Source organism: Peromyscus maniculatus, chromosome 7 (genome assembly GCF_049852395.1).
Source record: "Peromyscus maniculatus bairdii isolate BWxNUB_F1_BW_parent chromosome 7, HU_Pman_BW_mat_3.1, whole genome shotgun sequence".
Taxonomy (NCBI): Eukaryota; Metazoa; Chordata; class Mammalia; order Rodentia; family Cricetidae; genus Peromyscus; species Peromyscus maniculatus.
Genome location: NC_134858.1, coordinates 55,653,283 through 55,724,344, shown reverse-complemented (window position 1 = coordinate 55,724,344; position 71,062 = coordinate 55,653,283). Strand labels below are relative to the sequence as shown.

Sequence of the window (71,062 nt, the reverse complement as noted above, 5' to 3'; positions counted from 1 at the left end):
AAGGCCTCAGCCTAGAACATACAGAGGACAGTTCAGAAGGTTTAGTACCCAGAGTTCCAAGTACCAGCTACCTCACTCTTCTCGCCGACTAAACCTCTGCCCAACAAAACACAACCACCAATCCTCAAAGAGCTCTCTCTGAAAGCCCAATGGTGTGCTTCTCTATTAACATTCTCTTCTATTAGTAGCATTTTCTTTTTTTTTTGTTACTGTCTCCCAAAGATTTCGTCTTCAGGAATTGAAAGAAGGGATATTTGTCCCTTGGGTTGAAACATAAAGGGGCATGTGTCCTCCTCCCCGAGGCCATCGTGTAGGGACTGCTGTCTCTACAGGGGAAGGGAAAGAAGCTTAGAGGGAGGGAGGGATGGTTCTGCCTCCATAAACTCCTGTCAATGATTGGCAGGTTACCAGCCCTCCATGCTTCCGCCCTCTTCTCTGTACCATTGAAAACTAGTAGCAAGCCATGGTGATACAGGTCAGCTTTACACATCCCTACTTCCACCTCCCATCTAGAACATCAAGCTTAGTCTAACTAACTCTTATCTGTTGCACCTTTCCACAACTTAGAAAGCATTTCCAAGGCTGACGTGGTGGCACATGCCTTTAGTCCCAGCACTCAGGGGGATCTCTGTGAATTTGAGGCTAGCCTGGTCTACAAAGAGAGTTCCAGGACAGTCAAGGCTGTTACACAGAGAAACCCTGTCTGGGGAAAAGAAAGAAAGAAAGAAAGAAAGAAAGAAAGAAAGAAAGAAAGAAAGGAAGGAAGGAAGGAAGGAAGGAAGGAAGGAAGGAAGGAAGAAAGAAAGAAAGAAAGAAAGAAAGAAAGAAAGAAAGAAAGAAAGAAAGAAAGAAAGAAAGAAAAAGAAAGGAGCATTTCTATATTATCCCATATGATTATCACTATGACCATTTTCATAAGACAATCAGGGCTTAGAAAGGAGAATAACTCCTTCTCAGCTCCCACCTGGAAGGCAACTAAGGCAGAATTAGAATCAAAGTCCTTTTGAACCCAAAGGGAATATACTAAGGATGACTGAGACACCACCTAGAGCACTGGTTCTCAACCTGCCTGATGCTACGCCCCTTTAAAACAGTTGCTCATGTTGTGGTAACCCATCAAATTATTTTCCTTGCTACTTCATAACTGTAATTTTGCTAGTGTTATGAATCGTAATATAAATATCTGTGTTTTCTGGTGGTCTTAGGCGACCCTTCCAAAGGGGTCATGACCCACAAGTTGAGAACCACTGATGTAGAGGAAGACAGTCTCTTGCAACAAATGGCCCTCCTCATTCAGTATAAATTTTGTCTGAGTAAAGCAACCTCCTTGTGCAACCCTCTCCATTCAGGATCTGCTAAGGTTAGAATAATGTTTATTCACTTGACAGTAGCATGGGATGTTTATCATTTCTTTGGAAGAACTTTGGGTACCATACCTACTCTGATGACTGTTGCAGGGATGAGGCAGGGCAACCTGACAGCTGGGGTAGGCTCTCTATGGTTGGGGTTGGATCTTAGGGGCTAATCTTGCTCAGATTAGGAAATAATTGAATGAAAGACTTAAGAGTATGCCTAGAGAGATTAAAATATCCCTCTTATAAAGGTTACATTGGATAACATCCAAGAGTCTGCTAGCCACACCACCTTAAGAATAGTTTGCTCCCAAGAGTGGCTTGTATATGTACAGTCAGAGGCACCAACAGTGGGTGAAAACCCTAAGTTTCCCATTACCACTTGGAAATTTAGGGCATGGCAGAGAAGCAAAACTGAACACTTTCATATCCTCTGTAGATAGCAGATCTCAAACTTGCTCAGTTCCTTCCCACAATGGCTTACCAGAAACCTCACTGGAGCCCACAGGGCGAGAAGGGAGTAAAAGGAAGCTGTGAGAATTACAATAATGAAATGATCCTTTGTGGCTACGCATTAGAATCAACTGGGGAACATGAATAAAATGCCAGCACTAAAAGAGATAGGCACACCGACATTCAGCTCTTAGGCTCAGGAGATTTCTATTCCATTGTCTGGGGTGGGTCCCAGTTTAAGTAGCTCCATAATGATCTGTAATGTGCTACTGTGCAAATGTTCTGCATTTCAAGATTTGTTGCACCTTAGAGCAACCAGAGAACTATTAAACAATTTCAATCCTGGGGTGGAGTGATAGCTCAGTGGGTAAGGGTGTATGCTGTGAAGTGGCTGGATACAAGATAAACTTAAACAAAAAAATCAGTCGCCCTCTTATATACAAATGACAAATGAAAGGAAAAGAAATCAGGGAAATATACCCTCCACAATAACCACAAACAATATAAAATACCTTGGAGTAACTTTAACCACATAAGTGAAAGACTTGTATGATAAAAAAAAAAAAAACTTCAAGTCTTTCAAGAAAGAAATCAAAGTAGACATCAGAAGATGCAAACATCTCCCATGCTCATGGATTGGTAAGATCAACATAGTAAAATTGGCTATCCTACCAAAAGCAATCTACCGATTCAATGCAGTCCCCACCAAAATTCTAACACAATTCTTTACAGACTTTGAAAAGACTCAACTCCATATGAAAAAAAAAAATCCAGGGTAGCTAAAAATAATCCTAAACAATAAAAGAACTTCCGGAGGTATCACCATCCCTGATTTCAAGCTGTACTACAGAGCTATAATAATAAAAACCTCATGATATTGACATAAAAACAGACACATTGATCAATGAAATCAAATTGAAAACCCAGACATAAATCCACAGACCTATGGACACCTGATTTTCAATAAAGGAGCCAGAAATACAGAATGGAAAAAAAGAATGCATCTTCAACAATTGGTAATGATCTAACTGAATGTTGCCATGTAGAAGAATGCAAATAGATCCATATCTATTACCCTGCACAAAACTCTAGTGGATCAAAGTGGATCAAAGAACTCAACGTAAAACCAGACACACTGAACTTGATAGAAGAGAAAGTGAGGAATAACTTTGACTCTACTGGAACAGGAGACAACCTCTGGAACAGAAAACCAATAGCACAGGCACTAAGATCAGCAATCAATAAATGGGACCTCATGAAACTGAAAATCCTCTGTAAGGCAAAAGAAACCATCAATAGAACAAAACAGCAGCCTAAAGAATAGGAAAAGATTCTCACCCACTCCACAACAGGTAGAGGGCTAATATCCAAAATATACAAAGAACTCAAGAAATTAGATATCAAGAAAACAAATAATCCAATTAAAAATGGGTACAGATCTAAACAAAATTCTCAAAAGAGGAAAGCAAAACGGTTGAGAATTGTTTAATGTCCTTAGCCATCAGGTGAATGTGAATCAAAACTACTTTGAGATTCTATCTTATACCTGACAGAATGGCTAAGATCAATAACACAACTGACAGCTCATGTTGACGAGGATGTGTAGCAAGGGGAACACTCCTCCATTGCTAGTGTGAGTGCAAACTCATACAGCCACTATGAAAATCAATATGGCAGTTCCTCAGAAAACTGGAAATTGATCTACCTCAAGACCCAGCTATACCACTCTTGGGCATATACCCAAAGGATGCTCCATCCTACCAGAAAGACATTTGCTCAGCTATGTTCATAGCAGCTTTATTCATAATAGCCAGAAACTGGAAACAAACTATATGTCCCTCAACAGAAGAATGGATAAAGAAGATGTGATACATTTACACAATGGAGTATTACTTAGCTGTTTAAAAAAAATGACATCATGAAATTTGCAAGCAAATGGATGGGACTAGAAAAAAATCATCCTGAGTGAGGTAACCCAGAACCAAAAAGAGGAACATGGTATGTACTCACTCATAAGTGAATATTAGCTGTTAAGTCAATGATAATCATGCTATAATCCACAGACCCAGAAAGGCTAAGTAACAGGGAGGGCTCTAAGGGGGACACATGGCTCTCCCTGGAAAGGACAAAAAGAATAGCTTTTGTGGGTGGACTGGGGCCAGGTGGAGATGGGAACAGGAGGGATGGGGAGAAATAGAGGGAGACAGCACTGGGAGAGATGACTGGAATTGGAGGGCGTCTGGGTGGTGGGGTGTGATGTGGAAACTCAGTCCAGTAAAACTCTTGGGATTCTACAAGGGTGAGCCTATCAAGAACTCCTGGTAACAGAGGATTCAGATTCAGAGCCTGAACTGACCATCTTCTTTAACTAGGCAAGGCTTTCCAGAGGTGAGATTGGGACACCAGCCCAGTCACAAACCTTCAGCCTATAATCTATCCCACCTGCAAGGTGGACTGGGACAATGGAAGCACAGAACTTGTTGGAGTGATCAAACAATTCCAATCCATAGTCAAAATTGAAACTATGTATTCCAATGGATTTGTATTATTATTTCAATATTTTACGTGGTGCTGAGGATCAAACACAGACTTCACACATGCTAGGAAAATGCTCTATCACTGAGCTGCAGCTCCAGCCCCTATTGCTTCAAATTTCAGTAGAATTACTTTGAAAACTGTTCGAAAATGGATTGCCGGGCCCCACTTCCTCGGTTTCTGATTCACTTGGCCTGGGATGGGGCCTGAGTATCTGCGACAAGTTCCTTAGCAGCACTTACACTGCTGGAGTTGCTGAGATTTCAGGTTTGAGCCTCCACGTCTGGTAAATATGGTGCTGAAAATCAAACCGAGGGCTTTGGGTGGGACCCTAATCCTCTCTAGCAAGCATAAGTTGGTGTCCACTGTTTTCTTTAGATACTTTTTCAATTAGGGACGGGTACATGAGCCTTACTTTGTATTTGTCTTGAAATGTCCTTGTTTCTCCATCAATTTTAAAGCTAGCTTTGCTGGGAATAACAATCTCAGTTGGCAGTGATTTACCTTCAGAGTTTTAAATATATCATTCCATGCTTTCCCAGCTATTGGGTTGCTGATAAGAGAGGTGATATTATTCTAATGTATCAGCCTTTGTAGGGGGGTTGGGGTTTTTTCCTTTTGGCTTTAAATATTATTTCTTTGGTATATATGTTTTTGTTGTTGTCATTGTTTTTGAGACAGGGTCTCACTATGTAGCTCTGGCTGTCCTGGAACTCACTGTGTAGACCAGGCTTTTTTCAAGACAGGGTTTTGGTGCCTGCTGTGGGATGTTCTGTATGTCCTGTGGGAGCCCATTCTCAGGTTCTTTGTGGCGTTACCCAGCAGGTCCGTATAGAGGATGATTAGGACCATGGGCCTGAGTGCAGGTGTTTGAGATGGTCTGCACTTGGCTGTGCTGGGGGATGGTCTGTATGTCAAGTTGCTCTGATTGGTTAATAAATAAAACCTGATCGGCCGTGGCTAGGCAGGAAAGATAGGTGGGACTAACAGAGAGTAGATATAAAAGGACAGAAAGGCAGAAGGAGACGCTGCAGCCGCCGCAATGACCAGAGAGGCTGCAGCCGCCGCCATGACCAGAGACACTGCAGCCGCTGCCATGACCAGCAGCATGTGAAGACGCCAGTAAGCCACCAGCCACATGGCAAGGTATAGATGTATGGAAATGGATCAATTTAAGATAAAAGCACAGTTAGTAAGATAAGGACAGTTGGCAGGAAGCCTGCCACGGCCATGCGGTTTGAAAGCAATATAAGTGTCTGTGTTTACTTGGTTGGGTCTGAGTGGCTGTGGGATTGGCGGGTGACAGAGATTTGTCCAGACTGTGGCCGAGGCAGGAAAAATCAAGCTACAGGTGCCTGTCCTGAATCTTGCTCTGTAGACCAGGCTGGCCTCGAACTCACAGAGATCTGCCTGGCTCTGCCTCCCGAATGCTGGGATTAAAGGCCTGTGCCACCACTGCCCAGCTAGACCAGGCTTTTAGTGTAGGGTGTTCAGTTCACTCGGGTCTGTGGAAGAAAGAGGATGAACTTTAGCCTTCTCAGCTGCAGGGGAGGCAGCCTCTGGGGAACTGACTGACTGTAGCTGAGCCAAAGGCTCTTTTATTGTTATACAATTTATATCTTTTACCAAGTCAGTTTCCGCATACCAAAACCTCTTATCTGAAACTCCCAAAGAGACAAATGCCAAAGCAATTCCCAGGCACAGCACATCTCAGCTTGCTGAGTCCTCTCATAACCAAGTTTCACATAGGCTTTGAACCTTTAGAAAATTCTCAGATGGGAGACCTTGACTTGGAGGAGGTGGGAATGGGGGGAGAGTTGTGGGGGAAGTCTGGGGGGGGGCGGGAAGAGGGAGGAGGAGGGAATCTGTGGTTGGTATGTAAAATGAATAGAAACTTTCTTTATAATATAAAAAAGGGGAAAAAAGATTTACATACATAAAACAGAAGACACAGGACACAAGAGGTGGCGATCACGAAAGGCAGATCAAAGCCAGCTGCTAACACTCCAGAGTCAAACCGGCCCAGTGCTCTGCAGGAACTCTCACTACACAGGCTGGCCTCAAACTCACAGAAGTCCACCTGCGCCAGTAGGCCAGGCTTGCTTGTCTGACGTTTAATTATGGTATGTCATGAAGAGGCTCTTCTCTGGTCATGTGTATTTGGAGCCCTAAATGCTTCTTCTGTTTAGGTGTCTGTTTCTCTATATTTGGGGCATTATTATTATTATTATTATTATTATTATTATTATTATTATTATTGCTGTAATTTCATTAAACAGATTCACTATGCTTATGAGAATTTTGTTTTGTTTTGTTTTCTCTCAGCTCTTTTTTTCTGTCCCATAGACATAGGTTTGGTCTCTTGATTGTATTACAGAGCTCTTGGATGTCGTGGACCCTTCTCCATGCTTTCAACACCCACTGGACGTTAACCACCCTGCTGGATCGATGCAGCTGTGGATATCAAGTTGCCCGCTGCAACTTCTGAATTTTAGGTTCTGCAGCAGGGAACAGTAGATGAGGGCTCCAGAGGCTGACCCACCTGCTGGCCTGAGGCTCAGGACCATCGAACTCCAGGCTCATTGTCAGCTGATGAGATTCCTCTGGCTGCGGTAGCCGCATTTCCTACGTATTCACTCACTGATCCAAACCCCTTGCGGCCATCTCCTTGGCCCCCTCTCTTTTTAGAACTGCTTTCCAGAGCTGTCTCTCACCCTGCCACTGCAGCAGGGTAAGTTCAGACTCCCCAGCTTCCAGGTGCTCCCTATTCTCAGGACACCAGGGTAGCTCAATTTTAAATGACAGGTTCTCTATCAAGATGACCCTGATCACTGCCCTCCAGGACATGTTGAGTGACAAGACAAAATAGGATTCAGATCCACCTGTTGAAGCAGAATCTGGATCTAAGGTTTGTGAAGGCCAAGGGCTTGTCCTGAGAGGTGACTTCCTGTCACTTTTCACAGAGACTGGCCTGGTTTGCTTTTTAGGTGAGGCTTCTGTTTCCCACCTTCTCTGTGGAGGTGTGCAGCTGGAGCGGACAGTGACTTGGTTTGTATCTTTTTGGTATAGCACCTGCTGATTTTTCCATGTTTTTCAAAGGGTTTAAGAACCTCTGCTGTTCTTAAAGATCTTCCTCACTTCTACTTTGGAACAGACTTATTTTATTTTTATTCCAAGTCTCCTTCACTGGGCCATGGGGAGGCAGCTTCAAGTTCTCTGTCTTACCTGGAAGTCAGCCCCCTTTAAGTTTAACTTTGTTTGAGTGGCTGATGAGACGTTCAGTGGATAAAGGCACTTGTCACACCCACTGACCTGGGTTTGATCCCCAGAACCCACGTGGTGAGAGGAGAGAACCAACTCCTGCAAGTTGTCCTCTGTCCTACACACACACACACACACACACACACACACACACACACTGGGCCACATGTGTGCCCACACACAGGCACACAAAGTAAATAAAAATGTGAAATTAGACTGACTAACCTTTGAACTTTTTTCATTTGTTCTGCTCAATACTCCTGGGATCTTTTAATCAGAAAATTAATGTCTAACATTCAAGATGGATTCTAACATTCCATGTTCTTTGTTCTCTTTCTGAAATGTTTGATTTTCTGAATTCATTCTCTGTTTTATCTTTTACCTCGCAATTACCATCACTTTTACTTTTTGATTTATTCTAAAAGATTTCCTTTATCTGCCAATTCTTCCATGACATTTCTAACTTCAGCAGTTATACATAAAATTCTAAGAGCAATTTCTTACTCCATTGCTGTTCTTTTATCATAACAATTTGTACCATTCTGTAGATAGGCTATCACCTTAAAATCTTTCTAGAAATACAATTTGTAAAGGTTTTACATTCTCCATGTTCTTTATTTCTCTTGGGCTAGAGGTTTTTAAAAAATAGTTCAATATAATGTTTTTTCTTTATTTGGGTAGTGGTCTACATTTACTGTCTTATAAATGAGAAACCATATATATATGTACACACACACACACACACACACACACACACTTATATATTTGGCTGGGTTGATGAGATCCATTCCTTATGTGTTCTATAAGTCTATGTCTATTTCCCAATCTTATGCCACCATAAAGAAAATATTGCCCTGAGGTTTGTCATTTTTGAAAGAGTAGCATTGGGTTTGAATAGTGATAGCGTAAGAAGTGGATCTGGGGTCTCAAGAAGATGACTGCACAGTCCAAAGTATTTTGACAAGGAAAAATGGTTTCTTTCTGCAGAAAGGTTCTAGCCACACTCAATTGAGAGAGCATACACAGTAGGGGTCCCTCTGGGCTTTTATACCTAATGAGAAATGTCCTGTGCCTCCCTGAGTGGTCAAAGCTCTGCCTTATATTCTTATGTGATTGACCCAATACAACACAGTGTACTTTCTAGGAAGAAATCAAGCAAGCGTGTTTTGATTCCAAGAAGAGCTGACTATGGTGAGATCTGAATTTCTGCAAAGTAGCTTCTTCACAAATTTTTGAAGGTTTATTTATTTTTATTTTATGTGTGTGTATGTGCACCACATGTGTGCTTGGTGCTCATGGAGGCCAGAAGAGAGCGTCCGATCCTCTAAAACTGGAGTTGCAAATAATTGTGAGCTGCCATGTGGGTACTAGGAACTGAATCAGGTCCTTGGCAAGATCAACAAGGGTTCTTAACCTCTGAGCTACCTCTCTAGCTTGCTACAACTGTTTAAAATAGAACTTTGTGTTATTTAATCCTTTGACAGAAAAGACTATATTCTGCCTACATGGGAAATGCTTCAAAAAGGAGAAGGCTTTATTCTGAAATATAGGTATCCATTGTGATGGGCACTATTAATCGTCTATCTTGGGTTAGCCTGTCTCTGGGGCAGGAGGAGAAGTTAATAGATGTGGGAAGACCCAGCCCAGTGTGAACAGCACCCTAGGCAACGTGTCCTTGATTGTGTACAAGTGGAGAAATTAGCGGAGAACAAGAAGGCATGCATGTATTTATTCTTTCTCTGCTCTTCGATGTGATGTGACTAGCTGTCCCAAGTTCCTGCCTTGACTTCCTTGCAATGATGGACTATTATCTGGGACTGTAAGACAGATAAACCTTTCCTCACACACATCGCTTTTTGACTGGATGTTGTATCACAGCATCAGAAAGGAAACCAGGATATCCACCTAGAAACCTTCATTTTCTTACTCCCATATGTTTGCGCTCTGTATGAGAAGAGGTAGCAAGGGGCAGCGGTCACCTAAAAGTTGTTTGTGGAAAGATGTCCACTTCATCTCTTCTCTCCTTGTACCTCTTCTCTCTTCACCTGCGAACTATGGGCTCTGCTGAAAGTACCGACTGCCTCTTCAGCTTTCCATATTAATTTCATTCTCTTTGTGGTGCAAAGCTTATACTGCATTATCATCTGTAACAAGAATCTTAAAAGGTCTCATTAATCAAAACAAACCCAGAGCCAGGTATTGGGGTGAACGCTGAAAGATCAGAGAAACAGAACCAGCCACAGCTAACCTCACCTCGCCAATTCTTTGGCTGATCTTGTTTCCTCAAACTGGAAGCCTCTGAGTCCTCATCCAAATGGATCTCAGCTAAAAGCTTAAAAGGACTTCTAGTTCCTGGTCCTCATGCCTTAATATAACTTTCTGCTTCCTGCCATAACTTTCTGGGATTAAAGGCATGTGTCATCGTGCCCAGCTGTTTCCAGTGTGGCTTTGAACTCAAAGAGATCCGAATGGATCTCTGCCTCCGGAACGCTAGGATTAAAGGTGTGTGTGCCACCATTTTCTGGCCTCTATATCTATCTAGTGGCTGTTCTGTTCTCTGACTACAGATAAGTTTATTAGGGTGCATAATATATTGGGGGACACAATATGACCACAATCATCCTAATGCAGTTTCAGGAGAAAGAAAAGACAAACGTGTGCCTTCTTTACCATCTTTACCAATTGTTTCTATTTTTTTTTAAGGATTTCTTTTTTATTATTTTATTTTATTTTATTTTATTTTCTGAGACAGAGTAGTCTCAGTGTATAGCTCTGGCTGTCCTGGAACCCACTATGAACACCAGACTGACCTAGAACATAGATCCACCTGCCTCTGCCTCCCAAGTGCTGGGGTCAAAAGCATATGCTACTATTCCCTACTACAGAGTTATTTTTATTTTTCAATTATGTGTGTGTGTGTGTGTGTGTGTGTGTGTGTGTGTATACCTGACTGAAAGTTCCTGAAGAGACTAAAAGAGGGTGTAGGAACCCCTGGAGCTGGAATTAGTGGCAATTGTGAGCTACTCTATGTGGGTCCTGGGAATTGAACCCAGTTTCTCTGCAAGAGAATTGGGAGCTCTTAATCACTGAACCATCTCTCCAGCCTCGTTTCTTAATATTTTATTTGTAATTTATATGCATCTTTTAAAATGAGAATGTCTTATAGACTTTGTTTTTGTTTTTGTTTTTTGTTTTGTTGTTGTTGTTGTTTTTGTTTTTAGAGACAGCATTTGGCTGTGCAGCCAGCCCTGGCGCACCTGAAATTCGCTTTACAGATCAGACTGCCCTGGAATTCACAGAGATCCGCCTGCCTATGCCTCTCAAGTACTGATATTAAAGGCATGTGCCACCACCGCCCAACTCACATTTTTCAATTTTTAAAATAATCACTAAGTACAACTTCTGAAATGAAAATAAAGGTTCCTATGGGAAAGATTCCCAGGCCAAATTTTGGAGATTTTTAGTTCACTGAGTTTGAGAAGCCAAGAAATAGATGTATTTTTAAAACATTTTCTAGGAAAAGGGTGTGATTTAGTGGTAGTTTTACACAAGCTTTGAGTTTAATCCCCAGCACCAAAAATTAAGCAATTAATCAGTAAACAAATACATAAATGTGGACCCAGAAAAATCAGGCATGTAGTTGATTTTGGAACTTGTTATTATAAATATTATAGGGATTATCTTTTTCTTGACGTTATGAAAATATTTACCTATAACCCTTTATGGACCTGAAAATTAATGGAGGAAGGTAGAACAGAGAACATACAGCTCTTTTAATTTTTTCTCTCCTTTCTCCTTCCTCCCTCCATTTCTCTCCACTTGACTTCTGTTTTTTAGATGGAATTTTTTTTAAATTTTATTTTATTTTATGTGTATGGATGCTTTGCTGTTTCTGGTCCTTACTGACCCTTGAAGTTCTTTGCGGCTGGAGAGGGGGGATCTGGGCTGGGGGTTAAAAGCAGAGGACCCATGTTAAGTTCCCAGCACCCACACGGTGGCTTATAACTATCTATAACCCTAGTTCCAGAGAATCTAATGGTATTTTCTTATCTCCACGAGCACCAGGCACATGCATACATGCAAGCAAAACAATAAAACATATCAATGTCTTAGTTAGGTTTCTATTGCTGTGAGGAGACACCATGACCATGGCAACTCTTATAAAGGAAAACATTTAATTGGGTGGCTTACAGTTCAGAGGTTCAGTTCATTATCATCATGGTGGGACACAGTGGCATGCAGGCAGACATGGTGCTGGAAAAGGAGCTGAGAATTCTACATCTTTGATCCTCAGGCAATAGGAAGTGAACTGAGTGTAGCTTGAGCATAAGAAACCTCAAAGCCCACCCCGACAGTGACACACTTCCTCCAACAAGGCCACACCCATTCCAACAAAGTTACACCTCCCAATAGTGCCACTCACTATGAGCTTATGGGGACCAATTACATTCAAACTACCACAAAAAATAAACATAACAACAAAGAAAACGTCTTTAACTTATTTAACTCTCTGCTATATCTATTTAGCATGTGAATGCATCTTCATTAATACCATCTCTATTGATTGATTTTTTTGCTTTCATGGACAGCTGCTGCACTGGATTCAATTAATCTTCAATTCGTTGTAGTCAAGTTCAGCCTATAATGTTCTTTTGTTGTTATCATTACTAGTAGTTTTTTTGTCTTCATATACTACAAAGTGTCCCCCACCCCTGCTATCTCCTTTAGTGCTCAGATTGAGCCCAAGGCATTATATATTTTGAATGCTAGGCAAGCAATCAGGCCATCTTGGGCACAAGGCATGATGGAAAATACCCATACATATAAATCATTTTTTAACCACCCATGCCATGAGATGGGACAGAGGTAGCACATGCCTATCAACCTAGCTACTTGGAAGACTTAGGAGGGAGGATAGTAACTTTGAGGCTAGCCTTGGCTACACTGAAAGATCCCAAAATCTTCATGTTTTCCCAATCTCAACCCATATTTTCTTTACTCTCGATAGATGGTGATCTTGCCTTATATGTAACAGGCGAAAAAAGAAAAGAAGCTACCAGTCACATCCATCAATTTCCCTTTTCACATTCTATTATCCATCTTCTACCCTTCCCCCTGCCCATGTAAGGAGCGGTTCTTCCCCGCCCTGGGTCATGATCTATATGCTAATCATCACACCCCTTCACCATTAAGAGTCTTTTTTTTTTTTTTTTTTTTTTTTCCGAGACAGGGTTTCTCTGTGTAGCTTTGCGCCTTTCCTGGAACTCACTTGGTAGCCCAGGCTGGCCTCGAACTCACAGAGATCCGCCTGCCTCTGCCTCCCGAGTGCTGGGATTAAAGGCGTGAGCCACCACCGCCCGGCTAGAGTCTTAAGGTAGAGTAGTAAATGTGGGCTTGCCAAGAATGAGAAAAAGCAAGAATGACTGCAAAGTGTTTAGTCTGGGCTGCTAGGACAAATGGGGTTGCCCTGGCCAGGCAAGTGGCTCATTTTGTTTTGTGGACAGTGGTTGGGGCTGTGAAAGTTCTGAGGGACAAAAGTGGAGTGAAGATGTTCAGTAGGCCTTTGGATATGCAAATCTCAGTGACTCCTCTTAGCTGGAGATTTTCTTTAGAGAAGTCTCATGTGATTTCAAAGCCTCAGACAGGACAACAAAGGAGTGGACAAAAACCCCCAAGAAAAGAAATCTGAGTGCTCAGTCCCGGGATTCCCCAACCTTAAGGGGCTATGGAGAGAAGAGCCCAGCGTAGGAAACTAGAAGGAACTACCACTGCGGTGAACGGTGAACGGAAAAACAAGCCAGTGCTGTGGTCTAGATAGGGAAGTCTCAAGTGGCTGTTAAGGGATTGACCTAGTGCCTCAGCATGAGTGAGAAAGAACCCTCTCTAGCTGCGTTTCCACCTATCACCACTAGGGGACTCACGGGAGCAAGTGCCCTAGTCAACCTTGGCAAGAATTTGGAGGGAAAGTTAAAAGCAGACTTACTCTATTCCTGGCCTTGTAGGCTGCCTGCCCACTGCGCTGCCCTGTTTCTTGGGTCCCATGCTACAGGGCCAGCCAAGGAAAAGAGCCTCCTGGTGCTCTTGGTGAGAAATGGTCAGTGGCCCAACAGGCTGCAGGCAAGTCTGGGGAGAATGCACCAAAGAAAAGGAGACAGGAGTCCTGCACAGTTAAGTCACTTCTTTCTCCTGGCCATGTAGCTCCTCCATAGCAGACCTGAGAGGTGACCTTAGCACCCTGGTCTCCAGCCTGCTGAACCACCTACCCTTTACCCTATTTCCACCAGCCAAGGTAGGGCATTCCCCCCGGAGTTTGAACTCTGGGGCAGCTGTAGCATTAGCAGTGGGGAAGAGAAGGCTGTGGTGGGATGTGGGGAATGGGGGAGATGAGCCAGGGTCCCTGCCTTCAGGGAATTCTTTCTTTTAACATTTATATATTTATTTAGCGGTGTAGTGGTGTGTGCGTGCATGCGTGTGTGTGTGTGTGTTTGGTTTGAAGCACATGCACTAGTATATATGTGTGCCATGACACATGTGGAATTCAGAAGATAGCTTGCCAAAGTCGGTTCTTTCCTTCTACTGTGTGAGTCCAGGAAATCAGACTCAGGTTGTCAGGCTTGATGGCAAGCATGCCGAACCATCTTGCCAGGCCCAGTACCCTCCGTTAAGTCACATGAATAGTACAGAACAGAGAACCGTGGACAATACATATCTGAACAGAGCAGGGCTAATTTTGGGAGCTGTAGTAGTTTGAATGACAATGGCCCCCATTGGCTCATGTGTTTAACTATGTAGTCAGGAGGTGGTGGAACTGTTTGGGAAGGACTAGGAGGTGGGGCCTTGTGGCAGGAGTTGTCACTGGGGGTGGGCGTTGAGCTGCTCCTCCCCACACTGCTGCCTTTGGTTTTCAGATCAAGATGTGAGCTCTCAGCTGTCCCTGCCACCATGCCTTTACACTGCCACCACGGACTCTACCCTCTGAAGCTGTAAGCACAATTAAATGTTTTCTTTTGCAAGTTGCATTGGTCCTGGCGTTTTGTCACAGCAATAGAAAAGTGACTAAGACAGCCCCTGTGCCCTGAAGACTGGAGGGGGAGTGAATTTACCCAGCTAGTGAGACTATCAATGATAGTCTTGCTCCCTGATGGGAGAGGAAACTGACTGTTATTTGTGGTGGGGTAGGAGCGTTGAGGGATAATGGGGAAGCCACATTGTAACAGCAATACAGACCCCAAGAGTGTACTGAGAGACTGATTAGGGACGTTTTTGTGAAAGAGGTTGGCCTTGAACTTGCTATGTAGCCAGAAATGACCTTGAACTACTTCTCCTCCTGCCAAGTGCCAAAGTTAAGGTGTGCTAGCAATCTGGCTTATACAGTGCTTGGGACTGACTTCAGGCCTTCATACAAGCAGTCCTCCAGCTGAGCTGCATCCCTCTCCCTAATTGGGGGATATTTAGAATTAGGGGAGAAAGGTCCACCACAGTAAAAGTTCCCCCTAGGAGTATAGAGGCCCACTGCTTGCCTGGAGAGGGCTGTGTTTCCTCTGAAACAGTGACTGTAAGAATTGTAGAAGGTACACTTGTGACGATCTCATGGGAAATGAGGAAAGAGGAAGAAATGCCAAATCCACTATTGTGCTAAGCGTTGTGTTTTAAGAAAACACACGTAAGATTATATTCATTATCAACTGCTAACCACAACAGTGGAGGAAGCAGTGAAGCAATGATGTCCCACATCAACTGCGGTAACTTCGAACGGGCAGAGAGCCCCACTTCTGGTGGCCGAGTAGGGTAGGAGGGACAGTGTGTGAGGACTGGCGGGTTAGGAGTGCTCCATTAGGGAGGACTGGGAATATCCTCCCCATTGGGATAGCCTGGTGCCTTCCTTTGAGGGCCAAGGCTGTAGTAAGATGCCCAAAGATGCCCCAGCACGGTATCTCAGGCCTATCTGGAAACAGCTAACTCAAAGGGGCCCTGCGACTCTGTACAAAGCAATATTAGCCCTGGAGCTCTAACAGCACCTGGCTCGAGGTCAGGATTTCTGGATTTCCTGTGGCTTATCCACTGCCTTCTGTAAGAGGATCACCATTGTCGACTTAATGTGCTAGACCTCTGTTCTCCAACCCCCAGGTCTTAGTCTTGTTCAGGCCTGTGCGTCTTTTTGGATCCTGTCATGGACCGAACCTATGAGAAAGGGCAAGACTACTGTGAAGTGAGTGAGACCCCTTAGAGTTCAAACTCACAGAAGGTTCTCACTTTCAGGTCAAGTGAGAAGCCTGTTTGGAATAACTCAGTCTTCATACATGGAAGCTACTAGAAACTGACAACAGTAAGATGGAAGCTTCACCCCTGCACCATAGTATGGACTTCATTTTGGTCTGGTTGTATCTGTGTGTGTACATGGTATGTATGTTTATGCATGGGGTTGTGCATATACATGTGTGCACATGCCTATGGAGGCCAGGGATCAATATCAGTCATCTTCTATAATCACTTTCCAACCACATTTGGTTATTATTATTATTATTATTATTTTTTGCTTGTGTGGTGGTTTGAATAGGAATGGCCCCCTAAACTCATGTATTTGAATGCTTGGCTAATAGAGGGTGGCACTGTTAGGAGGTGTGGCCTTGTTGGAGGAAGTGTGTCACTGTGGGGGTGGGCTTTGAGGTCTCAGTTGCTCAAGTTAGGCCTGCTGACACTTTCATTTCTGTTGCTTGCAGATCAAGATGTAGAACTCTCAGCTCCTTCTCCAGCACCATGTCTGCCTGCATGCCACCATGTTTCCCACCATGACAATAATGGATGAAACTTGTGAAACTGTAAGCTAACCCCAATGAAATATTTTCCTTTATAAGAGTTGCCATGGTCATGGTGTCCCTTCACCACGATAGAAATTCTAAGATTGTTTGTTTTTGTTCTGTTTGAGATAGGGCCTCACTCTGTAGCCTTAGCTGGCCTAGAATTCTATGTAGACCAGGCTAGCCTCGATCTCATAGAGATCTGCTTGCCTTTGCTTCTCCAGTGGTAGGTTTAAAGGCATGTGCCACCATGTCTGGCTTCCAACCTTACATTTTGAGACTAGGTCTCCTGTTTAACCTGGAGCCTGGTGATTAGGCTAGACTGGCCTAACCCCAGGGGTCCTTCTGTCTCCATTTCCCCAGCACTGAGATTATGGTGCACAATGATGTGCTGAGCATTTCATGTAGGTGCTGAGGATTGAGCTGAAGTCCTCATGCTTGGACAGCAAACTCTTAACCAGCTGAGCCATCTTTTCAGTGCTTGTTCTCTCTCTCTCTCTCTCTCTCTCTCTCTCTCTCTCTCTCTCTCTCTCTCTCTCTCTCTCTCTAACACTGTCCTAAGGCTCTGATTTGGAGGGTGTCCTAAACCTTCAGTGGTAGAACCTCCAAGAAAGTCTAAAATAGATTCCTGGTATGGGGAGTGTTGTCAGTCTGGGCTCTGAAAAACTCTTGGGGAAAGCAAGAATGGGTTGAATGAATGGTTTCTCGGAGGATGGGGAAGAAGGACAGCTATAGAAGAGGGTGAACAAGGAAGAAGAGGGGGCAGTGAGTCAGACGGAGGCAGCTGGCTATACAAGCTGGGTTATAGTTTGTTGTTTTGAGTGTATGTATTGAGGTGGAGCAGAGTGTCTCAGATGATCCTCTTTGGGTGATCAGCCCTGTCCCTGTCCCTGTCCCTGTCCCTCTTCCTCTCCCTCTCCCTCTCTCTCCCTCCTTCTCTCTCTCTCTCTCTCTCTCTCTCTCTCTCTCTCTCTCTCTCTCTCTCTCTCTCTCTCTCTCTTTCAAGACAGGATTTCTCTGTGTAACAGTCCTGGCTGTCCTGGAACATGCTTTGTAGACTGGGCTGGCCTCATACTCACTGAGATCCACCTGCCTTTGCCTCCCAAGTGCTGGGATTAAAGGTGTGCACCACCACTGACTGCTTGGCAATCAGTTCTTTTTTGAGGTTGCTTCTGCTATTTTGCCTTCCAGCTGCTTCCAACTGGAAGCATTTGTATCTAGACACTTGAAGCCTGTTCCAAGATTCAATTCCCAGGAACAGGAAGCCAGAAAGAAGGAGCCTGCAGTGGCCACCACTTACTGTTTCCAGTCCTGCACTGGTCTTGGTCATTTGGAGAAATGTGGTTGCCTCAGTCTGGGTTGGATGTTGGAGGGCAGTCCTGTGAGTCCTAACTGAGTTCACAGGGTGGAGTAGTGGCCATTGCCAAAACTCCAAGGATGTGGGGCCTGAAACTGTAAACAACTCCAGGCTGAACTTGGAGGCCAGGGCCAAACTATTGGCTAAGTGTCACAGAGATTCTCTAGAAAATGCCCAGATAGGGCCTTGGGCTCTAGCATTGCCAAGGCTTGAGCTTTTTTTTTTTTTTTTTTTTTTTTCTTAAAGAAGCAGATAAAAGAAATAGATTTTGAGCTTTTAGGACGGGCTGTTTCTAGGTTAGGGTGTAGCTCAGTAGTAGAATTCTTGCCCAGTATGCACAAAGCCCTAGGTTTGATCTCCAGCTCTGCATAAAACTGGGCTGACGACACATGCCTGTGATCCTAGCACTCAGGAGGTAAAGGCACAGAGGATCAGAAATTAACAGTTATCTTTGGCTACATAAGCAAGTTTGAGGCCAGCTTGGGCTATACCAGGCCTTGTCTCAAAAAACCAAGCAGCCAACCAACCAACCAACCAACCAAAAGTGGGATGCTTCGCTGTTCTAAAGAGCTAGAAACGTCTCATAGCCTTCACTACAAAGCTAGGTAAAGGAACCCATTTTGCTCAAGTGAATTTAAATAAATAAGGGAGGCATTTGTCCTTTTGAAGGACATGTGATGCCAAGGGAAGCAGTTTCTTAGTTTTGCCATTAACTCATTACCTGCCTTGGTGTGTTACCCTCCTGTTACCATGAGAAACATCTGACACACTTAGAAACAGAAAAGTTCGCTAGGTGTTGTGGTGCATGCAATTGGGAGGCTGAGGCAGGACGATTGGGAGTGTGAGGCCAGCCTGGGATATAGGGTTAATTTTTGGCTTATAGTCTTAGAGGTTTCTGTCCATAGTCAATTGGCCCATTGCTTTTGAGCCAGTTGTACACAGCACACCATGGTGGTAAGTACATGGAGGAAATCCCATTATCACTTTCAAAGGCTTGCCTCGAATGGGTGTAAACCTCCCCCATGATCTATCTCTGAAAGTTTTCATCACCTTTCAATGGTGCCAAGGTAGGGGCTAAACCTTTAATATAAGGACCTGTCTAGGAAATTCAAGCTCTCAAGGAAAGTATCTGTGAAAAGTAATGAGAGTGGGTTTCATAGTATGGAATGACATGAACTCGCCCATTTAACTATCAGTGGAAATTTGGTTTGCTTTTGGCAATTGTAAACCATGCTATTGTGAACATGAATATATAGGCATTGATTTGAGACTCTGCTTTCAATTCTTTGGGGGAATAAACTCAGAAGTAGAATTGCTGGATTCTATGGTAATCCTATTTCAATTGTTTAGGAACTCCACCCGTCCCCAAATACAAGCCTACTACTTTAATAAACTTTCCCCGCCCCCCAACCCTAATCAGAGTTTCACTTTCACCTCATTGGCTACACTGGGTCACATGCTCACTTCTAGCTGCAAGGAAGTCTGAGAGGAAAAAAAAAACATTTTTTAACTAGATATAGAATCTTTTTTCTTTCCTCCTCCTCCTCCTCCTCCTCCTCCTCCTCCTCCTCCTCCTCTTCTTCAGATCTTATGTATTCCAGGGTGGGAATCAAACTTGCTATCTAGCAAAAGACATCCTTGAGTTTCTGATCCTCCCCCTGCCCTCCCCAGTGCTGGAATTTGGTTTTCATATAATACTGGGGATTAAACCCAGGAGTCTGTGTACAGTAAGCAAGCACCGTGTCAACCTAGCTACATCCACAAGCCTGACTTAGAACTTCAGAGAACAGAAACTGTACTCTATTTTAAAGAAGAAGAGGAGAATAAATCTTAGGTGACAATTAGCAGCTTGAGGGCAAATGAAAAGAGAGAAAGGGCTGGTAGTTGAAGAGGAACGTTGTAGGAGAATTTATATTTTAAAAAAAAAATCTCTGGCAAATGACAATTGATGAGTAAGGTCAGGAGAATCAGTGAAGAGACCCCATAACAATTCAGTGAGGAATACTGGGGACCCAGAAGGGTGAGCAGGGAATAAGATATTCAGAGAAGGGACGGACTCTGGAGATGGGGGGCGGGCGTCCTTTAGTGCCTATCTGGGTTTTGGCTGCAAGGAGGTAAGAACAGTGGAACAGTGTAGATTGAGTCCTGGTTTGGGTCTCAGGTCCTTCTTGGTTTTAGAAGGAACAGATTTCAAGGACAGGTGATAGTTTGCTTTTATATTGTTGAGTCTGGGGAGCCAGCAGGCTGTTTAGGTAGAAAATGTGGGGAAGGACTGTCTGTCTCAATCTGGGTCTTTCAGGATTGGTCTGTGACTTCCTTGGGGACTTTGAGGCAAAACTGGAGACTTTTTTGAATCACCTGTTTCTGTGCTTGTCTTAGTTACTTTCCTACTGCAGTTGAAGAGACACCAATGGCCAAGGCAATGTCTAAAAGAAAGCATTTAATTTGGGGGCTCATGGTTCCAGCGGGTAGTAGAGTCCATGACTGTCATGGAGGGGGCATGGTAGTAGACAGGCAGGCAGGTAGGCATGCACTGAAGCAGCAGCTGAAGGCTTACATCTGATTCACAAGGAGGAGGCAGAGAGAGAGAGAGAGAGAGAGAGAGAGAGAGAGAGAGAGAGAGAGAGAGAGAGAGAGAGAGAGAGAAAAGAACTAGAATGGCTTTTGAAACCTTAAACCCACTTCTAGTGACATACCTCCTTCAACAAGGCCACACCTCTCAATCCTTCCCAAACAATTTCTCCAGACAGAATGTGTGGAGAACACCCTCTTATCCTGAATATCTCTGCTTCAGGTGGAATTCTCTCAGAAGCACCCCCAATGCCAACCTCCCAGAAATACCAAACCATCACCTTCTGAACTAAGAGACTCTTGTTTGCTAAATGGTCACTCTATCTTTCTATGTCTGTGGCCATCTGAGTGAATCCCAGCTGAGTGGTCCTTTAGACACACCATCTATGCCTTGTTCAAGCTGTTTCCCTTTCCTGGGGGTGTCAGAGCCCCTTGGACTGGAAACCAATGCTCACTATTTTCTTCCCTCTTGGACTGTGCTCTTGAGCAAGGATCAGAAAAGCCTCCCTAGTATAAAGTATTCCTTCACCACCTATGGCTGGGTTGGGAAGCTCATGGACCAGCCAACCTGGTGCACACAGCAGAAAAACAAAGACATCTTGTCTTAAGCAAGGTGGAAGTCAAGGACTGATACCCAAGGTCATCCTCTGACCTCTACATGAGAGCTGTGCCACTCGGGCAGGAACATGCACGCACAGTTTTTGAAATGCCAAATTTATATTCAGAAGCATAGACATAGCTATGTTTGACCTCAGCACACAAATTCCAAGAGGTGAAATAATTCTGACTCTTCCCTTAATAGGTGGGTGTCCTCAGATAAGTTACTGTAAAATCTCTTTGTGTCTAAATCTCCTTATCTGTAAAAATGAGAATAACAGCATTCACTTCGTTGAATTTTGAAGATTGAGATAAATTGTGCAGAGCTTAAGACAGTAGCAGACACAAACAGAGACTCACACGGATTCTTGCGTGTTTCCTAAGCCCTCTCCGAGAGCTGCGGTCACTCGGTTTAAGTCTGGCAGCAGGACAAGGATAGCTCTCTGCATCCCTCACATCTCGGTTTTTTTTTTTTTTTTCATCTGCAAAATGGAAATACTATCTACCTGGTGGGGGCCGTGGGAAGATCTATAGAGGCCGGCATGGAGAGCTTTCTGGCTAGGCTTGAGCCCTCGGAAGACCAGCTACACTGCTGCTGTTTCCTGTCTGTGTGATGGACAGATCCAAGCCCAGGTGTGGTGATGTTGGCAAATTTCAAGCAGGCTTACACATCCCTCTCTGTCCTCCTCTTGTAGCAGGCTGGAGCTAGATCTTTTAAGGACTTGGTCCAATGGGGTGGGAATGGATAGGTGGCAAAGATGGGGGTTAGGGGCCGGCCAGGCTTACTCTTCCCTTTGGAACCTGGTCTGGCCAACAGCTGCCATGGAGCTGGGGACGGGGTTGGGGGTAGAGTTGGTCCGGTGTCTGTGGGTGTAAGAAAAAGAGGAAAACCATCTCAGTGGAAATTGCCCTGCGGTTGGCTCAGGCGCCCACAACACTGTATTTATAGAGAGCTCCCAGCAACTCTGGAATTCTTCACTGTCGAGTTAACCCTTTCCGAGCCGCGGTGCCAGCCTGGTGTCGAGGGGAGAAATACAGGACTGAGATGGGACAGCTGGATTGCAACAGGGCTTGGAGCCAACAGCTTGGACAATGGGAGTGGTCAATGGCCAGTCACCTGTCCTCTCTCACCGAAAAAGAAACTTTGGCTCTTGGAAGTGTTTGAGTCCGTGTGGGGGATGGGCAGTGAGTAGTCCAACAACCCCCTCCTCGGAGCCCGGGGTCTTCCCCCCCAGGGGTCGAGCTGGGGTCCGGGTCGGGGGCGGGTCCAGGCCCGGGGCCCTGCCCAGCAGGCGGGCTCAGGCCTTGTCGTCGGATCTCCTCCGCGGGGCCAATTCAGCCTCTGGGGCGCACCCGGGTGGCCTTTCCGGGACCGCAGCTTCCTCTGGCCGTCCCTCCCCTCCCACTCCCGTCCCCCGGCCCTATTCTGGCCGGGCCTCGCGGCGGCGGCAACACCGATGGTGGCGGCGATTGGGCTGCACCCCGCCGTGTCCCCGAGTCCCGGGAGTCGGCGCGGCGCGGTGAGTGCTTGCGTGGCGCGGGGCGGCGCGGGCTGGGGCCGCCTTTGTGTGCGGCCGCGCCTGGACCGTGCGCGCTCAGGCGCGGGGTGCATGGAGCTGGGAGCCCGCGGCCCTTTCCCACAAGGCACCAGCACCCTGATCAGAGGACACCGCTAGGGCTCTAGGGCCCGGAGGAGCTAAGAGCACCGCTGCCTGGCCGCTCCCTTCTTGGGGCTGGGATTTGTGGGATCTGAAGACTCCCAGAGTCTGGGGCCCCAGACTGGGTGGGTGACTGTTCAGGCCCTGGGTGTGGCGTGGGCATGAAGGCAGGTAGGTCACTGGGTTGATGGTTCTGGAAGCGTAAGGAAGCCGCTAGTCAAGACTGGGAGGGAAGCATTCCCCCGACTTTGAGGAGGAAAACACCATGAATGCCAGCTCTGAGAAGGGAAGCTGCGGGGGAGGGGAGCACGAGGTTAGGTGGTCCCCTGTGCTTGGTTCTGGAGGTGTAGGTGACTGACCGACTTCTACAAGCTGCAGAAGGGCATGAGGGAACAGGCTCTGGGAACAACTTTCAAGACTCCCCCCCAAATTAGATTGAAGTGGAAATTGGGATGGGGCAGTTTGAGATGTCTTAGCTAAATGGAGATGGATGGAGAGGAGATTCAGAGGAAGATGGAGAGAAGCTGAAGGCCCAGGGTGGGACCCAGAGGACAGAATATTGAATCCAGTTCCCGCGGGTGCTTCCTCACTAGAGCGGAGCCTACCAATTGCAGATTTGGGAGTTTAAGGCAGTGACCTGGCAGAAAGGGGGTTTTATTTCTAAGCCAAACCTGCTCTAATGAGAAATGCATGATGGATGACTCAGACCTGAGAGCTTATCTCATAGAAGGGAAATATTAAGCAAGTATTAAATCAGATGTTTGTATATGTGTGTCTGGGGGTTTTGTGTATGTGTTGGGGAGGCACTGGCTTAATTGTGAAAAACTATTTCCTTTCAGATTGGTTGTGGATGATCATCTGTAGATGAGTATTGATTAAATTAAACCCAAGTCCTTAAAAAAAAATTTTTTTTTAAAGATAGAGTCTCACTCTGTAGACCTGGCTGACCTTGACTCACAGAAATCCACCTGCCTCTGCCTCCCTAAGTGCTGGGATAAAGGCATGCGCCACCATGTCAGGCTCAAGTCCTTTTCTTTTAAGTGTGTGTGTAGCTACTTTGAGTTTGAGAAACTAACGAAACTGTTTGAACTGTGTGAGAGTTATTTATTTAGTTGAGGCTCCTTTCTCATCCCCTCTGACTGCCCAGAAATCCCCAGGGCTGCTGCTGAGCAACAGCATTCCTTGTAGTTTGGGGACCTGCAACTAATACCTGAGATTGTAACCTAATCTTGCCTTATGGGCTGGGCTGATTGAACGGCAGGCAAGCGTGGAGGGCTGGGGAGCTAGGTGGTATGGAGTGGTGGCCTCTATTTCCAACTTGCCTGGGAATAAGAATATTTGGGATGTGTGCATTTTTCTGGTAGCTGGAGTTCTGAAGCACTAACACTTGACTGATTGTGGCCCTTGGATGTCTTCCCCTCTGGTGTTACAAATACATCACAGTTAGCTGACACAGAGTATCCTGATGTCACTGACATTTCATCATGTCACTGGGGATATAGCTCAGTGTATGGAATGCTTGCCTAGCATGCGTGAAGTCCTGGTTAGATCCCCAGCAACAAACAGTGCATAAACTGGTTGCTGTGGCTCATCCCTGTAATCTCAGTGCTTAGGGGGTAGAAGCAGGAGGCTCAGAAGTCACCCTAGGCTACATAGTTCAAAGTTCTTCTGGGGCATACGAGACTTGTTTCAAAAAGAAAGGCTTTTCATTACATCATCACTTTAGGTTGGTCCTGTAGACATCAGTTTTGCCACCAAGTGTCATGAAGCAAAGGGACAGTAAAGAGAGAAAGCGTTTCTCCATGCACAGAGTAGCCTTGGTGATGATTTCATTGGTCCCATGACTGGTCTACAGAGTTCTGTGCGGTCCTGGCATCCGTGGTGGCTTCTTCCTGCTTGCAGAATATTGCTCACGCACTCCAGACTTGTGCTATAGGATAGACCCTGCTGCATCTTGTGAGGGAAGAAGTCTGGTTTCAGGCCGGCCTCAGCGTCAGAGGAGAGTTGGGATATTTGACCCAGTTTTCTTTTCCATCCCTGTCCCCCTTAAGCTCCGTCCAGGCACCTGATGGGAACAGGGCACTTGAATGTCCAAGATGCTCAGATGCCTGGCAGCTGGGTGCCTGGCAGCTGGGCTGGATGCTTTAATGTTTATCTTCAGAACAGTTATAGAAGTGCTGGCCTTTCAGAACAGTCCTCTGGGGAGCCTGCATCCTTATTCTGGAGAGGCCACCACACCTGACGCTTTCTGCAGGAGTCACCCCTCCTCCCAGGCTGACCTCTAAGGGGAAGCCTTCATTCTCTTTGGTGGGATTTGGGTTGGACACCAAGATGAGAAATCTAGTTTGGGATGCAGTGTGATCCCAGAGCTGTGAGTTGGCATTCCACATCCTCAGAGAAACTCCTAGAAAGTGTTGAGCGAGTGTCTGACCTGTAGCCGGATGCTTCTGGGTTGGGCTATGTGCAGAAAATCCAAATCCTCTGAGATTATGACCACATGGGGGCTATTGAGCTGTGAATCTGAGTCATAGGGTTGGGAGAGAAGGAAGAGGGCAGGGAGGATGATGTCACTGCCCAGAAGCTTATCCTCTGAGTGGGTGGGGACTTTTGATTGCTGTCCCTTTTCCCACACCCTGGAGCAGGAGTGGCAGGGAAATGTACCAGCAAAGGGGGAAGGGCCTTGGTTGGGGAGAGGGGCTCAGCATGGCCACACAATGGGAGAGGGCCACATGTGCTGATACACAGCCCTTGCCACCACCTGTAGGTCAGCCAAGCCGTCCTGCAGTGTTCAGGGTAGGAGCATTGGATTTTCAGGATTCAGGGGTAAGGCTATGCTGGATGAACATCATGTGATTGTCTTCACATCATTGAAGAGAAGAAAAAACCCAAGCCGGGCAAGGGCAAGTCACATACCCACAGGCACACAATAAGCAAATGGTGAGGGCAATCTATTGTCTGCCTTCAGAACTTTCTGCCACTCCAGAGGCAGCCTTAGGTTTGACTCATTTTGGACGTTGGCAAATGTGCCAAGGGTCCCCTTGGGCAGAGAGAACTCATCTGGTGAGCCAGGGAGAGAACAAGGCTGACCACAGAGACTTGTGGACCCTGACAGAATATTCTTGTCCTGTCAGAGGCCTAGTCATTTTCACACTGATGCTCTCAATTCCTAGAGAAGAGATCTGCCTATGCCTTCCAGTTCTGACTGGTTCTTCCAGCCGGATGCCCCCATTCTCTCAGTTTCTCTGTGGTCTTGGGAAAGATGCCTCCACACCCTTCATGACTTAAGCATTAGCCCTCCCCAGGGAAACACTGGAATATTTGCTTATGAAGAGACCATGACCTGGGGGATGTCAGCCATGGGGCAACAGGGACTGGAACCCTTGATGCATGAAGTGATGACCTAGTTTCTGGGACGAGCACAGGGAAAGGGGAATAGAAGGAGCCAGACCTAGAGGTGAAGTTGAACTCTATGTTTGCTGCTCTGGAGACCGGTGATGGTGGGGTCTAGGTGGGAAGGAGAGCACTCAGAAGGACCAACCGTCCCCAGGACCTGGATGTATAGCCCTGTAGAGGAGGTCTTGGCTGGGAAGAGGTGAGGAAGCAAATGCAGAAGGACCCAGTAGAGGACATGCCTAGTCCTCCATGCCCGTGGTTGTAATAACAGTAATGACAATCATTACCTCTGGGAAGCTGGGCATATGATGTGTACCTAGGATCCCAGTGCTTGGGAAGTAGAGGCAGGAACATCAGGAGTTCAAGGCCAGCCTCAGCTACATAATGAATTTGAGGCCAGACCTGGATATAGGAAACCCTGACTCAAAACCAGTAAGACAGGCTGAGGAGAAGGCTCGGTGGGAAGTGCTTGCCCAGCAGCCTGGAGACCTACCTGCGTTTGCATTCCCACAAATCGCTAAAGCAGGCTGTATTTGCAGTTCCAGAGTTGCTGTGGTGAGGTGGGAGGTTGAGACAGAACAATTCCCAGAAGCTAGCCTTGTCTCAAACAAGGTGAAAGGTGAGGACCGACACCCAAGGCTGTCGTCCTCTGATCTCCACACATGTGCCAAGACCCCAGTGTGCCTGCATCACCCATGAACACACACTACGCACACACACAACAATAAAATTTACCACTGATTTGGTATTAAACACTTTAATCGATCTTTCTCTGTTGTCTTTATTCTCATGGCAGCTTTGTGGGTTAGGAAATGACGGTCCTATTTTATAGATGAGTCTCAATAGGTAGTCCCTGTCATTGACATTTGGTTTGTCACTCTAGCAGGGCTTCTGTGTCAGGATTTAAACACCTACTCCTGAGCCTATGCTGTGCCCTGGGCAGTAAAAGCAGCCTGGCAATTCCGGCTAATAGGTGAGGAATCCAGGCCTGGAGGCATTCATGAGCCAGTTCTAACGCTCATTAGTCACCCTTGCTGGCATGGCTGACTGTGGGCCCGAGGGCAGCACCCTCTCTTCTGGGCTCACATTCTCATATGAACCCGGCTGTGGGCCCCAGGCCAGGTGGATTTCAAAGGGCCTCCTACCTCTGAGGACTGGTGGAGCCTGTTGAGATCTGTCCCTGGTAGAGGCAGTGGGACATGCTCCAGAGAGAGAGAGAGCGGGGCGGGGATTTTCTGCTAGGCCGAGCTTCTTTCAGGGCAGAAACAGAAAGGATTTAGAGGCAGAGAGGCATTGAATAGAATGCACGTGGACCCTTACTGGAGTCTGGCTGGGCTGGCCTTGCCAGGCATAAATGATGGACACCTGTCAGGGCTCAGCAGATGTTGAATGAATTCAGGTGTATGTTTCATGGTCCGCCAGCATCTGGCCTAGGACCTGCCCTCTGATTTGGGCTCCTATGCGCCTATCTCTTCCTTTCTTTACATGCTGGCTGGTCCTTCTCTGAGCCCAGCATGACTTTCAATGTGTTCAGATCACTGAGCCTCTGATGGTAGGTCTGTGTGCACATATGTGCCCCCTGTGTACGCCCAGGTCAGCGTCTCACCTCTGCAGGTGGCTCTGAGTTCAAGCCGGCATCATGCTGCTTTAAGTGGCTGCTAGGTCCTAGAAGATGCTCACTTGAGGGCCTCTCCCTGAGCAGAAGGGAGTGAGAACGGTGGGCCAGCGCTGCCGTACATGCTTCACCATGCATGCATGCACTACCTATCAAGGCCTGTGGTTTACTTTCTGTGGGCTTGGAGCCTTGACCTCTGTGTGGTAATGATCATGTGGTTGGGGAGGCCAGTCACCCCGTCCTGTGTTCTGTCTTCCTCTTCTGTGTGCTTCCTGCAGGCATGGGGAAACAGGTCAAGGATGCAGGAAAGACCTTGAGCGGCTCTGCAGGCGGTGCTGATGACTTAACCACAGTCTTGACTCACACAGTCATTTTGAGAGGAAGTCGGGTTGCTCTGTTGGGTAGAATCACAGGGCTGGGGCATGGTATCCAGTGGGTAGCCTTGGACACAAAAGGCCTGAACTGACTCATTGTCGGGAAAAGAAAGCCATCTTGGAGGCACCTCCCCAGGGAATTTTAGAGACCCTTCTTCCCTCGCCCAGGTCCCTCACCCACTTACAGAGCATCTGGTGTTGGTTAGGTCAGTTCATATTATCTTACTCAGCCAAGCCCTGTGAGGATGGGAATTATTATTACCATTTTATGAATGAGCAAACTGAGGACCAGCATAGATTCCCAAAGTCACATGATTTTGGGAATGACAGAGTATGGATTTTAACCTCCAACTCCAAAGCTGCCTTCTTAGACACTAAGGCCGGCCTCCACCAGACATTCAATGATGTCACCAGCCCAGCATGTAATTGTCATCTCAGCAGGGGTCAGTGACCTGGACCCTTAGGGAATAAGAATGAGAGCCTAGCAAGTAAGCAGTAGAGCCAGGACCTCAAGCCTCATACATCCCTGATATTACTGTTTTCTCTTTTCCATTTGTTTATTGCATTCATTTGTTTATGTATTCATTGTAAAACAAACAAAATCATTGTAATCAAGTAGAAAACAAAAGGGAACTTGACCCCCATTCCCACATTCTGGGGGTGGGTTCACCATCAGGCTTCTGGATCCTCTCTTTATTTGTAAGCATCTGTCTGTTCATCTGTCTGTCTGTCTAAGCACAGGTGCACTCACCCACTCATCCACCACTGAGCAGAGAGCGCTGAGTTCGCCATGGGCCAAGCCTTGGCTAGGATTAAGGACGTAAGAGTTAAAGGAAGAACACGTGGCTGCTCCTCAGGAGGTTCCGAGGTGCCGATCAGGCAAGGTGCAGGGGATGGCGAGGACCTCTGTCGAGCGTCAGACTTTGTCCTGGCTTTGCTGTCACGGGTGCCTTCGGGGTAAAGAGATAGTACCCGTGTCACCTCAGAAGAAGGGACTGCAGTGGTGCAAACGATCCCTCATGCGATAGGAGCGAGGGTCTTGTGCTGCAGACGCTGGGAGCGGCTCACGAAGTGGGGGGAAGTGAATGTGGGAAGGTGGGCAGAGCCAGGCCAGAGAGGGCTCCCTCGGAGCCGAGCCGTTATTTCAAGGGGATGAGCAAGCCTGTGTTCCCTGTGCAAGGGGCTGATGGGATCCAGTGCATGTGTTCTGAGTGCTTGTCTCCGTGTGCGAGTGTGTTCATGTAGGTGCCAGTGTGTGTACGGGCACATGCATGTGTGTAAGTGGAAGCCAGAAGTCAACCTGGGTGCCTCCCTCAGTTGTTATGGACCTTGCTTTCTGAGACAAGGTCTCTTACTGAGCCTGGAGCTCACCGATCTGGTAAGCTTCCCTCCCTGGCCGGGGAGCCCTTTCCCAGCACTGGGATTATAAGTATGCCGTCACACCTGCTTTCTTGTTTTGTTTTGTTTCGAGACAGGGTTTCTCTGTGTTGTTTTGGTGCCTGTCCTGGAACTCGTTCTGTAGACCAGGCTGGCCTCGAACTCACAGAGATCCACCTGCCTCTACCTTCCGAGTGCTGGGATTAAAAGGTGTGTGTCACCACCGCCTGGCTCGCACCCTGCTTTTATGTAGGTGCTAAACTGAGATCCTCATGCTTGTGTGGCAATCACTTTATCCACTGAGCTATCTCTCCCACCCCTGGATCAATTCCTTTAGATTGTTGATAGCTGACAAATCGATTGCTAACAGCCTAGACCAGATCCTTCCTAGCAACCTCAGCAAGGAAGTCTTTACTGAGGGTTTCTGCAGAAAAGCTGAGGAAAGACTCCGACTGGTTATGGCTTGGCTCACTTCCCATCCCTGAACTGGGGGTGGGGCAAGGGTTCTCCCTGAGTCAGATCTGGTCACAAGCCCAGGCTTGAGGTTGGGGCCACAGCCTCCCTGTATCATATGGGCTGGATCCCCTACAAGGAGGTTGATCCCTGGTATCAGAAGAGGCCATTGAGAATAAAAGAGGAACTCATTAAGGACTTTGGAGAAAATGAACATCCACGTGGCGACTAGCCCTTCAGAGGTAGGTGTGTGTGTGTGTGTGTGTGTGTGTGTGTGTGTGTGTGTGTGTGTGTGTGTGTGTTACTCCATTGCCAAGGAGGGAAAGCACAGATGTCCAGGAGGAAGTGAGCGCGTCAGGTGAGGAAGGGGTGGTCTGTTTTAATTGAATCTGGGAATGGCTGTCCCTGTGCTGAGCGAACTTAGAGTCACTATCTCCAAGAAGCTGTCAGGGATATTTCAAGACAGTCTGGGGTAGAACATGGGGAGAGGGGGTGGAGGTGTGGGCCACAGCATCCCAGCTCCCCACTGCACAGAAGCAACCTGGAATCCTCAAGTGACCCCTGTCTCATCTTCCCACAGCCTCTTCCAGAGCACTGTCTTCCCAGAATATGCTGTGACGTTCACTCCTCCATCACCTTCTCTGCCACCTCCTCTCCCAGACAGAGGAATGTCCCCTTCTCCTGAGCAGTCCTTCCTAGGCCTCCTTGAAAGCTGTCAAGGAATTGCTAATCCACCATGTCCATATTGCCTATATGCATCTATCCCAAAGGACTGGTCATATTATACTTAAATTACACATTTGTTCCCCAAACCTTTGCCCTCTGTTTATTGTGAAAATACGGTACTTTAGGGGCTGAGAAGAGGGCTTAGTTAATTTAGTGCTTGCCTTACAAACGTGAGGACTTGAGTTTGGATCCCCAGGACCCAAGTAAAACTGGGTGCAGGGGTACCCCCACTGTAGCCCCAGCACTGGGGAGGTGGAGACAGGTGGATTCCAGGAGCTTGCTGGCCAACCAACCTAATCAATCGTGGAAATTGGAGGGATGCACTTGGATGGGCCAGTGAACTGGCAGAGCAACACGGAGCACCTAAGAGCTCCAGTCCCCTCCAGCTTCATCAGAAGCCGGTGGCTAGACATGGGAAGGTGACCCTGAGTCCAAGGACTCACACATTTGATAATCTATTGTTTTGGTGAACTGTGTGGCACAGTTGCCCGGTGGCGACCTCGTCAAGGAAGAGCAAATCCTTGCAGGGCCATGAGAAAGAGCACATGCTTGTTCTGTGTGATCGTAGGGACTTCTTAAGAACCGATACAGGCTGTCCTGGGAGATAGATTTTGGCTCAGAGTAAGGAAGCATTTTCCACCAATGAGAGCTGCCTCAAAGCAAGCAGATTGCCTGGGGTAAGGGGGTAGCTGGTTCCCATCCCCGGAGAGGGAGAGAGAGCTTACAAGCGGGCCAGGGTGGCCAGGGAAAGGTCCTCTGTTCTGACACCTAACCATCCACTTCTGCAGTTGCTCCAGATTTTGCCCTGGGGTCTCTTCTCACCCTATTGGTGTCCCCCAGGGATCCCAGCTTTGGTTTCTGTGGTCACCAGTGTGTGAATGACTTCCCTCGTTTCTCTCCCTCGTTTCTCACTCTTCTGTGGATGAACCTAGCTTAATTTCAGTGTGATCTTGCTCTTCTCCCAAACTCTGTGGGCTCCCATTCACCCGATTCTTCTGAGCATTATTCTTTTCTCTTTCTGTACAATCCCTGGGTCACTTCCACCCTTGAAATATCTCTCTGCTGGGCTCTGACATCCACTGGTGATTGTTGAGACTGTCTGTAGCTCAAAATTTTAAGACACCTATTTTAGATGGTTTCTTCTGTGGCTCTGAGCACTAGCAATTTTCCTAGGGTGGAGAGAGAAAAGAGACAAACCGAGGGATGGCTCCTTAAATTAGTTCATTCAGATGCCATAAGAAAGACCGAAATAACAGTGACTTATGCTAGAACAGATGCTTATTTCTCCCCCATGTGACCATCTGGCTATATCCAGGGCTGAAGCCGTAGCCCCAGGGACCCTCTGTCCTGCTGTTTTGTAATGCTTGGGGCTGCCCTGGCAGTGTGGTCCTACAAGACTTGCCACATCCCTATTCCATGCAGCGGAAGGGGGAGGAGGAAAGAGAGGGCGCCCTCCATCTTTAAGGACACGACCCAGAAACTGTACATATTAGTTCCTCTGAAATCTTATTAGCCAGAAAATGATCATGTGGCCACACCCAGCCGAAAGGAAGTCTGGGATCTGTAGTCTTTAGTTGAGTGGCCCTATGCCTGACTAAACGCTATAGAAGGGGAGAACAGATTTAAGGAAATAATTAGTGACTTCTGTGGTAACGTGGCTGTATGAATTTCAATGTAAGTTGCATGATAGTACACCATAAGGATTAAAATTTTAAAGGAGGTCCATTAGGTTTGGCAAAGTTTTTCTTTTAGAAATGTTGGACGCAGAGAGAGGAAGCTGGGCTGACAAGATGGCTCAGCACGGTAAGGTGCTTATTTCCAAGGCTGATGGCCCGAGTTCAATCCCCAGGACCCACATGGTAAAAAGAAGAGACATGATCCCCACAAGTTGTCCTCTCACCTCTACACAGGTGTGTGGCATGCACTTAAATACACACAATAAATGGATGTAAATAATTACAAAATTTAAAAGAGATTCATCTATTTTATGTGTGTGTGAATATTTTGCCTGCATGTAGGTATGTGCACCATGTGTATACCTGGTACCAGAGGAGGTCAGATCTGGAACTGGAGTTATGGATGGTTGTGGCCGACCATGTGGGTGCTGGGAACTGAACCTGGGTCCTCCGCAAGAGCAGCAAGTGCTTTTAACCTCTGAGTCTTCTCTCCAGCCCTGTATTTTTTTTTTTTTAAAGAAAGGTGAATGTAGTCATTGTTTTTCTATTGTGATAAAATACCACGCCAAAGCAACCTGTAAAAGAAAGGGCTTACGAGTGGGGTGTGGTGGTGCACACCTTTGATCTCAGCACTTGGGAAGCAGAGGCAGGTGGATCTCTGTGAGTTAGAGACCAGCCTGGTTGATAGAGTGAATTCCAGGACAGCCAGGGCTGTTACACAGAGAAACCCTGTCTCAAAAAAAACAAAATAGAAGGAAGGAAGGAAGGAAGGAAGGAAGGAAGGAAGGAAGGAAGGAAGGAAGGGAGGAAGGAAGGAAGGAAGGAAGGAAGGAAGGAAGGAAGGAAGGGAAGGTTTACTTGGGCTTACAATCCCGGGAGTTTAAAGTCCATGATGGCAGAGGAGGGTACAGTGGCAGGAACAGCTGAGAGCTTATATCCTGAGCTACGAGCAGGCGGCAGAGAACACATTGGGAATGGCACCAATCTTTTGAAACCTCAAGCCTGCCCCTAGTGAAACCCCTCCTCCAACAAGGCCACACCTGTGTGTGTGTGTGTGTGTGTATGTGTGTGTGTGTGTGTGTGTATGCGTGTATGCGCGCATTGGTGTTTTGCCTACATATGTCTGTGTGAGGGTGTCGGAGCCCCAGAACAGGAGTTATAGACAGTTGTGAGCTGCCATGTGGGTGCTGGGAATTGAACTCAGGACCTCTGGAAGAACAGTCAGTGCTCTTAATCGCTGAGCCATCTCTCCAGCCCCCATGGCTCACACCTCTTAATCTTTCCCAAACAACTACCAACTGGAGACTAAGTATTCAACTATATGAGTCTATGGTTCATTCAAACATCTTCATTCAACAACCACAGTGGTAGACCTTATTATGACTATACAGTCACGTGCCAGAGCTAGGATCAGAAGCCCAAACCTTGGGCTCCTTTTCTGCCATTGTTTCTATGTGTGTGTGCAGGTGTGTGTGCCTGTGTGGTTACTAGCTGTGGAAGCCAGAGGATAGCCTTGGCTGTTGTTCCTCAATTGTCACCCACCTTGGTTTTTGTTTGTTTGTTCTTGCTTTGAGGTAGGCTCTCACTGGCCCACAACTCACCAAATAGCCTTGGTTGGTTCACCAGTGAGCCTAGGGTTGGTTCTTCCTGTTTTCCTCTCCCTAGCCCTGAGATGACAAGCACCTACCACCATGCCTGGTAGATAAACACCACCCCCACCCCACCACCCCTGGGTTCTGATGACCAAGCTCAGGTCCTCCTGCTTCTGAGGCCTTGGTCTTCATCTGCTGCCGTATCAAGGAGATCCGCTTGAGAGGCAGCAGGTAGGGCTAAGATGAGTCTCACCTTTCCCAGCCTTGCCTGGAGAGCTGTTCCAGGCCCTCAGAACACACGTGGAGGCTGTGATGGCTCTCAGGTGCCACTGAGCAGCCCTCATGGCATCTTAAAGTGGGATCGACTGCAAGGCAGATCTACCTTCTGTACTGGGGGTTTGCTACTTGAGCACACCCACACAGATGAGTCACCTTTGTCCCCACGGCCTCCCCAACAGGCATTCCATGCACTATTAAAGGAGTTGTGCAATGCACAGATGAACTACCGTGTACAAGGACACCTTCGGTTGCACATCACAGAAACTTAGCTAGACCTGGATTAAGGGGGAAAAGGTCGGCCCATCTAGGTCTGCAGCTTGCTTGAGGCGTAACTGGATCCAGGAACTTAGCTGACATTTTTAGAGCACTGTGACTCTCACTTTTGTCCTTTCTATGGGAGGTTGGGGGTGTGGGGTGGGCTATGGGGTGGGGCTAGAGAGGTGGTTCTGTAGTTAGGAGCATGTATTGCTCTTGCAGGGAACCTTGACTTTGGTTCCCAGCACTCACATGAAGGCTCACAGCTGTCTGTAACTCCCCCTGCAGGGGATCTGACGCCCTCTTCTGGACTCTGTAGGCACCTGCACTCACTTGTGCACACACACACACACACACACACACACACACACACACACACCCGCATGCAGCTGTACCTCCCCCAAAACAAATCAGGCTGGAGATGGCTCTGTGGTTAAGGGCACTTGCTGCTCTTGCAGAGGACCTGAGTTCACGTTCTAGCACCCACATGATGGCTCACAACAACAACAACAACATAATAATAATAATAACAACAACAACAGCAATCTTTTAAAAAGAGGCTGGGATGATGCCAGTGGCTATGGTGAGGGCAGACTCCCTATAGAGTACCCCTGGGCCCAGGGCTTCTTGCCCCAGAGCCCATTGGCAGTCAGGTTTGCTGTTCTGAATGTGTGGGGTAATGAGTCTTGGGTGATTTCTTGAGAGTGCCCTTGGGTCCTAATTCTGCTGGGTTTGGATAAACTTGCCGTAGCTTCAAGGTGAAGGTGGCTGGCCCTGACTTACAGTGGCCAAGGTTCTTGGAAGTCTTTCTTGGGGGGCTCCATGGAGTTTCTAGGCTGAAATTAGAATGGGGGGTTTCCTGGGTCCCGAATGGAGAAAAGGATGAAAGGGATCAAGCTTAGTGTCCACTCTGGAAGCCTCTCATGGACCCTCTGGAGTGAGGGACAGCTATGCTCTGGGGGAAACATAATTAGTATGATCAGGAGAGAACTCTTGGGTTCCCACACATTCAACATACATTCACGAGTGATCCTGGGGGTGAGCCCCAGGAACAGGAAGTAGCTTGAGGCACGGGAAGGGATCCTAAGAGGAGCCTTGAGTGTCAGGTAGAGGCTGACAGGAATGGAGGTCTTCTCTTGTAACTACTGGGGAGCCGTGACAGATTTGCCAGCAGGGGGGACATGAGCCTGATTCCTGTCTTAGGTCTCAGGAGAAGAAGGGCCCTGAGAGAATGAGTTTGGTAGGAGGTGATATGTGGGACATAGGGGTCAGTGAAGAGATGATCGGTATACGCAGCGGTGAGAAGGCTGAGAGATACGGAGTCTGAGAAGCATTGGCAGACTCCGGGTTTGTTTTTGTTTCAAGACAGGGTTTCTTGTTGCCCAGGCTGGCCTTGCACTCACTATGTAGCTAAGGATGACCTTGAACTCCTGATCTTCCTGCCTCCACCTTCGAGTGCTAAGATCACAGTTAGGTACCACCACCCCTGCTGTATGAGGGGCTGGAGGTTGAGCCCAGAGCTTCATGCTCGCTAGGGAAGCCCTCACGCGACAGAGGCACAGCCCAGCTCCCAGGCTTTGCTTCTGTCTAGGGGGTAAAAAGAGGACAGCCGACGTAGAAGCTGGGTAACTCTGTAGGTTTTAACTTCCTATGGCACACAGCCAGGAGTCCAGGCAGCTGCCAGCTAGGTTTTCCTGCTGGCTGACTGTGGCCCTTTTGTCCGGCAGGAAGCGGTATCCCCGAGGGTGCCTCTGTGAATCGGAGCTGCTGACTCAGCACCCAGACAGGGACGCTTTGAGGCCACCAGACTGTGGACTGGAAGCATCTGGAGAGGAAGTGGCTGCCCAGGCCTTCTCTGCAGTGGACTGTGGACAGCCAGGGAAGGGGGTGGCTGGCCAGGAAGCTGGGTTTGGCCGAGGGACTCCCTCTGTGCAGCTTCCTGGCATCGGGAGTGGGGGAAGGCGTGAGCGGATAGGATGGAAGGGCTGTCCCTGGCTACTTGAGGCTAGAGATGCCTGGCTGTAGGTAGGATTTTTTTTCCAAGAAGGGTAGAAAGGGGTTGCTGCAGGATTGGTCTTTTTCGGCTCTGTTCAGTGACAGATGATGTGACACTGAGAAACTCATGTGTTTGGGTTTGTTTATGTATTATTTATTTGTTTGTTTCCCCTGCAAAAATGTGACCAAGGCATATAAGCTGTCACTGGAGGTGGCCAGGACGGTATAAAATGTTCATGTTCTTGCTAATCATCATTAGGTGGGACAGATGGACATGGGTCACATGGCTTGAGCAGGCAACAGTGAAGGATATAAGAAGTGGTGCATGCGGCCTGCCTGAGTGAGGCACCTGGGGGAAGCCAGAGTACAAGCTGAACCCAGGGGAGTCCGGGACGCCTCTGGCCCAGGCCTGATCTATCCCAGTACATCACCCCTGGCTCAGCTCTGACAGCGACACCAGCTCTGCCCCTGTCCTCTCTCATTCCTGCTGGGTCTTGTTGCTTGGTCCCCATGCATTAAAGTAGCAGATGTCCCTCCCAAACTCCACATCCATACGCCCTGCTGCTCCTAGAACTCTGCCCTGGGCTTTCTGCACACAGGCTCCTAACTTAACACACCCTAGACCAAATGCTCCACATTTGCTGTCTCAGTGATCAGGGCTCAGAACCAACCGTCCTGAACGGTGCCTTCCTCATTTCCTACACTCTTAAGTGCTGTTGTTTCACTACACCTGCTTTGCCCCTTGGCTGGCTTCTCTCTCTTCTGCAGATGCTATCTCATTAGCCCTCTCAATGCCCTTTCTCTGTTCCAGAACCCTCAGTGGCTCCAGGCTCCCTTTAGGATAGAGTATACTTTTTTTTTTTTTTTTTCTGTTTTTTCCAGACAGGGTTTCCCTGTGTAGCTTTGGGCCTGTCCTGGATTTTGCTCTGTAGACCAGGCTGGCCTGGAACTCACAGACATCCGCCTGGCTCTGCCTCCCGAGTTCTGGGATTTAAGGTGTGTGTCACCACTGCCCGGCTTAGCATAGAGTATGCTTTTCAAGCTGAACCCTGAGTGTCTCTAAAACCTGCTCTTTTACTCTCCCATCAGGCAAAGTGACCTGGTCACAGCCTGGACCCCAACCTCATCAGCCTTGTCTTGCTGGCTGCCTGGCGTCTTCCCTCTTAGATCTGGATGGTCCTGAGGAATTCGGAAGGTGCTGAGGAGGAACTTTGGAGACAAAGGCCTCTCTTCCTCTTCCACAGGCAGGAGCAGCCATCTGCCACGGAGAGCCCAGCTGCCAGCTGCCTCACAGGAAGATGCTGCGTGGATGGGGCGGCCCCAGAGTGGGTGTGTGCATGCACACGGCCCTGGGAGTGCTGTACTTCTGCCTCACAGGTGAGGGAAGGGCTTGCGGTCATGGCAGGGTATGGGATGCCTACTCCTTCCTGGGTTCCTGCCAGGCTGGCTCTGGCATGAAGAATCATACTGATCTCCATCTCTGGATCCACAGGCAACATACTTCACCTTAGTCTCTACTTTCCCATCTGTGAAATAGGACTTCAGCTCTGCATACTACGATAATTGAGGTTCTCAAACACACTGAGTGATCTCTCTTCAGGACCCTTCTACATAGGGCTTCCTCTGCCCAGAATTTTCTGCCCTCAGACAGAGAGGCATGAGTCCACTCTTTATTTTGTTGAAAGCCTTTGCTCAAATAACATGTCCTCAGCATGCTTCCTTGGCTACTTTGTATAAAACAACATAGCATCCTCTCACTTCCTATCCTGTGCCCATTACATCCTTCCTAGCATTTCCCTCCACTTGACATGTGGTTCCTTGTTTATTGGCTGTTGTCCTCCTGCTCAGAAGACAGAGTCTGTCCTCAGGGATGGGGTGGATGCTTGCTATGTTGTCAGTGCTCAATCACCAGGATGAGTAAATGAAGGTACTTCCCACATAGTGCTTGGCTAAGTAAATGCCCTGTTTGGGTACTCATTCAACCCATGGAGAAAACAAAGCTGAGTGTCTGGTGCCATCTAGTGGTCACCAGAGGCAACACTCATCTCTAGCCCTAAGAGTTGATTTTTTTTGTTTATTTTTGTTTGTTTGTTTGTTTGTTTAAAACAGAGTCTCACTATGTATCCCTGGCTGTCTTGAATTCACGATGTAGACAGGCTGGCCTCCAACTCACAGAAATCCACTTGCCTCTGCCTCCTGAGTGCTAGGATTAAAAGCGTGCCCCCAGCCTGGTTCTCACTTCTTTAGAAAGAAAGGACTTTGAGTGACTTAAGTTCTGCAAGAGATACCTTGGACTAGTTGGCCAAGATGAGAACTAGCCTAAGCTTTCATGGAGTGACTGAAAGATAGGCAGGCCTAGCTTCAACCTCTAGACATCACATACCGGGAAAGTGTGGAATTCCCGGGTAAAACATTTACCATGGAACAAATACAGTTCACAAAGCCTTCTGTGGGTGCTGTATTCAGTCAGCTTCATTTGAAGGTTGTGCGTCACATATTTTGAGTGTGCCTGCTTCCTGTGGGTGCCTAGAGTGCTCACCTAATCACTGTGACCACGCACGACAAACTCCCCAGCCCCTTCCTGACTTCTAAGAGCCTCTGAGGGAGAGATGAGTCCAGATAGAGGTTCCTGGCAGGGAAGCTGCTGGGGAGTCGGGGATAGAGGGCACAGGTGGCCGCAGAGGAGCCCGTCCCAGGGCCCTTTTCTCTGGGAGCTTAGGATTTCCTTCAGGATGGAGTCATCTTGGGATTTTATGATTTACATTCTGTTACGTAGTTGCTTTTCTATAGCTGTGACAAAATGCCATGGCCAAGGCAATTTATAAAAGAAGCATTTCACCTGGGGTCTTGTTTACAGTGTCAGAGGGTGAGTCCATGACCATCACGGCGGGGAATGTGACAGCAGGAAGGCAGGCCTGGCCTTGGAGCAGTAGCTGAGAGCATACATCTAATCCACAAGCACAAAGCAGAGCTAGGGACGGCCTGGGCTTTGGAAGCCTCAAAGCCCACCCCCAGTGACACACCTCCTCCAACAAGGCCACGCCTCCCAATCCTTCCCAAACAGTTCCACCAACTGGGGACCAAGCATCCAAACATATGAGCCTATGGAGGCTGTTCTCATTCAAACCACCACAACATTGATAATGCTGACTGCATCTCAGATCTGGCTGGTTCTACCAACACTTTTCACTTTTTTTTTTTTAAAGACAGGGTCTCACTGTGTAGCCCTGACTGGCCTAGAACTTGCTATGTAGCTCAGGCTGACTTTGAATTGACAGAGAATCTCCTGCCTCTGCCTGCTGAGCGCTGGGATTAGAACCTTGTAGCTGACTCCTATGCTAACCGCCTCCTGTGGCCTTTCCTCCACTGTACCGCTTACGACGACCTCTGAGGTGGCCCCCTGACCGCCCGCCCTCCCTCTACTCTTTTACAATATAGTCTCCCTTTGTAGAGGGGCCAGGGTCAACTGCGGGCTTTGCCACCCACATTGCATCCAATAACTAGTGCCCTCCTTAGTGCTATGCCCTCGAAGGCGGGGAAACCCCAGGTTTCTCCCAGCGTCTCTCAAAGCCCTGTCTGGCCCTCCTCCAGTGGGATTCCCACTGGGTTACCTTCCCGTACGCTCTCACTGGCCCCCTACCTCAGGGCCTTTCTATCTGCCGGTCCCTCTCCCTGGCACCCACTCTGTGTTTACACAGAGCTCATGCTTCCCACCTTATTTAAAGACATGGCTGTTCTTTCTTGTATAGACGTTAAGTATGTTTATTTAAGAAGTGAAGAGAAGAAAAAGTACCCGTGAAGTTCTCTCACCCAAAGATAATCACTAGGAACATGGGGTATATACTTTCTGTAGGCATCTCTAATTGTATGTATACCTCTAATTATATGAATAGTATGTATTTGTGGGGAATGCAAGTGACCTGGCAGGTGGAGGGTACCTGCTGGGCTTGAAAGCTGTCTCTTTGCTTTGAGTCCCTGGCTTCTTGTCTTTTTTTCTTTCTTTCTCTCTTTCTTTTATGGTACTCCTTCTTTTTATTTTTCTCTTCCATCCCTCCGTCCCTCCCTCCCTCTGTCCCTTCCTCCATCCCTCCCTCCATCCCTCCCCCCCTCTTTTGGGACAGAGTAGATCCAAAGCTGGGCAAGTGCTCTAACACAGAGGCACATCCACAGCCCTTCTCCCTCCCCCCATAGTCTAATCACGAGCTGATAAATATCTGTGTTCATCACGGACTGCCTGTCTCTCCCATTAGGATGTAAATAAGCTCTAGAGTGCGACCCGCGTCCTGGTCCTTGTTACATTCCTAATTCATGTGGACAGATAGCTGCTCACAATGAGGAGCATAGATCCGGAACTTACTTTGAGCCTCAGACCTAAAAGGAAGGCTGTGGGAAGCCTAGAGACAGCTGTCGAAGGAGAGAGACCCTGAAAACCCCACCTTTCCTAACTGCCCCACCCCCTCCGACTCACCCCCAGGAGCTGTGGAGGTCCAGGTCTCTGAAGACCCTGTGGTGGCCCTGGTGGACACTGACGCCACTCTACGCTGCTCCTTTTCGCCGGAGCCCGGCTTCAGCCTGGCACAGCTCAACCTCATCTGGCAGCTGACAGACACCAAACAGCTGGTGCACAGCTTCACCGAGGGCCGGGACCAAGGCAGTGCCTACGCCAACCGCACAGCACTCTTCCCTGACCTGTTGGTGCAGGGCAACGCATCCTTGCGGCTGCAGCGTGTCCGAGTAACCGACGAGGGCAGCTACACGTGCTTTGTGAGCATCCGGGACTTTGACAGCGCCGCTGTTAGCCTGCAGGTGGCAGGTGAGTATGGAGAGGGGGCGCCGTCTGCTTCCGCTTCCACTCTCCACCCTCCTGCGTGCAGCCGCTCACACACTGCTGCACCACAAATCCTGCTCTGGTCCAACCAGCCTCGTGCATCCTTTCTGCCACTGTATCTCCTGCACTGATGTTGGTAACCCCTGGCCCTTTGCTACCCTCCAGCATGCTACTCAAAGCCCAACAACAACCTGGGGACAAGGTGACGGTCATATGCTCCAGCTCCTAGGGCTGCCTTGAGGTTTCAGTGTTACCTTGACAGGCAGGGAATACCCTTGACTGGTTCATGTGACCACATCTTAGATGGTCAAGGAGCAGGCTTGTTTGCTATGCCCAGCATGCTTAGGGTGGTGCAGGCTGCTAATGGCACCTACAGATGCCTGATCCTCAACCTGGTGTTGCAGTAGGATGTACACAGTTCAGTCACCATGACAACCCACAGAAGCCCCATGGGTTTTTATTTTTTGGCCTTTAAATGGCACCTTAAAGGGAGGTTGTTATAGTCTGTCAATTGCATTTGAAGTTAAAGGAAGTTAGTTCCCTATCCTCAATCTCCCAGACAATGGAGAAACCTGAGAGAGAGATAGGAGAACGGTGGGGCAGGGGACTCCAAGTCATGTGGAGTCAGTCACTGATCGAAGGCCTTCTTGACCCGAACCTCTACCCCCCACCCCCCACCCCTCACCCCCCCACCCCCGACTCCAAGACTGTAGACATTTCTGCGAAGGATGGAGATGCATCCGGGTCAGCAGAAGGTCACGGGACAGGAGAGCCTAAGGATCTCTGCTGGGGAAGGGGTTTGCTCTCGCTGGAGCTCTTGACAGTCCCATTGTGTCGTCTGGACCACAGGAATGGGTGGCTCTGGTCAGACAAGGCCAGCCTGCTGTGAACATCAGGGATGAGACGCGATCTGTCTAGGGAGAATGAGAGGGGACACGGCCCGTTGTAGAAGAGGCTGTGGAGCAGCTGGAGAGGCCCTGTGCTTCCTTACTGTGTTGTCTCTAGGATTCTGACCCAGGAGGCATGGAGGTCTAGGTTCGGAAGATCCTATGGTGGTGGCCCTGGTGGACAGTGACACCACTCTATGCTGTTCCTCCCCCAAGCCTGGCTCCAGCCTGGCACAGTTCAACCTCATCTGGCAACTGATATACACCAAATAGCTGGTGTACAGCTTCCCCAAGGGCCGGGCCCAGGGCAGGACCTACCCCAAGAGTACAGCGCTCTTCCCTGACCTGCTGGTGTAGGGTAACGTGTTCCTGAGGATACAGTGCACGGATGTAGCTGGTGAGGGCAGCTTCACCAGCTTTGTGGGCATCCGGGACTTTGGCAGTGCTGCTGCTAGCCTACAACCTGGTGGCAGTTCAGTACCGGGAGGGAGTGTCTTCCGCTCCTTACCCAGTCTGCATGCTGCACCCAGACAGCCCATCCGCTGTCCCACTGCTGATCCCACCATCAGAGAAAGCCTCCGAGCTGACTCCTAACTAACGGCCCCACGGGTCCTTGTCTCCACTGTGTCTCTTGAGCCGACTGTCACTGACCTCTACCCTTTGCCACCCTCCAGCCCCCTACTCGAAGCCCAGCATGACCCTGGAGCCCAGCAAGGACCTGCGTCCCGGGGACATGGTGACCATCACATGCTCCAGCTACCAGGGCTATCCCGAGGCTGAGGTGTTCTGGAAGGATGGGCAGGGACTGCCCTTGACTGGCAATGTGACCACATCCCAGATGGCCAATGAGCGGGGCTTGTTTGATGTTCACAGCGTGCTGAGGGTGGTGCTGGGTGCTAACGGCACCTATAGCTGCCTGGTACGCAATCCAGTGTTGCAGCAAGACACTCACGGCTCAGTCACCATCACAGGTAAGGGGAGGGGGTGAGCTGAGGAGGGGCTAAGGGAACAGCTACCCCTTTTCTAGCCCCTAAGCTGGAATATCAATATAAAAATACTCATTTTCATGTAGATTTCAAGCTTCCCAAAGCCTCCCCAGTGAGAAGTCTTTAAAGTAACTTGCTTTCTGAAGCTGATGAAAATCATTCATAATGTTTGTTCTCCTGAGCCTGCTTGCCACAGCACTTATGCCTCTTACTTACAGGGACCACAAAGTACCTGCCTGGAATCTGGAGGGGTGGGTAGAATTCTGGACAGCCACGAGGCTTGCTTAGAGACATGATGAATGAGGGTGTGCTTTCTAGGGGTCACTTCTTTGGTGTGAAGGAATTACAACTGCGAACCCCTGGGAGACCATGGGGCCTCCCAGGTGGATCCCACTCACCTGGGTCAAGGGCAGCCCTTCTCCCTGCAGACTAGAGAGGGCCACCGTTGAGAGCCAGAGTTGTCTCTACTGCCCCCATGTGGTCAAATGCTAGGTTGAGCCTCTAATATTGGAGAAGTCAGTCTCTGGTTTCCAAGTCAGCACTTAGTCCAGGTAGGCACCTTCAGCGCTTGAGGCTGTAAAGAGGGCTCAGGCTCGCCTTCATGCCAAGGTAGACAGTCACCCTCTGTGTTTGCCCATGACATGTCTCAGCTCAGTCCTTTGGTAGGCCTGTGTGCTGGGTCTAGCTCCCGAGGCCCTACCTCTGGGCCCTGTGAGCTTTCTCAGGGACCTTCTACAGCTCTGAGATCAGGAAGCAGGTTGTCCATCACCGGTCCTTGTCTTTTGTCGTCCCACAACTTCTGCCTGTCGCCCGCAGCCCACCCAGCTCTTGACTTCCAGTGGTTGCCGGTGTCTGTGTAAACCTAGGCTTCTCTGTAGAGAGCAGCGTCGTCTCAGGGAGCCCCTTCCTGCTCTCTCGTGTTCTGAGTACCACCTTGATCTTGTAGAGAACACCACGGGGGGGGGGGGGGAATGTTTCACTGGGGCTCGAGAGATGGCTCAGTGGTTAAGAACACTTGCTACTTTATCCTGAAGACGGGAGTTTACATCCCAACACCCACATCAGGTGGCTCCCAAGTGTCTCTAACGCCGAGTGATCAGACACCGTTTTCTGGCCTTGGTCGGTACCCTCACACACAGGTGTGAACGCACACGCACAATCAATCCTTTTAAAAAAGACAAAGCAGTTTGTTCCCAAGAAAGACCAAGAAATGCGGAATGAGATGGACACACGTGTGAAGGTTTTATCAGGAAGGACAGAGGACTCATGGCGATCTTGCACCACGGGGGTGGGGGTGGGTGGGGGGGTTGGGAGGTGGGGGGGTTGGACTATCTGTAGTACTGTAAAACAAGGGTTTGTATGTGGAAAGAACATTTGCCCCACTTCAGAGAACATTCTTTTTTTTTTTTTTTTTGAGACAGGGTTTCTCTGTGTAGCTTTGCGCCTTTCCTGGAGCTCACTTGGTAGCCCAGGCTGGCCTCGAACTCACAGAGATCCGCCTGGCTCTGCCTCCCGAGTGCTGGGATTAAAGGCGTGCGCCACCAACGCCCGGCCAGAGAACATTCTTTATACCTCAGTAGCTAGCACTGAGAGGATTTCATTTGGGCCAGCGTTACCAAGCACGAGTCATTCAAGAAACTGAGGCCCAGTGAACAGGGACTCTCCCCAAACCATAGGCTAACACAGTGGCTCCGAACATTTTGGGGGCCAGACACCACTTTGAAAACTGGACCGATGATAAAAGCAATGGTTTGCCCCTAGCTTGGCGGGTCCCCAGCCTCGCTGAACTCTGTCTGAGGACCACTTTGGCTCCTGGTTCCCACATTCTGCAGCAAGCAGATGACCCAGGATCTGAGTCCGCGTTGGCCTCTTAGCCCACTTTCCCTCCTCCCCGCGGCTGGCCTCCTGTTTTCATTAGAGCGGAGCCAGCTTACCTTGGAGCCCTTGGCCTGCATTTTGCTCCGGGCAGCTCTGCCTTGTACAGCATTCTGGGATTTCGATGCTCAATCCTCTAGCTGCTCTCCCTTTCCTGATGGGGGTGAGTGACATTGAGTGTGCTGGGCTAGGCCTCTCTGGGGAGGGTTTTCTGGATCGAAAACTGGGGCTACAGGTCTGAGCCCCAGCTGACTGTGTCCTTTGCTAGAGGAATGAAGGAAGTCTGACCATGTTTCAGGCAGCTGAGGGGCGAACACAGGGAGACTTTCCTTTGAGTAATTCGTTTATACTAATTATATACTGAATAGACTCATTATGACAGTTTGTATAGAATGCATTTTGATGATATTCACCTCTAATACCATTTCATGTCCCCCTTTCATTCCTCCACCCAACTAGTGCCCTCCTATTTTCGTTATTCTAAAACCTTATTTAGTGTGTGTGTATAAAGGTCAAAGGACAACTTTTGGGAATCGGTTCTCTCTGTCCACCATGGCTTCCGGGGCTAGAACTGGGGTTGTCAGGCATTCAGAGCAGACTCTTTTACCAACTGAGCCATCGTGGTGTGCCCCTCCCATTTTAATGTCTGTTTTTTTGTGACACAATGACTTTCACGAGCACAAGTGAGGGACTGATTATAGGAGCTTGGGCGCTTTATCGAGAGGTTATATCACTGAAGAAAATGTCTCCCCCTCCTCTAGCAACCATTGGCTGCCTGTAGCTCTTCAGGGAGGGGTGGAGTCCCTTGAGTATTTCTGCTGCTCTGCCCTGTCCACGGCTGTAGGAACCTTGTCTGGAAATTTCCGGAGGTCTCTCACAAGTGCTCCAGGCTGGCCTAGCTGTCTGCCTCAGCTGTGGCCTTCTGCTCCAGTTCCGCTTTCCCAGATGTTGGCTTCTTCAGATTCCAGGGTCCAGAGCGGCCGTGTGCCCCACCCCCACCCCCACCTCGTCCCTGTGGAAAGCATGTCTGCTGCAAAGGACTTACCGCAGTTCCTCTGGGCCTGGGCCGCTGCAGGTGCAGGGTGCAGGGCCCTGCTGCTTGTGTGCTCCAGAGGCTGCTGATGCCCTGGCTGCATGTTGTCCCCAAAGAGCAAAAGGAACCCTCTGTCCTTGTTAGATTTTTTTTCCCCCTCCAGGGCTCTAAGTGTGTGGCACTAAGCCGAGGGTGGGGTCTATGCTGGAGTCATGTGGGGATGCGGTTAGATCACCTGCTGGCCTCAACCTCACCTTGAGCCCCTCGACCTCGACTCATTCTCTTGACATGATGTATCTACCAGGGGTAGCCTCAGGGCTGCCCGTGACTATTCCTTGGGTGAGGCTCACCCAGATCTGACCCTCACCCCAGGCCCTCATCTGTGTTTAGAACTAGGCACACTTTCTGTAAAGAGACAGAGAATAAATATGTGGTGGGCCATGTGCCGTCTTTCTGCTGCCGATTTTATTTATTTGTTTATCAGTCTATTTATTGTTGGCAGGATCTCATTGTCTCAGTTGACCTTGAACTCGGTCTGTAATGAGAATGACCTTGAGTTTCTTACTCTGCCACCTCTACCTCCTTAGTTCTGGGATCACAGGTAGCATGGGAACCCGTGCCCAGTTCATATCGATGGTGCTGGGAATCGAACCCCAGGCTCCATGTATTCTAGGCAAGCACTCTACCAACTGAGCCACATCTCCAGAGCACGGTAGCCTTTCTTTCTGGTCTCCTTTATTTCTTTTCTTCTTTATCCTTTCTTTTTGTAGCTCTTCACAAAAATAAAAGCTAATACTAGCTAGCTCATGGATTGTCAAAAACAGGCCACCATCTGGCTCATGGGCTGTAGCTGGCTGATGTCTGACCCTCAGGATGACGTAAACCAGGTGGGACGGCAACCATCAGGGAGGCCTCTGGAGAGGTGGCTCTTAGGCCAGGTGGGGAATTTGGGAGTCCCTGCTAGGAAGGGAAAATGACAGGGACTCTGCAGAGGCTGGGAGGGGTCAGGGACTCTGTGGAGAACGGCTGAAATGAGGCTTCCTGACATTAGACGGAAAAGCTGGGAGACTGGAAGCTGGGTCAGCTGAGAGATCCCTGAGCCACTCTTAGAGAGATTATCCTTAGCCAGTGGCCCTAGCCATGGTTATTAATCACCCTCCGGCTTCTTAGCTCCACGGCTCGCCCTCCTTCTGAGGCATGTTCCCATCACCCCTAGCCGAAGTGGCAGGGTTTGGTAGGGTGAATGGAGCTATGGCCGTGGGAGCCTGAGTGAGCTTCATTCACCTTTGTGGGGTACAGTGAGACTAGGAAACCCTGTTCACACCTTGGAACAAGATGGTCTCATTCTTCCATCTTCTTCCAGGGCAGCCTATGACATTCCCCCCTGAGGCTCTGTGGGTGACTGTGGGGCTCTCTGTCTGTCTTGTGGTGCTGCTGGTGGCCCTGGCCTTCGTGTGCTGGAGAAAGATCAAGCAGAGCTGTGAGGAGGAGAATGCAGGTGAGTGAGAGTGACTCTGTGTGTGTGTGTGTGTACATGCAGGTGCGCACATGTGCATACATGCCCACATGTCTTGGGGCATGTCATTCTTATTCTTTAAGAGAATACCCGAGACAGGTTCTAGTAAAAACCAGAAATTCACTGGCTTGTGTTTCTCAAGCTGCGAGTATCATATCCAGGCATCGGGGAGAGCAGAGAAATCACTTGCGACGGAAGAATGAAGGCTGGAGTTTGGAACTTCAGCACCCACATAAATGTCTAGTGGGCATGGCAGCTTGTCTGTAATTCCAGCTCCTAGAAGAAGACAGGGCTTCCCTGGATCAAACTGATCAGCTAGACTAGCCATATCGGTGAGCTCTGGATTCGATTGAGAGACCCTACCGTAATGAATAATGTGGAGAGTGATCAAGGAAAACTCTTGATATCAGCCTTGGGCCTCCACATACATGTGCGCCCACATGTGCACCCACACACATGTAAACAGGCATGCATGAATACCACACACTCAGACACAGGCACAACGTAACTAAGTCAATACCATATCCAGGCACCAGCATCTGGTGAGGCCTTACTGATCATTAGGTGGTGGAAAGTGAGAGGGCAAAGGTCACAGAGCCAGTGCGGTCTGCAAGGGCGGAGCTGCTTGAGCCTAATCACCCCTTAGCAGCGTCACCTCTTTAGAAAAAAAATTAATTTAAAATTAAAATTTAATTTACATTAAAAGTTTTTGTGTATGGGTGTTTTGCCTGCATGTATGCCTGGCACTGGGGTTACAGGTTATTGATTATTAGTTGTCATGTGGGTGCTGAGAACAGAATCTTGTTCTCTGCAGGAGCAGACGGTGCTCTGAACTACGGGGCCATTTCTCCAGCCCACAGGTCCCGCCCCTTGATATGGTTTGATGATGGCTAATTTCAGTGTGCATTTGGGAGGGAACAGACATCCAGACCTAGCAGCTGCCGTGTCCGTGACAGAATGAACGGGAAGAGAGTGCACAGAGGGCCCTAGCCTGAGGCCTCGTGGCTAACTGTTCTCTGAATCCGTGTCCACCTGCCTGTCAGGGCATGAGCATGGCGGATGGGCGTCAACAAGATTGTGGGGTGTCATGAAGATGGTGGTGTGTAAGGCTGCAGTGTGACGGGGATGAGTATGTCTGTGGAAACAAGTAGGGAACTGAGTGTATACGTCTCGTGGGTGTGTCTGTGAGTGAGAAAAGGTTTAGAGCCTCGTGAGGATTTAGTTGGTGTGTCACTAGCAAGAGTGTGTGTCTTCCTCGGAGTGGAAGTATTCAGAGCCTCATGGTGCTGCCTTCTGCGGTGAGGGGGGTTGTGAATTAGTGTTGGTGATTGTAGATGGGTGAGTGGACGTTGGTGGGTGGCACAGGAAGAGATGGAGGTATGAGAGCAGACAGGCGCCTAGGTGTGGGGAAGAAGTGAGGAGAGTGTGGTCAGTTGTGGGTAAGCGATGCTTGTGACTTAGACGGTTAAGTGGGCTGTGTGTGCCTGGAGAGGGTGGATGGACAGACAGAAGTGGGGTGCGGAGGGGCTGGGAGATAGATGACTGTCGGTAAAGTACCTGTTGTGCAAACATGAGGACCGGAGTGGATCCCCAGCGCCCACCTAAGTCTGGCGGGGCAGCTTGCTTCTGTAATACTGGGGGTTAGGGGGACCGGAGGATCCCCAATGTTCACCGGGCAGCCGGTCTAGCCGAACCAGTGAGCTCCGTGTTTAACGAGGAACCCTGTCTCAAAATATAAGGTGGAGAGTGATTGAGGCGGACACCCGATGCCAACCTCTGGCTTTCATGTGCACTCACGCACACACACATGCACATACTCACACCATACACACACACACACACACACACACACACACACACACACACACACACAAATAAAAGAAGTGGGGTGCAGATGTGATGTTGGCAGGGTTGCGAGTGAGTGGGTGTGTGAAGTCATAGGCTGGGTGGGTAGAAAGCTTGATAAGTGATCCCTGGCCAGATAAGTGCTGGGCTTCCTGCTGGGCCCCTTCCATTCTATCCTAGGTTCGGCTCTGCTCTGGTCTCAAGCTCCAACCCTGAATTCAGCATTCAGACCAGAAGTCAAATTTGCTCAGTCCTCAGGTGTGGAGGTGTGGGAACGATAACCCTGAGAAAGTTTGTGATTCACCCTTCTAGGTGCCGAGGACCAGGATGGGGATGGAGAAGGATCCAAGACGGGTAAGTGTGGCCCTCTTAACTGGGTGGGGGGGCATCCGGGATGGGAGACAGGACTTCATGCTCTGAGGTTGGAATGAAGTACCGTCTGATGGAGCCCCCAACCCAGGGAAGGTCTGGAGGCAGAACACCGGCCTACCACAGGAGTCTCCTGCCTACCCTAACCCACCCATCAGGACTGTAGCAACTGGGAGCTTCCCAGGGGTGGGAGGTGGGCTGCCGGAGAGGGGCGGTCCCTTATCGACAAAGGAGCCTTCGGCAAAATAACTCTCTTTGGCCTATTTTTCCCATATCTGAAAAAACGGGCATGAGAACAGGTCTCTAGATTTTTCTGGGTTGGGTTAGATGAGATAGTCTATATAGAAGACAGTACCGTGCTTGGTGTCTAGTTAAGAGCGTACGGTGGAGCCCTATTGTGATAAAGCGGACAACTGTGGACAGTTCTTCGAGGCTTTGAACACTGATGGAGCGCTTCGCTCCTCCCGGCTTTTGTGTTTCACCTGTAAAATACCATCTTGGCCCTGTTCTGATGGCACCTGAGAGTTGCCGTGGGACAAGGGATGAGGGTCTTGGGCTGAGGTCTGGTTTTAGGGTGGGTGGTGAGGTCCTAGTGCCCTACAGCTGCAGGAGTGACCAGGAGTGACCAAGCTGAGAAAGGCAAGTTTCCCATGAGCCATCTTGGACTGTTCCAGTTGACACCAGCTCCCTTCCCACCCCCCTAGGAGGCAGGGCAGGAGCAGGGCAGCCATCATCACCCTTCCGCTACTGACCTGGGGACGGCTATAAATCATGCCAATTAGTTCTCCACCTGTTGGTGCTTGTGTGGCAGGCATGGAGATGGGCCTGGGATCGAGCCTCATTTCTCATGCTCAGAGGCAGATGTTGGCAGAGAGGGAAAGGGAGGGAGGGAGGGAGGGAGGGAGGGGAGGAGAGAGAACGGGCTGGAGAGTTAGTCAGCCTCCAGGCCACGTGACCCTGGGCCTCTGGAGGCCCCTGCAACCATGCCAGCCTCCCTTGATCCTGATTTCACCTCATTTATGATCTGGGTTCTGTGTGCTGCCACATCTCCAGCTTGTCTGGGGACAGGTGCCTGTCCCCATTCTGTAGTATTAGGGGCCTGAGATTCAGAGAGGGAAGACACATGGGACTTAATTCAGAGACGGTGGAGGTGGGACTTGTGAACTGAGGCTTGGGCTAGCTCTCTGGGCCTCCTCCCCTGGCACTGTGATGGTGCCCCCAGACTGCCCATCCCTGCCCATTCCTTCTACATTCTCCCCCTCACTTCTTCTTTTGCCTGCCTCCCTAGGGCTCTTCTCTTATCATAAGTCCCTTCCTTTTTTTTTCAGCTCTGCGGCCTCTGAAGCACTCTGAAAACAAAGAAGGTAATGATACATTGCCTGAAATGGAATGTGTGTGTGTGTGTTGTGTTTGTGTGTCTATGTAGGAAGCTGGGGAGCGGGGCAGCCATCATTACCCTTCCGCTACTGACCTGTGCTTCCTCCCCAGAAGAGTAGCATCCGCTCACCTCCTGGGGAGATGGTAGAGGGTAGAGGAGCCAGGTCCCAGCTGCTCCAGTAGGCTTACCTGCACCAGACATTTCTGCCTCTCCTGTCTGGTAGTCTGAAAGCGCAGGTACCCTGGGGCCTGGATTCCGTCCCCTGCAACACGAAGCTTCCATCCTTGGGTCTAAAGGGTTGCTGCGGCTGCCATGCCCCCTCCAGAGGCAAGGGATGAGAAGGAGGGCAGGGAACATCTTTCTAGGGCTTGGCCAAAAATAGCTCCTGTCACTTTAGATACATCCCATTGGGCAGAAGCTAGTCACGTGACCTGTTTCTCAGGTGAGGCTAGAAATGTAGGGTTCATCTGGGCAGCCACGTTTCTGGAGCACAGGAGGTGACTCGTCAGTACGGCAGTGGTTACTACTCACCTCCGAGGGTTCATTGGGAAGCACAGGAAATGAGAGGTCTCCTCCCTGTCATCGGAAAGTAGTGAGCACCAAAGAGTGAAGCCCTGCTGATGATAATGTCGGCCGGGTGTCTGAAGAGAGTTGCCGCCCAGAGTAGCCTCATAGGTGAAACAATGAGCTTCCCTGCTCCCCAGGGAGGTACCCTGGCTCTAGTCTGTGTCCAAGATGGATGGCTGCAGAGGCAGGCTATGACAGCTCCTTTCCTGAGGACACAGACAGAACCCAAAGGAAGGAAGAACGTGCCCAAGGCCTTCTAAACTGCTGGTGCAAGCTGGGATGTGGAGCGGGGCCAGGGGTGTCAGATTTGGATGTTCTTCAGTAGGGAGGCAAAGTCAGAGGGAGAAGGCTCCTTGCAACATTACTCTCCAGGTCATTAGGATGGGAAGAGGCCTTCCTGGCAGAGGAGGGAATTGGGCCAGGCCCTGAAGGGGTGAGTCAGATGGACCAAGCAGGCCAGTGGGAGGGAGTGTGTGGGGTGACTCTCCCACCTGGCTCCTGTGTACATACTGGCCTCCAGTGGAGCGGTGTAAGAAGACACATTCCTTATTCTACCTGTCCTGTGCACATATTAGCCTCCAGGAGAGTGGTTAGGGGTGCACACCCCCCCAACCTGGATCTGTGACTTCAGATGTGTCCCCAGGAGTAAAACTTCCAGCTTCTAATGCATTTCCCCCCTTTTCCTCTCATCCTACCATGAAACGCAGATGATGGACAAGAAATAGCCTGACTGGGAGCTGCTGCCTTTCCCAGGTGGGGGGCCCACCCTCTGGCTGTGTTGAGCCTCAATGTGAGCCCTGCCCTAATGAATGGGTTCTGCTCTGGGGGTCTCCCCATTCTCCAAAGGATCTGGTACATAGGCCACCTGCAACCTTATTTCTCTGATGGACTTAATTCCCATCATCCTGAAGCCTTATTTTTCCGGTGACACGATACATGAGCCATCCTGCGGCCTTATTTCTTATGGACATGACACACAGACCGCTCCACCTCAGCGTTCCTCCAGAGTCATCCAGGGACCTTGTTTCTCCAGTGACACTACACATGAACCTTCCTTCGGCCTTATTCCTTATGGACACACGCAAACCACCCCCACCTCCTTGCTCCTCCAAAGCCACACAGACCGTGAAACTGCTGTTATTCTCCAAAGCACACAACTATTCAAACTCCTGCCTTATTTATCTGAAGCCAGCTGCATGGTCACCTCCTGGTTTCCCCATGGCCCTGGTACATCTTGCTTACCGCTCCTCAACCTTTGTTCTGACTAGTGTGGGTCCCATCTCTTCAGCATCTCCAAGTCTTCATCCTGACTCGCCCGCCCTGGGCTTGGCTTTGGTTATCTCCCTCCCTGGCTAAGTGCGATGGGGACATACCCCCCACCTATATGCACAGGTACATTGATACTTGGAGCTGCACATGCTGGAACATGTACAGACTTGCCTTGTGTGGCCTGCTCTGGCTGCCCTGGGCTCTGCCCATTCTCCCCACAGGAAGCTGGTACTGGCTGCCCTGGTTCTCAGGGCCCCTCACGGGGTCAGCCTTCATCCCTGTGCTTTCTCGTGTTTGGAATCTTTGTTACTTTTACTTTCTTAGTAAATTAATGTCTGTAGAGCAACCACAGGGGTCAGCACTGTGCTGGGTGCCAAGGGCCTGCAGAAAAATCAGAGTCCCTTGCCTCTAGACCTCACCTTCCAGCTGGGAAGTGGCCTTGCTTCCTACTGTACCCACCTGTGCCCACAGTTTCTGGATACCTCACCCTCGGCCCACAGTATCCCTGACCCAGGGCCTGGGGTAGAGGCAGAAACCCGGAGAAAGCACAGTCCTTGGCCATACCTGGAGAACTGAGTGTTTTCTAGAATCTTTCTAGATGTGGACTGGAAGGCAGGTGGCCAGAGCCATTCAGACCTGGATGGAGACAGCAGCTTATGTCATACTGGGACCTCCTCAACAGCTAGAGCCTGGGGAAGGCCAAAGCCAGGCCAAGAGGGCCTGAGGACAAGAAAGGACTGCTCCTCACTCACCATGGTGCTATTCCGGACCTGGGGCTTGTGTCTGGCTTGTCTCTGACAGCCCTGGCTTCTGGCAAAGCAGACCTTCTGGTGTCCCCTGGAGGCATCTCTCCCACCCCAGTACTGCAGAATGTGAGGATAATTTAAAGATGGACTCTGAGCCTGGGCTACCAAGTTAGTCCCAGGAAAAGGCGCAAAGCTACACAGAGAAACCCTGTCTCGAAAAACAAAAAAAACAAAAAAAACAAAAAAAACAAAAAAAAAAAAAAAAAAAAAAAAGATGGACTCTGGCTAGGTGTGGTGGTGCACACCTTTAATCCCAGCACCTGGGAGGCACAGGCAGGAGGATCTCTGAGTTCGAGGCCAGCCTGGTCTACAGAGTGTCTTTCAGGATTACTGGGGCAACACAGAGAAACCATCTCAAAAGACACAACAAAAAATAAACATGGGACTCTGTAAACTGGGTGTATTTTGGGAGAAATAAATGCCTCTGTCTTTCAATAGCTTCTTGCCTGTGGTATCTGTAAAACAGTGGGATGGCTTGGCTCCAGGAGGGAGGAACCTGTCCTGGGCATTTCAGGCTGGGGTAGGGCTACCTGCTTCACCATGAAAGCTTTTTCTCCACTGTAGTGCCTACTTCTCAAGGTTCTGTCGAGATGAGGAGAAAAACAAAACAAAACAAAACACACACACACGCACACACACACACTATTCTATTCCTGGCTGACCCCAGTGGAATGGGAACTAGCCCAGGACCTGGCTCTGCTTTGTGACACTGAGCAGGACATTGACTTCTGGGGCTCACTTCTGGAGACCTTCCACTTGGGAAGTCCGAGAGGACAGTGAACTTGGAGGACAAACAGATTTCCAGAGAACCAGATTCAGCGATAGGGGAGCCTGCAGAATGCCCTGGCATCGAAAAATACCCTGGCATCTTTTTTCCTTGGGGCATAGTTTCAGTACTCGGCCTTGTCAGAGCATCACAAGTCCTGGACAGGAGGCCAGACTGCAGTGGAGCTCAGGCTACAGAGCTGGTTACCCTGGCTCTGCAACCAACATGACCATGTCCCTCATACCTCAGAACACTGATGATTTCTTCACTGAATAGGGGTGAAGAGTCCTGTACAAAAAGCAGGTAACGTTCTTTACAACCCGGATGATGTGGGGCTGGGGATGTAGCTCAGTGGTCAGGGCGCTTGTCTAACATGTACAAAACCCTGGTCTTGATCCTTAGCATGGAGTAAGTGGAACATGGTGGTGCACATGTGTATTTTTAGCACTCAGGAGTTGGAGGCAGGAAGATCAGAGTTCGAGGTCATCTGACCTACATATCGAGTTTGAGACCAGCCCTGCCTACATGCGATCCTGTCTCAAAACAGAAACATCCCACACTGGAGGGTTGTAATACGATTGAAGGCTCCGGTAACCAGACTTGCCTTGTTTGAGGTCTCACATTTGGCGCTCACATTTCCAAGCTCTACATCCCCTACCCCTCAGTGCCTTTGTGCACCCTGTTCCCCTCCCTGGACCTCGGTCCCCACCCAGGGTCGGACAACAGCTTCGGAGGTTTGTGGTGAGGTTCAGGCAAGACTGACGGAGAAAGCATGTTGGGCACCTGTGAGGGCTGAGGCTTTCCTGCCCTGCAGCCAGTGATGTTGCTGACTTTGTGGGATGTGCAGTGACCCTGGGCCAGCAGTCTGCACCTGCTTTCCCATCTGTGTAAGAGATAACTGGTGTCTTTTCTTCCTGTCAGGCTGAGGTGAGGATCAGACATGACAATATCCCGTGCTTGAGAAGAGACCCAGCAGGTGTGGGACTGGCCTGGAAGCTGAAGGGTGAGGAAAGTGGCCACTGAGTCCCCTGATGACAAGTGCCTTGGAGAGCAGTATTTTTAGCTGCCCTTCCTGGGCAAAGCTCCAATTCCTGCATTTTAATGGAGAAATAATTCTCACAGTGCGACAAGCTGTAGCCTGCAGGTGTCACATTCATATTAAAGAGAGGACAGAGCAAGGGTTCATTTGCCTGGTTGGAGGTGTGACCGGAATTCGCCCCTAGCACCATTTGTAACCTGGCCTGTGAAGACCAATTAGTGGATCTGGCTACTCAGTCACTCACAGGGAGGGAACAGGAAGAGTCAGAATGGTGTGTCAGGGCCCTGAGCCCCCTGTCTCTCCTACTGGCTTGTTACAGATGGTTCTGCCTGCATGTAGAGTTGAATGACGGCTAGGGGTGGGCTGTTCCCAGAGCAGCCCCGGGTCTTGTTCAGTTCCAGGATGTGGATGCTGAATGGGAACCTGTGAGCCCATGAGCAGAGACCCTGGACGATTCCAAGCTGAGCAATTTCTAGAGCTCCAGATGCAAAGCCTGTCTTTTTTTTTTTTTTTTAAATGTGTGTGTATATGCATGCTCACACCTGTGTGCACTCACACGTGGAGGCCTGAGGATGGCCTCTAGTGTCTTCCTCCATCACTCTTCACCTTCTATACTGAGGCAGGGTCACACTGAAAGAGACTCCACTCACCATTTCAGATAGTCTTACTAGGACGTCTGGTCCAGGGAGACTATAGGCAAGTCACCTTTTACGAGGGGCCTGGGGGTCTGGACTCCGGGCTTTACTCTTGTATGGCACCCTACCCACTGAGCCATCTCTCCAGCCAGTGAAGCCACGTCTTAAGCTGCACCATGGAGCCAACGTTGTCCTGAGAACCCAAGACTTCTCAAGGGACTCCAGAGAGAAGCAGGAGCCAGGCTGGGGTACCTCCTCGGAGTCCTGGGGTGCTGGTCGGCACAAATGCAAACGCAGAGGTGGAGAACTGGGCTGTCCTTCCACCCCCTTCACTCAAACGGTTTGCTCTTCTTCCAGACTTTTCTCCAGGTGACGTAGTTATAAGAATGACGGCATACATCTGAGAATGTTACTCTGCGACATTTCCCGACTTTCTTTACCCTTTCCCAAGCCTCTTCCTTCTTCCTCTTCACTCTTTCCACTGGTATCGGACACGCCTAGCATCTAAATTCTGCTACTCCTCGGTATGTGGGTTTATGAATTTTTACACAAGTGTCACTGTTACTTTGATCAAGATCTAGAACAATGTTGGAACCCCACAAAGTTCCCTTATGGCCTTCTGCAGGCAACAGCCCCACCCAGAGGCACCATCTGGCTGCTTTCTGGGTGGATTAGCCCTGCATCTTGAACTTAGTAGCTGAACACTACGATGATGTTATTTTGTATCTAGCTTCTAGCAAAGACTTCCCTCATTCCTTGTAAGTGGAGAGATAGGAGCTCATAGTGCCTGCAGTTCCTGTGTTTTGGACACAACGAATATAGGCTTCCATACAATGAGGTTCTGCAAGTGGGATTTCTAGGCACCTTTTATTTATTTGGGTTGCAGGGGCAGAACATTTTGTATCCAGACTGGCCTCAAGTTCACTATATAGCCAAGGGTGACCTCACACTTCTGATCTTGCCTCTACCCTCCAAGTGCTGGCATTGTAGTGTGCACCACTGTGCCCACTTTATACAGTGCTGGGAACAGAACCCAGGGCTCCATGCATGCTACACAAACAATTCTATCAATTGAGCTACACCCCTAGCTCTGTGAGTCCATTTGAAATGCTGGTGGAGTTGCCAGCTCTTTGAGCTGCCTTTTTAGCTAGGCCCTTGCAAGAGGAGAACACAGTGGCACTAGCAAAACAGATTCTAGAAAGGTCCAGAACAGTGCTGAGAATCCATGCTCCTGCTGGGCTCTCAAGGCCTCTAAGGGATGGAGCCCCAACCAGCAGTGGCCAGGGCTTGTGGCCGCTTTTTTCCCTTATCTCTCTGGACTCTTTAGCATTTCCCTAGGAGCTGTGTGCATTTCTGGGCTCTTACACCTGGGCAAATATGTCTACCCACCCACTGGATATGTGGATGCAGACCTGTGGTCTGAGTATGTCAGGCTGAGCTCTGAGTGCAGAACTCTTGACAATAATTGATGAGAAGGCTCATCAGCATCTTGGATTCAGGTGCCTTGGGGAAGTGCAATCTTCTGCCTGCACCGAATCCCAAGGCATTCATAACCTGCCATTTGGCTCCACCAGCTCCAGGTTATTATGATGACATTATTTCATTACTAATGAGGCAGGGCCTTTTTTGGAGCAGCAAAAAAAATCTAGGTCTTGTCAGGTAGACAGACTCCCCCCCCCCCCAACCCTTAGACTGAAAGACCATTGCCTCCTACCTTTCCCAAGCATATGTGCTGCAAAATATCCCCACGCCCCAACTTCCCTTTGCCCTTCTCGGACACTTTTCATTATTGTCCTTTCCAGATTGAGGCCCTGGCTGATATCATACTGTGTCCACTCATAATAGATCAACCTCCTTGATCCTGCACACTCTGCTCCCAGTGACAAAGCTCCAGGCCCCATTTAGTCCAGTAGACTCTGGCTGTACATTAAAATCACTTAGGGAGTTTTTAATAATAGTGGTGTTTGGGCTCCTTCCCCAGAAGTTCTGATGCAATTGGTTGAGGTCATTGCTGAATATTTGATGCGCACTCTCCAGGGGCTCTAACCAGACTTTGCAAGTTAATGCAAGATGGAATTCTGAGAAAGACCCCTGAGCAGAGAGAGCTTTGAGAGAAGGCACCAAGACAAGCCAGCCGTCCTGTCAATCACTGCAGCTGACCAAGGGATCCTTGTTTTCCAGTGGCCAGAAGCTCAGAAAACGGAAGTAAGGAAGACCAGAGGAAGTGGTCAAATGTGTTGTAGGACCCAGGAGCTTAGCAGAAACCCCACGTTCCTGTCACCAGTCAGATCATCCACCCAGGCCCTAGAGAGAAGAGGGATGTGGTGCCATGTGTGATGGCCAAGTTTCTTCAGCTTTTTGATAACAAATGAGGGTCTCCTTTCTACTTCCAGTTTCTCTCTCTGTGTCTCTCTTTTGTCACCCCCCCCCCCCCCCGCCTCCAGATGTGCAGTCACATGGCTGATTCTGGCCCCCTCCTCCCTCCAGTAAGTACTGTATGCTCAGTGTGGGGAGGAACCATCTGTCTTCCTCCTGTAAGCAACCGTCAGTCTGTGAGCCTGTGCCCACACGGTTAGGGAAATAGCCGATTTCTCTCTTCCTGACCCTTATCTCAGAGGTGTTCCTACCCCAGAGTATCCTGGGCTCCACACTGTACTATAGACCCACACTAGCCAGAGTGGCTGAGCTTAGTGTCTCTCTTCTTCCTTGGCTCTCACCCCTGCAATTGGCCTCCACCCCTTCAACTCCCTGGAGGCCTGTGGCCTCTAGTTCCTCCTCAGGCTCCAGACTTGCCACCAAGGCCCATAGTTCAAGGTCAGCATGCTCCCAGATCCAGGTGTGTGGCCTGTTTACATTCGGGCCCTGGGTTGCTATAACCCCTTCATGAAAATCCCTGTATTGTGTTGCTCCCACTATTGGAGGTGAGGAGAGGCCTACATGTTTGCAAAGCCTCATTTGCTAAGGTAATGCAGTGGAATTGTTGCTAATGAAATAATGCACTCGTGTGTGTGTGTGTGTGTGTGTGTGTGTGTGTGTGTGTACTTGTGTGCATGTAGGTGTGTTTAGCCATGCATGCACAAGTGGCAGAGGGTAGTTTTAGGATGTTTTCCTTAATTATTTCTCCACCTTATTTTTTGAGGCAGGATCTTTCACTGAACCTGGAGCTTTGGGGCTAGACTGCAAACTCCTGGGATCTGCTTGTCTCTGCCTCTCCCAGTGCTGGGGTTATAGGCATGCTTTGCCATGTCTCCCTTTTCATGTGGGTTCTGGGGATCCGAACTTGGGTCCTTCTACTTGCACAGCAAGTACTTTACCTACTGAACCACCTTCAGCCCAGTGGATGCACTATTCCTTGCTCCTCTGGCATGTATGTTGGTGTACCACTTTTGTGCCCGATGCCCACATGGTCCAGAAGAGGGATGGTGCTGGCAGCTGAACTCAGTCCTCTGAAAGAGCATCAAGTGCTCTTAGTGGCTGAGCCATCTCTCCAGTCCCATGCTCCTATGGTTTTTGCTACCACATCAAGGTCCTTGTCACTGCTAATGGTGTTGGCCAGGTTGTAGAGGTGGCCCGGCCTCCTTAGGAGACGAGGCTCAGGGCCTTCATGACCTGGGAGGCATGGCCAGAGTGCTGATTTCCTTGGTGTCTGTCTTCTGTTCGGAGTGTCCTGTGGGCTGTGTCCAGGAAGATCTGGGTCAGCCTAGCAGGAGAGTGTGCTAGCGGCCTGGGTTGAGCACTTCAGACATTGGAGGAGTATAGAGATTGTATTCCATTCCATCGGGGGGGGGGGGGAGGGGTGGTCATACTGAGGGGACAGACGGGGGAGGGTCATGAAGGGCAAGAGCACAGAGGGGCCGAAGCAGCCTGACTCACATTCATAAGTCTCTTATCCACAGAATTGTGTCTCTCAGCATTCTCCCAGGCTCTCCCCTCCTCCAGCACCTGCCCTCCCCTCTGGGCCTGTTCCTACCCTATGCTCTCCTCCCATCCTTCCCACCCCATCTCTGCACTGAGTGCTTCCCGGCCACACAAAGGGCTGGCTATTGTTTTCCCAGAGACATCCCGCCCCCACCCCAGCAGCTGGTCTAGACTGTGCCCCACCCCCTAGTTCCACCATTCTCCAGATGGACCCAGACCATATTAATTCAGTTCCCTGAACTGATTGACTGTGGCTGGAGTTTACTTCTGCAATCTCCATGAAAAAAAAAAAAAAAAAAGGATTTCCCAGCAAATGAATAATGCAAAGGAGACGACCGAAGGGCCCTTAACCTACTTAAAGGAATAAGCTACTTGAGAAATCTTTTAGAAGCCCCTTATTTACCTAGAAACAATTGATATGGTAATTGCAAGTAATTCTTTTTATTATTATTATTGTTTAGCCAGAGAAGGCTCCAGAAGGCTGATGGCCCACTCCCACTTCCTGGGATGGGATCAGCTACCTGTGCTAATCCTGTGGGAGCTGAGCACTGATTGTTCTGTGTCCTTGTAGGCTGCAGCTGGAAAATGGGGTCAGCAACACCCCTCTTCCTAAATGACTGAAGTGGGGGGCAGAGCCTTCATGGGGCCGCATGACCTGCATAGTATCAGGCAAAGCCAGGACAGAAAGGAGGTTTACCAGAACTTGATAGAGGTAACGCGCATGGTCACAGAGTGGGAGCTGAAGAGCGGCAGGTTGGAGCAGAAAGCCTGCTGCTAAGCCAAAGGTGACAATAAGAGGTCTGAGCACCTGAGAGGAGCAGCCATGGCCCCGGGAGAATCAGCACCACGAATCAATGTCATCTCTTGACCTGCAGATCGATTCTACACGCTCAGAGTTTAATTGCCTTGTTGGCTCTGCCTTGGAGAAGAGAAAGCTTTCTTGAGGAGAGGAGCCTCGTCAAAGATGGCCTTTGGACCTCCATTTCTGTCATTCCTCCAAGGAGAATGATGATGGCCTGCAGGCTACTGACCTCTCCTGGCCCCGGGCAGGACCTTCCCTGCCTGTGAGTGGAATGAGGCAGGCCATGGCCTGAGGGCCCTTTAGGGATGGTGCTCTGGCCTATAAGTCTACTCTGCTGCCCCTGGTTCATGTGGTGGTCTTGGATAGGCACGAGCACTGGACAGGGGTGTGAGGGAGAAGGGCCAGGGCCAGCATAGAAAATTCTGGAAACATCAGCCTGCTGTGCAAGGGCCACCTCAGTCTCTTCTCTACTGTGTGGTTCAGCTCAGGGGAAGGGTGGAATTGCCCTGTCATTGGAGACAAGACCAAGAGAAGGACCCAGGAGGTACCTGCCCCCAGCTCAATACTGTGTCCTTGGGACTCTGCTTTGAGCTTCCAAAGAACAAGAGCAGGGATGTCTGAGCTGCTAACACCCCCTGCAGCCCCTAGGGCCAGCTCCTCTAAGGGAGTAAACATGTCATTTGGTGGTGGTGGCAGCAACAGTTGAAATCCCATCAGCCATCTCTCCTCCCAGCCTCAACAACCTCCTCTCCGCTCCTGTGGTTTTCTTAATAAACACCTCTGAAATATTTATGAAGGCAACTTCAATGAAGTAACACAACATCGCTTTAAAATGATTTTCTTCTAATAGGTACTTTGAGCACGGACTCCCTTCCATTACTCAGCTCGAGAAGGTGGCCCCATTTCCCGAAGCCCTGTGTGGTAGGCACTCGGGTCTCTCCATTACCCAGCCTGGCAGTGGGCATAGGGGTCCAGGCCTGGAGCGTGACAGTGAGACTCAAGAACTAGACTTTGGACCAAGTGGTTGAGGGATGAGGAGACAAGCCAGCCTTCTGGAAGAACTGAAGATTGGATTTTAGGACCATGGACAGCAAGTCCTGGCTGTAGTCCTTAGGGGCTGAGATAGGTTGGACCCCACAGCTCTGGTGGGTAGGACTGGAGAAAGACTATTCGAGAAGGAAGTGGTGGGTGCCGTGGCTTGGTGGGGAGGGGTCCAGGGTGGTCTTAATCCTAAAGAGTTGGTGGCTGGGCTCAGCTATCTCCAGTAGCCCTGGCCGGAAGGGTCCAAAGAGCAACTCCTGAATAGGAGTTGTGGCGTTGGCTGGGGATCAGCACAAGGTCACAGATGAGTCTCTCTGCCCTTTGAAAGCTCTACGCAATGCCTAGGTACCCTCTGTCTTGCATAACTTCTGGAACTTCACTTTCAGATTCTTCTAGGATGGCATCTCATCTAATCTCCGTGGACAGGTGGAAACATTAAGGTCCACCACCTCTCCCCAGCCAGAAGGAAAACCTCATCCCTAGGCAGACAGAAGGGAGGCCCTGATGAAGAATCTGGGGAGGGGGGTTCCACCCTCACCTTCCTGGTCCTCAGGAAAGTCCCTTTCTAATGAGAGCTGTTTTCTTCCCCGTCGCCTGAAGCCCAGAGCTGCTCTAATTATGTGTCAGGCTGGAATCTGACAGGAAGCATTTTAATTATTAATTTGAAGTGTACTGAGCATTGGGGAGGAGGAGGGTCGGTTCTCCAAGCCCATGCCCGGGCCTGTCTGCTGGGACCTCGTTACTGACACCTCACACCTCCCATCGCCCCTCCCCCGCTGGAGCCCCTTTCCTGCCCCAGCCCTGGATTCAATCACCCACTCCCTTGATCTTCCTAATGTCTCACTGTACACCATTCTTTCCCCATGTCATGGTGCTCACGAGGACAGATCCTCCTATTCCCGTCAGATGGACAGCGGGATACCGAGGCCTAAGGAGGGCAGAGGTCTGCCTGATGTCACAACGTACATGAGCAGGACCTTCAGGTTTCTGATTTGGGGTTTTCCTTCAGTGTTTGCCTGTCAGAGGAGATGACCTTTGAGAGAGGTGTGGCTCTACCACCGAGTGGCATCTATTCATCCATGTTATCTAAAATGGCCACATTTCTTCAGTTTGCTGCATACATCTGGCACCTCTGTGAGTGTACACTTATATGTATGACTGTGGGTGTTCATGTGTGTGTATGTGTGTCTGTGTCCCTGGGTGTGCGAGCACGCGTGCACGGGTGCATGCATGTGTGCGGGGAGGCTGTCCTTCCTCAAGTGCTGCCCGCCTTTTCTGTCACAGTGTCTCTCAATGACCTCGAGCTCACCTAGAGGACTAGGCTGGCTGCCCAGTGAGGCCCAGGAATCCTCCTGCCTCAGCTTCCTCAGCACTGAGAGTCCATGGGTTCAAGGGAATCTTAACTCAGGTCCTTATGCTCGCAAGACAAGCATTTCACCTACTGAGGCACCTCCCAGTTCCATCTGATAGGCTGAGGGAACAGTTTCTTTGTTTTGTTTACACCCAGGCTTGCGCATGTCCTTCTGGGTTCTGGGGTCACATACTTAGCTTGTTTCAGTTGACGTACCTTCAGGGCTTCCTGAGTTGTAAGGGACTAAGGACATCTTCTTACCAGTTTCTTCTCCTGCCCTCAATCAAAAGATGTTCATCTGGGGGCCGCGGAGACAGCTCATTTGGTAACTTGCTTGCTTTCCAAGTATGAGGACCTGCATGAGGCATGCTGGCTTATAGTTGTAACCCCAGTGCCGGGGGAGCAGAGACAGGGGGATCCCTGGGCCTCCCTGATTAGCGAACCTAATCTAATTGGTGAGTTCCAGGCCACTAAGTGACCCTGTGTCAATGGAGGTAGACAGCATTTCTTTTTTTTCTCTTTTTTCTTTTTGGTTTTTTGAGACAGGGGTTCTCTGTGTAGTTTTGGTGCCTGTCCTGGATCTCTCGCTGTAGACCAGGCTGGCCTCGAACTCACAGAGATCTACCTGGCTCTGCCTCCCGAGTGCTGGGATTAAAGGCATGAGCTACCACCACCCAGCCAAGTAGACAGCATTTCTAAAGATGACACCTGAGGTTGTCCTCTGGCTTTTAGAACACATGCTCAAACACACGCACACACACACACACACACACACACACACACACACACACACACACACACAAAATTAAAGAATAGAGCTGTAGGCTGGAGAGATGGTTCAGTGGTTAAGAGCACTGGATGTTCTTCCAAAGGTTCTGATTTCAATTCCCAACAGCCACATGGTGGCTCACAACCATCTGTAATGAGATCTGGTGCCCTCTTCTGGCCTCAGGCACACATGCAGGCAGAGCACTGTATACATAATAAAGAAAGAAGAAAAGAAAGAAAGGAAAGAAAGAACAAAGCTGACCTTCTGCTGATTGGTTGTTTACTAGATTTAACCTCTGATAATCTTCTGTGTATTGGGTCTGTCATATGCTGTTTCTACATTTTGGGTACAAGCCTAGAAGCTGAAGAATACATGATTTGGCATGTGTCCAGCCTTGGGGATAGTTGGTGAGGCTGAGATGGCTTTCCTATCCCAACCTAACCCCCTGCTTCTGTGCACCAAGAGCTCCATACTCAGCCAAAGATAACTTGCTTCAAGCTATTGCCCCCTCCTACCTAATTTCTCCATGTAGCCTTCCTTTATGTCGGGTTCTAAGCTGTTGTAGAGGGTAAGTCATGAACCAGTAGATGAATACATATTTATACTAGTTTGATCACAGATGGACCCTCGAGGTAGGAACAGAGAACTTCAGAAGAATTAAGGAAGACTTTCTGGGCATGGCAATGTTTGAATTGAGTGTTGAAGGGCACTTGGCATATCAGTCATGGTTGGGTGGAGTAAGTAGAAGCCAATTAATTTCAAATAAAAAGGATTTTAATATAGTGTATTGGAGGCTTTCAAAAGTCTTAGAGGAGATTAAATATGTGGCTTGGTTGGTAGAGTGCTTGCCTACTATGCACACAACTCTGGGTTCAATTCTGAAGACGGTGGTTCCAGCACTTGGCAGGTGAAGGCAGGAGCTTATGGTCACTCTTGGCTACATACGAGGTTTGAGGCCAGTCTGGGCTACATAAGACCTGTTCCCCCAAAAGAAGAAGGAGGAAGAGGAGGAGGAACTAGGAAAGAAAAGGAAGATTGTTAGATCTTAAGGAGCTTGGGGCTGGGTCTCCAGCAATGCCTTCCGGAGCGCAGAATACCACAGAATGAACCAGTTAGAAGACTGCTACCTCGGTGATGTAGTAGGTTGAATACCAGCCTCCAAAGGTGTCCATGTTGGAAGTCTTAGAGCCTTTGGAGCCACCTTACAGGGAAAAAGAGATTCAAGCTTGTTCAATCTGCAACAGGAGCTACCTGTACCCCAAGATAGCTATGAATGTGGCCAACGCAAGAATCACAGACTTACCTAAGACATTACGAGATATTTTTGAAATATTTTTTTTGTATATGTTATATGGTTCTTGAATGCAAACTTCATAGATGACAATATTGTCAATACTGTGATGTCAGAAGGCTGGACTTGCCTGCCTGGGTAGATGAAAAGTCTTAAGACCTTGCCTGGGTTATCCAGGGTGGGCCCAGTATCATCGTAAGGATTCCTAGAAGAGGGAGGCAGGAAAGTAGGCACTAAAAGTAGAGCTGGGCTGAAGATGCAGGAAAGGAATGTAGGTGGCATCTGGAGCCTGGAAAGGTGTCAACATGGATTTTTAAAAATTCCCTTGAGAATTAAAGGAATTTTAAAAAATTCTAGAAGGAGCATACCTCTGCTCAGACCTTGACATTAGCCCAGCAGAAGTGTTCTGAACTTATCTTGCAGAGCTGTAAGGGTTCATGGTGACTAGTTACAGCAGCCAAAAGAATATGAGTATGTGGGAGACATCACTGGAACCATTGAATTTAAGAACATGCTTCCAGGGTGGGGATGTAGCTCAGTTGGTAGAGTACCTACCGTGCACGAAGCTCTGCGGTCAGTCCCCCAACACCACATCAAACCAGGCATTGGGGACATGCTATCCCAGCACTTCGAAGGCAGAGGCAAGAAGATCAGAATATGCTTCCAACCCACCCCAATTCCCAGAGCTGGAGAGGCTCAAGACAAAGAGAGCTTTAGTCTGATCACACATCAGAGATCCGTTGCTCCTGCTTCCCCACACCCAGGCATTGGAGACTCAACAGAGAAACACTACTTCATTTCCAAGGTCGGGTTTGCTGTCTGAAAGTAGCCCAAAGCAGCCATAGACAGCCTCCAACTCTACCTTCCAAACTTCACCATTATATATTTAGTTGCCGGAACCCATTTCACACAAGGAACCTCAGCTGCAAGGAGCTTGTATGTTTAGCTTTCCAGCCACACCATCTAACCATCTAAGGTAGTGGTTCTCAACCTGTGGGTCGAGACTCCTTTGGGGATTGAACAACCCTTTCACGGGAGTTGCATATCAGATATCCTGCATATCAGATATTTACAGTATGATTCATAACAGTCTCCAAAGTACAGTTATGAAGCAGCAATGAAAATAATTTTATGGTTGGGGGTCACCACAGCACGAGGAACTGTACTAAAGGGTTTCAGAGTCAGGAGGGTTGAGAACCACTGCTCTAGGGGCCCAGTGGGAAGACTTGTAGCAGCCCAGCCACAGCTGAGCAAGTCCCCTGTGTAAGACAGGTTAAACTGTTTATCCAAAGTCCCCTAGCGAGAGAGGACAGAGCTGGGATCCAGATCTGGCTACCTTCCTAGTTTCAGCTCCTGACTGCCACACATCACAGCAGAGGGGCAAGGGGCAGTCCCACGGGAACAGCTGGTCACTTTGGGAACCGTCAGTGGCTCAGAGGCCGAGCACAAAAGGCTACATGATGGAGGCAGCACGAACAGAGACCACCAGACACCAGGTTATGGAAGGTAATGGTGTTCCCCAAGGTGTGGCAATAAAGGCCCCAAGCGACCATTGAACATTTTCACTCCTTTCTTCCATAGGATCTTTTGAAGAGACGGGAGAAACAAGCTGTTTTGCATTTTGTATGTGAGGAACGGTTTAAAATAGAAATTGGAGAGCTGAGTCTGATAGAAGATTGAGCCCTGGCCCTTGTCACACACCGAACTCTCTGTAGTCACACGGTGTGCCCCGATTCTGATCACACTCTGGCCCAGACTCTAGTCACACACTGAGCCCTGATCCAGGTCACACACTGAGCCCTGCACTGATGTGGTCACACACTGAGTTCCGACCCTAGTTATACACCAAGCTCCAACCCCACCAAACCCTAAGCTTGAGCTACCCACACACTGTGCCCTGACTGTCCCACAGTGGGCCTGGCCTTTACCCTCCACTGAATCCCACCCTCGGCCTGACCCTGAGCACTCTGGCTGGACACAGGCCTTTCCTGGAACTGAACTCTAGCGACCATCCTGGAACCATCAAGGCCCCTGATGACTCCTTGATGATGGCGGTTGTCCGGCAAAAGAATGATTCATGTAGTGCTGCCTTTACTATTGCTGTGTCTGTAGCCCAGGGCTCACATCTTTAAGCAGTTTAAACAGTGTCAGCTTCTAGGAGGTGAAGGATGACTGGACAATGCTTGCTTAGCATTTGATAAATGGAGAATGGAGGTGGAACAGAAGGAGGAGGAGGAGCATGCGTGAGGAAGGAGAGGAAATGAATGTGAGTTCCTTGACTATTCAGCTTCTCTTTCCACTGGGATGGGGTGTTAAGAGTTCCCCAATAACCAGATGGGTATTGGGGAGGATGCACTGGCAGCCTGGGTGATAGGCATTCTCGCCTTTTACCTGCAGGGCCTCCAGGAGTGCTCATGCTCCAGAACCTCAGCCCCGGGCCAATGGGGTCTCAATGAGGGCGGGACTGAGGGCCCCTGCTCAGTAGGGTAAACCAAGTCTGTGCTGGCCTCTGCTGGCCAGGCCCCAGGAAGCATGGCAGAGGCAGTAGGATTCTCTGTGTCAGAGGAAGCTGCAGGTAGAGTCAGACCTTGTGACTAGAAAATATCCTGTCTAACGGCGGGTAGGTAAGATGTTCTCAAAGCTGGGGCAGCAGGAGAGTTTGGAGTGGCAGGTGCTTGAGATGTCCCTGGCTTTCTGGGTCCCATCGTTCCTACTTTCTCTTTCAGCATGGCTCACCTGGGCCATGGATGCCTGCCTCTGTGCAGATTCCTGTCTATCACAAGTCTAGGAGGTTTCTGTCCAGTTCCTAAAGCCTCCAGGGATAAGGAAAGGTGTGATCACCTACAGGAGGATGAACCCTTTCTAACCGACAGCTAGTTAAAGTCAGCCCTCCCCCGGCCCCCCCCCCCCCCCCCCCCCCGCCGCCGCCAGAGTCCAACATCAGCAAAGCTCAGCCATCCTGAGAGACTCTGCTCCAGCCTTACCTTCCTCCACTGTGACAACTGCCCCGCCCCCCCCCCGGGGTGGGGTGGGGTGGGGCTTAGCTCACTGACCCTGACAGCAGCCATAGGAACGTTCTGCTGGATCCTGAGCTCAGGACATTTCCTAGGGCCAATGTGGCAGGGAGGCAGGGAGCCCTTGAGCTGAAAGTCCCTCCAAGGGTCTTTGCATGTAACTTGCCATTGAGCCTCCACAGTAGGGCTGTTGATAGATCTTGTGACATTAAGAAATCAAAGCTCCAAGAGGTTAAGTAACCAGTGCCAGGCCCAGAGTTAGCAGGAGTCGGATCCTCAGTTCAGACTCAGGTCTCTCTGGATCCAGTGTCTGGGGCTCTAGCAGTGGGTCACATGTAGGTTGTAGCTTTCTTACCTCCTGGTCCAGGCTACAGGCAGCTTCTAACTCTGGCCACGGGGAATCGGTGATTGTGAACTTCACGATCTGGGATAGAGATCCGCTGGATCCGAGTTGTCATGGCATCTGCTCTCGGCATCCAAAATATTGGGATGAGTTCTATCCAAAGTCTAGGGCTGGGGGAGTGGGGAGGTAATTATGGTCCTCTTGGGACCAGTCTGAGGTGAGGGCCTTTTCAGTAGACCCCTCTGTGATGGCTACTTAGGCTGCCAATTTGCCACAACATAGACAGGAATTATCCAGATCAGGTTGGCCTATGTGTCTGTAGGGGGGATTGTCTTGATTGTTTACTGAGGTGAGAAGATCCACCCTGAATGTGGGTGGCACCATCTCTTAGGCTGGGCCCTGGGTCCTCTTGAGTAGAGAAAGCTAGTTGAGTGCATAGCAAGAAGGCAAATGAGCAAGGATATGTTTCCTCTCCCTTTGCCTCTGACTGCGGAGTCGATGTTTTGAGTTCCTGCTCCATCTTCCCTACAATAACGGGCTGTAACCTGGAACTGTAAGCTGAAGCACACCCTTTCTCTCCCCAGTTGTTTTTGCCAGATTATTTTTTATCACAGCAACAGACTTGGCAAGAGAAACAACCCTCTTCCCTATTTCCTATTAGAATGTCTCCCAGCCACCATGCACAGGGTGAGGATGCTGAAGGCACCTAGCCCGCAGAAGGATTCAGTATGAGGACACCCTGATCTCACATCCAAGCTGTTCTGGTAGTATCAGCTTATAGTTGGGACTATGGATCTTTGAAGGTGTTAGAATCCCTAAGCTTCCCAACTCCTGGAAAAAATCATTATGTGGCACCTGATGGGACATTATGCTCAGGGCCATTCACATAGGACCCTTAATACTCACTACCAGTGAAGGAAGTTCTGACAGGGTTGAGGCAGAGGCATTGGGAAATGGGTAAAGATTTTTCAGTGAGGTGTCTCAGAGGGTGTTAAGAACAGCCTTCCAGGCCACCAGCATTGTGGGAGTGAAAGGATGTTATGTGGATGTAGCTAACTAGCAGCAAGATGCTATGTGGACATAGCTAACTAGCGGTAAGATGTTATTTGGATGTATTTAACTAGTGGAAGGAAGCTATGTGAATTTATTTAGCTAGCAGTAAGATGCTATGTGGATGTATTTAACTAGCAGAAGGATGCTATGTGGACATATTTAACTAGCCTTTGCTTGTCTGGAGCTTCAGAATAGACGTCTCATGGGACAAAAGCACTGGATTCAGCTCACATTCACTTCACTGTATCCCATCCCTGATGACTGGTGATTTCTTGGGGGGAATGAATCATCTACATGGCTGGTCTTCTAGTGGATGGCAGAATTACAAGGGTTTGAAGTGAGTTTTAGGTATTATTGAAAATTATTGTTATTATATGTAAAACCATTTCTCAGCCCTGAGATGATGCTCTAAAACTAAAAGAAAAATTAAAAAAGCCAAATAAGGAAAAGTGAGAAAAAAAAAAAACCAAAACCCAACCAATCAAAACTCCAAACTGGATGTGGGCTTCTGAAATTCTCATCTCAAAGGGCAGGAGATTCAGGCAACATGGCCTCATGTGTTCCATGCCCCTCAAGCCTCAGCATGGCATTTCCTTCTTTTCAGGAAATCTCCCAGAATCAGAAAACCCTTATGACTGCATGGAGGGCTGGAGTCAAGACAAAAAGGGGAGCTAATTGAATGTGGGCTCACCGGAAGCCTGTCAGCCTCCCAGAAGGACATTGATATTCCTACCCTCAGAAGGCTGTGGCCCAACAGGGAAGACAGCTAGAGAACGGGAGACAAACTTCCGTTAAGCTAGGAGCGTGGGCATCAGGGATGCTCAGACATGACCGGGGCAGAAAAGAAGCATGGCAGTGAAGGTAACCTTTGGGGAGAATGGCATTTACATGGCCAGGGTGCCAGCATCAATGAATGGGTCATCCGTCAGCGTAGGGACATTGGCGAGTGCCTGGCTCACCTGAGGGGGCCTCCTGCCCTGCTCCTGCTGACTGGTTTCATATGAGAATAGCACACCAGTGTTGCCACACATACTGATTTCCTCTCCCCAGGTAATCTCAATTTTTTTTTGTATAAAATTGTCTTTAACAACAACAACAACAACAACAACAATCCCACCAGGAAGTAAAACAGGTATGCAGGCTTCCAGTGTGTGAACTCTGAGGGGCAGGAGTGTGCTCAGGAAGCAGAACAGTTAGCATGGTTAGCTTGACCAAGGACTGTCTCAGTTCATGGGGCTCTCGGGTCCTCTTGCCAGGGGGCAGAGGAAGACCACCACCCTGATGCTACTTCCAGGCTCCAGGGAGCACCGGGTGCCTCTAAGTGTGTCAGGCAGCCTGAGGGAAGGGCCTCCTGACGAAGCTGA

General features: G+C 49.1%; 2 protein-coding genes across 2 annotated transcripts; both read left to right on the top strand.

The window, feature by feature from the left end:
- The first annotated feature begins 22,016 nt into the window (after window positions 1-22,016).
- LOC143274398 (uncharacterized) lies at window positions 22,017-36,495 on the top strand. Its single transcript, XM_076577461.1, has 2 exons — window positions 22,017-22,444; window positions 36,050-36,495. The coding sequence occupies exons 1-2, from the start codon at window positions 22,017-22,019 to the stop codon at window positions 36,345-36,347; spliced, it is 726 nt and encodes a 241-aa protein (XP_076433576.1). The 3' UTR covers window positions 36,348-36,495.
- On the top strand, window positions 22,089-52,466 carry Cd276 (CD276 molecule). Its single transcript, XM_042281032.2, is given in 11 exon segments — window positions 22,089-22,109; window positions 37,562-37,694; window positions 40,792-41,149; window positions 41,311-41,394; window positions 41,396-41,598; window positions 42,181-42,501; window positions 42,707-43,003; window positions 47,290-47,424; window positions 49,600-49,641; window positions 50,985-51,020; window positions 52,309-52,466. Coding segments are annotated over 10 exon segments (1,578 nt in total). The 5' UTR covers window positions 22,089-22,109; window positions 37,562-37,615; the 3' UTR covers window positions 52,332-52,466.
- The last annotated feature ends 18,596 nt before the right edge of the window (window positions 52,467-71,062 follow it).

Bases quoted from the DNA above. Each gene is read 5' to 3' on its own strand.
- LOC143274398 (XM_076577461.1), top strand. From the start codon at position 22,017: ATGGGAGTGGTCAATGGCCAGTCACCTGTCCTCTCTCACCGAAAAAGA. The intron at 22,445-36,049 runs GTGAGTGCTTGC...TTTGTCCGGCAG, and splicing joins CCGGGAGTCGGCGCGGCGCG to GAAGCGGTATCCCCGAGGGT.